Below are 72089 nucleotides of genomic sequence, written 5' to 3'. Positions count from 1 at the left end.
TTGATTAAAAAAAAAGAGAAAAAAATAGAAAAAAGCAAAGTCGAATGGCGGTCGTGACTCACTTACATTGAGAAGCGTCCCGACCTTAGACTTAGCCAGAAAAAGAAAAAATAAAATAGAAAAGATAGGAGAGGCATGGGAATTCTTTAGTGACCCTAAATTGTAGTTGGCTCTTTAGTAAAGATGTGTTTAAACCTGATTCTGATTAACGGCTCATAGGGAGGACTCTGTTGAAGTTTGATGGTCTTTATTTTGTTTCACTAGAGAGCATGCTAGCACACACGATGCACTTCACACTTGTTAGTGGAAGAGAACATGGCTAATATGTGAAAGAGATGAATGCTGAGAATGTTGCATATTCTGAGGGTTATATGTTAACGAGGATTACACTTCATGATTCGATTAGATGTAGGCAGTTAGTTGTTTCATGCATTAGTAGTGTTTGTGTGTGTGTCTATGCTTGAGGACAAGCATCGGTTTAAGTTTGGGGGTGTGATAAGTGGATATCGTATCCACTTGGAAGCCTTCGTTTTGACTTAAAACGATGGAATGGCCTCAAGCTTTTGATGTTTTTGATATTTTTTAGTATTGTGTTGTGTAGGTTTCTTGGAAGGAGGACAAAGAGGAGAATCATAGCTTTCATTGAAAGAAAATGGCGAAGCAATCGGATGCACGAGGAGAGAGTTATGGGCAAAGAAGTGTCGGGTGCGCGTTCTGCCATTGTGAGGCCCCCGCCTCACACTCTGGGCGGGATTTTTGGCCCGTTTTGACCGTTTTTGATCCGTTTGAAGGCCCGTTCGCTGGGGAAGTACAAGAAAGGCTTGGGGAACTAAAAACATAACCTAGATACTTTCTAAGGAGCACGTGACGGCTACGGAGAAGATCAAGATCGAATTTCATAGTTTTTACCTTTGTAATTCTTCGAAGTAGGCGTAACTTTGGATGCTCGTTTCGGATTTGTTTCTTAACTCCTATTCTCGTACTTTGAGTTTGTTTTTTCTATTCAGTACCATGTTTACTCTTATTCCCATGATGATGAGAAGTTCGATTATGATCTAATCATTATCGTGGGATTCTATCGGATTTATATATGGATTTCAGTAGTTGATTTGCCTTAATTATTTGTGTGATGAATGTTTGATTTCTTCGTATTGGTTGTGCTTATTCTTCTTAGATGCGTAGCTAACATCTAAGTTGTGGGTTAATCTTTATTGAAGCGACAGTGGATATATTGATTTAGAACTTGCCATACGAACATAGGATTATGTATCCGATACACATGATTAGTGGTGTGATATTAACCATCTTGCATCGCCCTATGTAATCTTGATAGATAACTTGTTCTTCAACCGTTATGTTTTCAAATTCTATAGACATATAGGGTCTAAACATAATTGGTGTCTGTTTACCTTCTATCTTAATTGTGGATGTGTAGCAGTATGGTGCACGTATAACGACAATTAGCGTGTATCAGTTTCGTGTTATCTGATTAGTTATCAATCATCACATATCGATAAGGCATAACTCTAAAGGAAGTATATAATGAAGTTAGAATCCCATGTTTTATTCTCATAAGTAATTCGATTTAATTCTCTTAGTTATAAGTCGACTTTAGTTAGTTAATTTAGATAAAAACCAACCAACTTGTTTATTGTCTGAGCATTGGATAATAATCATACATTGGTGCATAAATGCATATTTCTGAATACACCAGTCTCTGTGGGAACGAACTGAATTTGATTCTATACTACTTGTGTCCACGTACGCTTGCGTGATTTTGTGCGAAAAAGTACTGACGTGGCAGGGTGAGGTGGACCCTGGTGCTGACGTGGCAGGGGGTAGAAAGTGTAAGTTTTTGGAAGTTAATGGCAAAGTTAAAGGGGATGATATTGTTAGTTTTTAAGAGTTTGAGGGGATATTTGTTTAATTTTAAAACTAGTTTTTAGGATAAGTGTGGTTTGTATTTGAACAAAGGCCTATATATATATATATATATATATATATATATGTAGGCTCATGATCAAATAGAAACCACTCTTAAAATAAAAACTAGAAACCAATTTCCGTACCACTATTTATAACTACTGTTGTGTTTGGTTGGGGTGAATGAAAATGGAGGGAATGGAATGAGATTTGAACTATAATTTAGTTGAATATATATTAATTTCATTCTTTCCATCATTTCATTTCTATCACCTTTAACTAGAATTCAAGCCCTCCTTTTTTGAAGGAATGCTCCATTCCTTATCATACCTATTTTTTACCCAAATTTTATCATACAAAATTTGCCCTCACTCATTTTTTTCAAAGTCCTCCTTCCTGCACTCTATTATTTTCTTTTATTTATACTCATTCCATTCCATTCACCCCAACCAAACACAACATACGGGTATCACTAATTTATACTGCACTAATCACTGTTTTTATACATATGTAAACAACAATTTTTATTATCAAAATTGAGAAAATCTACTTATCTAAACTATTGATAATCGATTATAGATGATCAATTTAATCCATAGGAAGGTTCTTGGCGGTAGGAAGCCGCAAGAGAAGTTGTATGATGATGGGAAGTAGTCGTTAGTTTTGTAAGTTATGATGGAAAATGTATGTGAGTATTGGTGATGATAGACAATGGTGGCAAGTCATAAAAGTCTGGTAATGGTAGTAAGAGGTCCATTATTATGATTTGGGTGAAGATGATGGTCATATACGTTGCATATATGTATATATATATATATATATATATATATTTATATTCGCGAGATATGCTATATATAAATTAGTGATATGTTATGTACAAATTAGTGATTTCTGTAGTTAAAAATAGTGATAAAAATTGTCCAGAAACTGGTTATTAGTTTTTAGGCTAATTTGGTTTCTATTGGAGTAGGACTCTCTCTCTCTCTCTCTCTCTCTCTCTCTCTCTCTATATATATATATATATATATATATATATATATATATATATGTATATATATATATGTATATATGTGTATATATATATATATATATATATATATATATATATAAACGGTAACACTCCATAGCATACCCTCTTATATGGAGTTACGTAGCACACCATTATAAATATATACATAATATATATTCTATTATATTTTTTATGAAATATAATTGCAAATTTTGATTATTAAACCAAAAACGAAGTTATACAATTTTTTTATTCCAAAGGTCATCTAAAATTATGCAATATCTCAACATGATTCTATAACAGAATAATAATCATCCAGAATTATTCTGTTGTAGAATCAGTTTCGAAAATATACTTTTTTTAATCAAATTTTAAGTGTTAAATTACTTAAAATAGATATATTTTATAGTATTCCATATTGGAATCACATTTTATATGTATTCTATAACAGAATTTATAATAAAATTGATGATTTATAGTCGCGCACTATGTAACTCCATATAAGGAGTCCCTCTCTGGAATGTTGGCCTATATATATATATATATATATATATATATATATATATATATATATATATATATATATATATATATATAGGGCTTCTCCTTGAGGATCCAACTAAACTAGTAACCTAGTAACTATGTTAAGAGCAGTTAACCCAAACAACTGACAAGGCTACAGAATAGGAAGACATAGGAAGACACGCACATTTCTATTCCAAGTGTTACAAATTTCACTATCAAAACTCACCAAATAAATTATTTTTTTTGTATTATAACTCAGAATTAGCAAATATCAAAAATAATACCAAACAGTTATCTGATTTCTACAACAACACTTTTTTTACTAGCACTTTTCCAAACAGACCCGTAGTTTATTCACTTTATCTAATTTTATAACGTGATTTTTATATTTCAACTAAATCTGTATTTTTTATTTAGTAATTTTTTTTGATTTCTCAATTCTTTCCTACATGTTCTATTTAAAATAACATATGTACTTTTTATGTTCTGTTCTTGAAATTTTTTAATATATTTTATATATGTTCTGTATTTTGAAAACAAATTATAATCTATCGTATAATATTTTTATGTTCTGTAAATTCGAGAGAATACAAATGAATTTTAAAATTTATGTTTTAAAATATAATAAAGAATTACACAACACAAAAGTATTTTTTAATTTATCTTTACTATATATGTTATAAAATTTTGGTGTTAATACTTTTAAGGAACAAAGAACATAATAAAAAATATGAAACATAAAATATAATAAGAGAAATAAAATATAATGAAAATAGAGAATATAAAAAATTCAAACAAAAACAAAGGCATTCAAGCGTGGGCCACGTATGTTCACACACATTGACAGTTATAATAAGTTACACTGCACAGTAACTTATTCTGGATACAATCGTGCGGCTGATATGCATAGTTACCAGATTACTCAAATAGCCTGGTTCTCGTTGAACCATCCCATATATATATATATATATATATATATATATATATATATATATATATATATATATATATAGACACACACACACACACACATATGTGTGTGTATATATATATAATGCAGAATTATTAATTAATATCTAACCAAAGGAAAATCTAATTAAATAAAATTTAATAATTTTATTTAGGAATAAAATCGAGTTTAAAACCTAATTAAATATATTAAATGTAATGACCATCAAAATGGTAATACAAGCCATAAAAATGGCACTAAAAGCCATTAAAGACATAAAAAAGTAATCAATAATGACCCTCATAAATGGTACTAAATATTCATACAGAATATTTATCCAATCACAATTTAAAACGTAACAAATTAAGATTTACAATTACTACAATTAAATCAAATAATATTCAAATTTACAATTCTAAAACTAAAATCATGCCATAAAATAATTCAATCAGAAAAAACTAATATCAGAATGCATCCTAATTAAGTCACCACTATTAATTCAACATGACACCCATATGTATACTCTGTAATACAGACCAATATCAGAACAATTAACTCAATAGCGACAAAAAATCAAAAACAACTCAGACAATAATAAACAAAACAATGCAACCTTAAAAATAAGAACCTGCAACTCGGACGTTACTCGGAATTAACATGAAACAAGACTCAAAAACTAAATTCAGGAAATCCTTAAAGCTGGTGAACTCAGCAGAAGACGCACAAAACTAGCAAACTAAACGACTCAAACACGACTTCACTCAACTTGGTGCTAAACAAAATGACTCGGGACGGCGACTCAGACCAAACCACGCATTAAAACTCAAGCATTACAGGACTCCGACACAGTGCTGTAATTTAATTCATATCTTTATAAGTTAAACAACACAATCCTGACAACAAATAGGACACTGGAATTACTCATCACCTTTATATATACATACATACATACATACATAGGGTAGCACTCCATAGCATACCCTCTTATATGGAGTTACGTAGCACACCATTATAAATATATACATAATATATATTCTATTATATTTTTTATGAAAAATAATTTCAAATTTTGATTATTAAACCGAAAACGAAGTTATACAACTTTTTTTATTCCAAAGATCATCTAAAATTATGCAATATCTCAACATGATTCTATAACAAAATAATAATCATCCAGAATTATTCTGTTGTAGAATCAGTTTCGAAAATATACTTTTTTTTAATCAAATTTCAAGTGTTAAATTACTTAAAATAGATTTATTTTATAGTATTCAATATTAGAATCACGTTTTATATGTATTCTATAACAGAATTTATAATAAAATTGATGATTTATAGTGGCGCACTATGTAACTCTATATAAGGAGTCCCTCTCTGTAATGTTGGCCTACATACATACATACATACATACATATATATATATATATATATATATATATATATATACATACATACATATATATAGGGTCCTACTCCAATACAAACTACTAGAATAGAAACTAAATAGAAACCAATTTGATTTAGTAGAATGATGCGGGTTTCGGGATCGAGGATGGACCCTGAGATGGGCCTAGACTGGGTCTAAGTGGGGCCTAGTGGGGCCGAGTCGGGGCCTAATGGGACCATGGTGGGGGCAAGTTTTGGCTCTTAAGACTGTTGGGGCCTGTCCAGGGCCTGTGAGGAGCCTTGGCGAGGCCCTAGCGGGCCCGGGGTAGATTGAGTGGGGGTGAGGGTGGGCCCTAGTTAGGTGATGACATATAGGGGGTGGGTGATGTCATATAGGTGGTGGGTGAGGTCATTTAAGTATAGTTTTTCTTGGTTTCTATTTTAGTGGTTTGTATTTGAGAAATTGCCTATATATGTATATATATATAAAACAAATTTTGAAGATGAGAAAGTCCATAGGGAAGAATAATCTTCTGTATATAATTGAGCTATTCAATTACCAAAAAAATTGAACTTGAATAAACAATCTGAGAGAGAGCGTTGGGGAAAGAATTGGTGAATCTTGGAGCAGGGATGAGTCTGCAAGGCACTTCTCTTCAACGACATTGGATTCACATTCTTGAACACAACACATTGATCATCTTTTGTTTTTTTATAGATAGGTAAGCATCATTAATCTTGAACATTAGTCATGATTCAAACAATTTAGCAAGATGTGTAATCAGATGAACACAAAACGAATCTAACAAGTCAAATCGAATCAATATGATACGCTTCCAGGCAGAAAAGACCAGAAAATCACAAGTCAAGTCTCATTGATGATTGATCAACATCGTTAACCATCAATTATCGAATGGAATAGAAATATAAAGAAATTTTTAATCATGAAATTGGTGGGATATTTGAAACTTATTTGATATGTTTGTGCTACGATCATCGGTAATGATAAGACCAAACCATTAAAAGACATGAACATATAAAAACTTGCTTACACGATACAATCAGAATTTACCTCTACATCTATCTATCTATCTATATAATAGTTTCTGAACTCTAATTTGTACGGTAACATACATGCTGGGAAACCGACCCTGTGATAAGTGGTATTTATACACACTTATAGGCCTTCATTTCCACTTAAATTGGTTGGTTGTACTTAAGTGTTTAGTGTCTTTTGATGTGTTTTTAGTGTTTTTCTGTGCAGGTCACGAGTTGAGGTGATGAAGGGATTTTCTCTCATTTTAGGTTGTTTTTGGTGCATTAATTGCAAGAATAGAGAATTGTGGATTCATCACGACTTGGGATTTTGTGGGTACATCTTCTACAAACCCTCACGAGAACACACTCGTCCACTAGAGCTGTCTAGGGGTTTAAAGGGCTTGTTGCATGTGCTAAATGCAACTGTGATCACCTACGGAAGTGGTACTAGAGCGAGGAAGGGCATGCACGCGAGAACGAGCTAAAAAACGAAGAAACGGGCTGCCAGTGGCAGACAGTAGCGCGCCCGCGCTAGATCTTAGCGCGCCCGCGCTAGCTACTGTCCCACTAGCGCGCCTGCGCTAGTCTAGCGCGGCTGCGCCCAGCAGTGTTGTTCCGGGCCGATTTTTGGAGCTTTTCTGATGGATTTTAGCAGCGGTCAAGGCCCGGTTGACTTGGTCAATGTATCTAATTTCTCATGTGTAAAAACCCTAGCCTCACTTGTATCGTAGAATATCGGAATATAGTTTTATCAGTTTTTCTCTTGTAATAAAACACATTAGTGAATTGTATTGGATCGTTCTTCGCGAGGAAGTGACAGTTTCGAGCGAGATCGTGAACATCAATTCTGTAACGTTGTGTTCTTATTTATTAATTCAAGCAATTGTCTTATGTTTAATTCTCGTCTTTTATTTATCATGTTTTCATTAGAACCCATGATGTCGATTAGTTCGATTAAGAACTAACCGCCTTCATGGGATTCTAATGGACTTATCGATGTAGTCTAGTAAAGAATATTAATTGCTTGATTTTGTGACGTACGTTGATTTCTTTGCATGCGCCGTGCTTATTCTTCTTAGGAGCGTAGCTAACTTCTAAGTTGTTTGTTAATTCTTTCTGAAGCGAGAGTGGATGATTGAATTTAGAACTATGCCATGTAAACATAGGATTATGTGAATGAAGCATAATTTGTGGTAGACTTGAACTATTTTTATCACCCTGTGTAATCATGATAGATGACCTGTTATTAAACCTCTCTGCTTACACTACCGCTATAGAGATATAGGGTCTGAGCTTCGTTGGTGTCCATGAGATCTCTGTCTTAATTGTGGATTTTGATTGGTATGATATGTGTGCAACGAAAGTTGGCATGTATTACTTTCGTGTTGTCTGATTAGGATCAACAGTCGCATGTTAATCAGTAATTTCAATTCTAGATGAATTCGATAATGAAGTTAGAATCCCATGTGTTTTCCTATTCTGATTTTGATTAGTAAATTTAGTTATTAGTATAAAAGAACACATCCTTGTTAATTGTCTTAGCAGTGAAAATTACTCATACATTGTTGCATAGGTGCGTATTCTTAATTCACCAGTCTCTGTGGGAACGAACAAATATATTACTTGTGATCACGTGCGCTTGCGTGTAGATTTTTGCGAACAAGTTTTTGGCGCCGCTGCCGGGGACTCGGTGTTAATTAATTAGTTTATGTACTTGTCATTAGTGTGCATTAAAATTCACTGACTAGGATTCTATTCTCTTCTCACTTTTCTTTTCTTTTCTTTATTTCAGGTACTTGGGTCGCGTTTATGCTAACACGTTCTAAAGCTCGTAAGGAAGCAATTGATTCATCTTCTTCTTCTGATTCTGAAACAATGACAGAACCTGAAGCACAACCAGACAGTAAGGCATTGAAGGATTTCTCTATGCCAAAGATCGATGATATCCAGTCAAGCATTGTCAGGCCTGCAATCGCAGCCAATGCCTTTGAAATCAAACCAGGAACTATTCAAATGGTCCAGAACTCGGTACAGTTTGGGGGTTCTCCTACTGAAGACCCTAATATGCATATACGTAATTTTATAGAGATCTGTGACACTTTCAAATTTAATGGAGTTTCTGATGATGCTGTGAAGCTAAGGCTTTTTCCATTTTCACTGAGAGATAAGGCTAAGGGATGGTTGCATTCTTTACCATCTGGTTCTATTACTACATGGGAAGATCTAGCTCAGAAATTTCTCACTAAATTCTTCCCCATGGCAAAGACTGCTGCACTACGAAATGCTCTATCTCAATTCTCTCAACAATCAGGAGAAACATTCTGTGAAGCCTGGGAGCGATATAAGGAGATGCTAAGGAAGTGTCCCCATCATGGCATGCCAGATTGGATGCAAATAAACTGTTTCTATAATGGTCTTGGACCTCAATCCAGACCTATGCTTGATGCTGCTTCTGGAGGTGCGCTATGGGCTAAAAGTTATGAAGAAGCTTATGATCTTATTGAAATGATGGCTGCTAATGAATATCAGAACCCTACTCAAAGACTTACTCAAGGGAAGGTAGCCGGAGTTCTTGATCTTGACACGTCTACAGCTATTGCTGCTCAACTTAAGGCTCTCACGATGAAAGTCGATTCTCTGGCTAACCAAGGAATTCAACAGCCAATCTCAATTTGCGAATTATGTGCTGGTACTCACTCTACTGATCAGTGTGCCATTTCTAGTGAATCAGCACAATTTGTGAGCAACTTTCAGAGAGGTCAACAGCCTGCTCCAGCTACTTACCATCCTAACAACCGAAATCATCCGAATTTCAGCTGGAGTAATAATCAGGGTTATAATCAGCCTCAACAAGGATTTCAACAGGGACCTAAACAGTATAGTTAGGCTGGAACTTCACAACAGTATGCACCTAAACAGCCATATCACCCTCCGGGATTTCAGAATCATGGGCAATCAGCTAACGAAAGGTCTGACATGGAAGAACTAAGACTCATGTACAAGAGTCAGGCAGTAACTTTAAAAGCCTTGGAGACACAAGTCGGTCAGTTAGCTAATGCTTTATTAAGCAGACCACAGGGGAATCTCCCTAGTGATACAGAGGTACCAGGTAAGAGGGACCCTAAAGAGCAAGTCCAATCCATTACGCTGAGATCTGGAAAAACTACAACAGGGCCAACCTCAACATTAGTACAAGATCAGGATGATGAACCGCAAGAAATTCCAGCAGAACTTCCTTCGAATACAATTGGCATAAAACCTAAAGTTGAAATGGATAGGGCTATCCCTGCAGCTGCTCCGGTGTCAAAGCCATTATATCCACCACCTCCGTTTCCTAGGAGGTTAAAAAAACAGCAGCTGGATAAGCAATTTGGTAAATTCCTTGAAGTTTTCAAAAAGCTTCACATCAACATTCCGTTTGCAGAAGCACTCGAGCAAATGCCTAGCTATGCCAAGTTCATGAAGGGTATTCTTTCAAAAAAGCTAAAGCTCGAGGAGTTAGAGACAGTAGCTTTAACGGAGGAATGTAGTGCTGTGCTTCAACATAAATTACCACCTAAGCTGAAAGACCCGGGAAGCTTTACTATCCCTTGCACTATTGGGAAGTTCTCTTTTGATAAGTGTCTGTGCGACTTGGGAGCTAGCATCAATCTGATGCCTCTTCTATCTTCACACAACTTGGCCTGTCAGAGCTCAAGCCGACAAACATGTCTTTACAGCTGGCTGATCGTTCGATCACATATCCGAGGGGTATAATTGAAGATGTGCTGGTCAAGGTTGATAAATTAATATTTCCAGCCGACTTCGTGATTCTTGATTTTGAAGAAGACAAAAGAATTCCTATCATCTTGGGTAGACCCTTTTTAGCCACCGGGCAAACTTTGATCGATGTCCAAAAAGGGGAACTTACAATGAGAATACAAGATCAGACGGTCACGTTCAACGTATTCAATGCAATGAAATTACCAACTGATGAGGAATCTTGTTTCAGTATGGATGTACTTGATACTACGGCAGAAGCTAATAACCAGCGGGTTTTACAGAATGATGTATTGGATTGCATGATGAGGAATTGGACAGTGAAGAAGAATTGGAAGAACTCCATCATCTTAACTCATCACCTTGGCGAAGGAATTTTGAACCACCTGTCGAATCTCTTGGCTTGGAGGAACAAAAGGAAGATCATAAACCACTACAACCATCAGTGATCGAAGCACCTAAACTTGAACTTAAGCCGCTACCGGATCACTTGAGGTATGCTTTTCTTGGTGAAGGTTCTACTCTTCCTGTTATTATTGCAGCTAACTTGTCAGGTGAGGAAGAGGAAAAACTTTTGAGGGTGCTAAGGGAATTCAAAACAGCAATTGGTTGGACTATAGCTGATATCAAGGGAATCAGTCCATCCTTTTGTCAACACAAAATTCTCATTGAAGAAGGAAGCAAACCTTCAGTGGAACAACAGAGAAGGTTAAATCCTATCATGAAGGAGGTTGTAAAGAAAGAGATTCTTAAATGGCTCGATGCAGGTATCATATATCCAATTTCAGATAGCTCATGGGTGAGTCCAGTACAATGTGTGCCTAAGAAAGGAGGCATGACAGTAGTAGCCAACGAAAAAGGGGAACTCATCTCAACTAGAACTGTCACTGGTTGGAGGATTTGCATGGACTATAGAAAGCTGAATAAAGCTACAAGGAAGGATCACTTCCCTCTGCCTTTTATTGATCAGATGCTTGACAGGTTGGCTGGTCATGAATTCTATTGCCTGTTGGATGGGTATTCTGGCTATAATCAGATTGCTATTTCTCCGGAGGATCAAGAAAAGACAACCTTTACATGCCCTTATGGTACATTTGCATTCCGAAGAGTACCTTTTGGCTTATGCGGTGCACCAGCCACTTTTCAAAGGTGCATGATGGCAATATTCTCAGAGATGATCGGCATCAATGTGGAGGTATTCATGGACGATTTTTCTGTATTTGGAACATCTTATGACGAATGCCTCACGAATCTGAGAATGGTTCTTAAGCGCTGTGTGGAAACTAATCTGATTCTCAATTGGGAAAAATGCCATTTCATGGTGCAAGAAGGAATCATATTGGGACATAAAGTATCTGCCAAGGGACTGGAAGTTGATAAAGCGAAGGTGGAAACAATTAAAAATCTTCCTCCACCACTCTCGGTTAAGGGCATCCGAAGCTTCCTTGGTCATGCAGGTTTCTATCGGAGGTTCATCAAGGACTTCTCAAAAATTTCCAAACCTCTTTGCAATCTGTTAGAGAAAGACATTCCATTCAAATTTGATGAGGAGTGCTTGGAAGCATTTGAAATTTTGAAAAAGAAGTTGACATCAGCACCTATCATCACTGCACCTGATTGGAGTAAACCATTCGAATTGATGTGTGATGCCAGTGATTATGCTGTAGGAGCTGTACTGGGCCAGCGTACAAGTAATGTGTTTCATGTTATCTACTAGCCAGCAAAACTTTAAATGATGCACAGTTGAACTACACTACTGCAGAAAAAGAACTTCTAGCTATTGTCTTTAGCTTTGAGAAGTTCAGGTCTTATCTTCTTGGAACAAAAGTAGTGGTATACACTGATCATGCAGCCATTCGGTATCTCATTTCAAAGAAGGATTCTAAACCAAGACTAATTCGTTGGGTTCTATTACTCCAAGAATTTGATGTGGAAATTAAAGACCGGAAAGGCACGGAAAATCAGGTAGCGGATCATTTATCCCGACTAGAAGATCATAGCAAACAAACTACCGACAGTATTCTAATTAATGAATTCTTCCCAGATGAACAGTTGTTTGGGGCTGAGGCCGAAGAGCCATGGTTTGCTGACATTGTAAATTATCTGGTGAGTAAGGTCATTCCTCCAGAATTCTCTTATGCTCAACGCAAGGAATTCCTTCACGATGTGAAATGGTATATTTGGGATGAACCCTTTTTGTTTAAACAAGGAGTCGATCAAATTCTCAGACGGTGTATCCCTAATAATGAAGTTGAGGGAGTTTTGCGCGAGTGCCATTCCACTGGTTATGGAGGCCATTATAGCGGAGAGAAGACAGCAAAGAGAGTACTTCAAGCAGGTTTTTACTGGCCAACTCTGTTTAAAGATGCTCATCAGTTTGTGTTGGGTTGCGATCGATGTCAACGTACAGGTAATATTTCTTGGAGGAATGAAATGCCTCTTAAAATGCTTTTGGAAGTCGAAATATTTGATGTTTGGGTATTGACTTTATGGGACCGTTCGTTTCGTCTTGCAACAACCAGTATATTCTATTAGCAGTTGATTACGTGTCTAAATGGGTGGAGGTGAAAGCCTTACCTACAAATGATGCTAAGGTGGTCTTGCAATTTCTACAAAAACAAATCTTTACCCGTTTCGGAGTCCCTAGAGTCATTATCAGTGATGAAGGCTCTCATTTCTGCAATCGGAAATTCACAACCTTGATGACGAGGTATAATATCAATCACCGGGTTGCTACTGCTTATCATCCTCAAACGAATGGTCAAGCTGAAGTGTCTAACAGAGAGATCAAACGCATATTAGAGAAGGTGGTTAACCCTTCTAGGAAAGACTGGTCCTTGCGATTAGACGAGGCTGCTTGGGCTTATCGAACAACTTACAAAACACCATTGGGTACTTCTCCATTTCAGTTAGTGTTTGGGAAAGCTTGTCACTTACCAGTAGAATTGAAACATAAAGCTTATTGGGCACTAAAGAAGTTGAATTTCGACTTACAATTAGCTGGAGAGAAACGCATGATTCAACTCAATGAGTTGGAGGAGTTCCGCCTCCGTGCTTATGAAAATAACAAACTCTACAAAGAGAAGGTGAAAAGATTGCATGATCAGCGGTTGATACAAAAATCTTTTGTGGTAGGACAATTGGTTCTATTGTATAACTCTCGGTTAAAGCTGTTTCCAGGGAAACTCAAGTCACGCTGGTCGGGACCGTTTACAGTCAAGACGGTATTCCCCCACGGTGCGGTAGAAATCTATGCCAAATCACCGGATGAATCATTTAAGGTTAATGGTCAACGGTTGAAGCCTTACTTTGGCGGAAATGTGAATCGTGAGGTACAAACCACGATTTTTCAATCGGAATCGGATTAATTCTGGACTTCACGTCGAGCTAACGACGTTAAACAAGCGCTTCGTGGGAGGCAACCCGCGCATTGGAACCATGTTGTACCGTTGTAAACCTCAAAAACACAAAAAACGAAAAAATTTGACCCTGGGTGGCAGACACTAGCGCGCCCGCGCTAGTGTCCAGCGCGCCCGCGCTACAGTGGACAGCGCGCCCGCGCTACACTTAGCGCGGCCGCGCTACTGTCTGCCCAGGAATCGATTTTTTCACCAAAAATATTTTATTTTCCGTTTTTAAAAGCCCACAATCCTAATTTTGCATGCCTAGCCCGAAATATATCCTCCATAACCCTAACTCAACTCTCAAAATCCTATATAAACACAAAATCCATCTCCAATTCCTATTCTAATTCTATAAACCCTACTTATACATATACACCTCCATACACACAACCACCATCAAATCTCTCAAACCCACTACACACAACTCTCTTGCAACTTTCGATCTCTATCAATGGCACCCAAAAGAGCCCGAAGATCACAAGGACCAAGCACCCAAGCCCCTACATCTAGCGATTCTTCCTCGATGGGTGAGGTTGAATTCACCTCCGATGGTGCACGAACCGAGTTTCAACGGCTTATGAATAAGTCGATAGTCAAGGAGAGGGGATTCTTACCCACAGCTGAAGATGGGGATCTCTTAAGCATGATTCAAGAAAGGGGATGGGAGTCTTTTTGCGAGGCTCCGGAGGCGGTTCCCTTGGCCATTATTCGCGAGTTCTATGCTAATGCCAAGGAGAATCGCGATGGTTTCACGGTGGTGCGAGGAACCCGTGTGGAGTATAGTGCGGAGGCGATCCGTAGAGTGATTGGGGGGCGTGCCAAGCGCCGTAATGAAGAAGATTGGGTTGTAGAGAGGATTGGGCGTGCCAAACGCCGGTTTGACGAGGATCCGGTTGATCTTGAGCGGTTGGTGTATGATATGTGTGTGCCGGATACGAGTTGGAAGATGACGGCACCTCCTTTGCCGGCACATGTTTCTTTTCCGGCAGCCGCTTTGAACCGGTATGCGAAGGCGTGGAACGCCTTCATCTGTGCTAACATCATGCCATCTTCACATGGGCATGAGGTGACGGTGGATAGAGCTATTCTACTCTTTGGGATTGTCTCGGACAAGTATATTGATCTGGGACATGTGATTCATCAGGGGATTCTGAGGTTCTTACAAGGAGGAACCACTGGTGCCATTCCGTACGGCACAATTGTTACAAAGCTATGTCGAGCAAGCGGTGTTCGTTGGCCAGCCAACGAGCAATTACAGTTACCAGCATCCCCGCTTGATCATTCGGCGATCAGCCGGATGACGGAGTGGGAAGGAGGAGTTCCCCACCCTCGAGGCCTCGGTTACATATATGATGAGATGCCAGGGGGACGTCCAGGGTTCATTAGGAGGGAGCGTACTAGAGCTTCTGGAGCTGGTACTTCTCAGACGGAGAGGAGCTCCGAACCGATGGGAGATGTTCATTATCGCCGGCTAGCGAGACGGATGGACACTATGCATGACATCCACCAGAGGTTTGCATTTGACTTGACACAAGCTCTTGGTAATGCTTTCCAGGCACAGGGGGTCACAGTTCAGTGGCCAGTATTCGGAGCAGGGATGCAGTATCCTCCACCTGATTCACCTCCAGCAGAGGAGGGGGAGGACTCGGACTCCGAGTAGGTATGTGGGTGCTCTAGCCTTTTTACCGCTTTCAATGGGGACATTGAAAATTTTAAGTTTGGGGGTGGTAATCTAAGGAAAAGCATAGTATTGTAATTATGTTTATTATTGCATGTGTTAGTTAGTTCATGTAGTTCACGTTTATTTTATTTTGCTTTGATTATTTCTCACGTTTTTTTTTTATTTTTTCATGTTTAGAGCTAATTGTCGTAGTTAGTATCACGAGCAATTGCATGAATTATGAAGTATAAGCCAAGTTAATTGCCTATGATGAGTTATGTGCGTAGTTCTTGATTAGTAGTTTCAATTGCAATGCTAGGTTAGTACTTGGAAATTGCTTGTGTTGGAAATTGTAATTCACATATGTTCTTGAGATAAGATTTAGACGAAATTCCTTGAATTCTAGGATTGAATTGAGCACCCTTCAGCTTAGGTCTGTAAATCTTAAGTTTGGGGGAACTGAGGAGTAGATATACCTTTCTAGAAAAAAAAAAAAAGAGTAGTAAATAAATTCACTAAAAAAAATAAGTGGTAGAATTAACTAGGTTGAGCTCATTAGTACTCGAGTAACTAAGTCTGAGGGGACTTTGTGCCTAACAACCTAAAGCCCTTCGTGGTTTGGGATTGTTGACCCAACGCTCGCTACATGGGTACTAGTGCATAAATCTTTAGGGATCTCAACCATTGCACAGTTAAATAAACCACTAGAATAGAGTGAATAATTGGTGTGTGAAGTCTTGTGGTGTTCGTAATGCATTTACACTGCGAAGCGCTCTAACCTTAGACCGAGCAATGAATCACCAATAATAAAAAGAAAAAAAATAAAAATATAGTGAATAAAATAGAAGGGTGTGGACATTCTTTGGGACCTTGGCTTTTAGTTGGACTTGAGTGACGGGGTGTTAGTTTTAAACTTTTACGATTCTTGATTGGGATTCTGTGGGAGTAGTAGTTTTTGTCTTGTCTCAATAAAAGAGCATGCTTGCACACACTGGCACTCCACACTTGTAAATAGAAGAGTAATTGACTTAGTAGCGAGAGAAGTGAAATTCGAGAACATTAGCACAATCTGAGGTATTATAATTGGCAAGGCAATTACTTCATAGTTCACTCATTCATCACGTAGTTGCATTCATGCATTGCATTGTATTATTGTATAGTGTCGTTGACGCTTGAGGACAAGCATCAGTTTAAGTTTGGGGGTGTGATAAGTGGTATTTATACACACTTATAGGCCTTCATTTCCACTTAAATTGGTTGGTTGTACTTAAGTGTTTAGTGTCTTTTGATGTGTTTTTAGTGTTTTTCTGTGCAGGTCACGAGTTGAGGTGATGAAGGGATTTTCTCTCATTTTAGGTTGTTTTTGGTGCATTAATTGCAAGAATAGAGAATTGTGGATTCATCACGACTTGGGATTTTGTGGGTACATCTTCTACAAACCCTCACGAGAACACACTCGTCCACTAGAGCTGTCTAGGGGTTTAAAGGGCTTGTTGCATGTGCTAAATGCAACTGTGATCACCTACGGAAGTGGTACTAGAGCGAGGAAGGGCATGCACGCGAGAACGAGCTAAAAAACGAAGAAACGGGCTGCCAGTGGCAGACAGTAGCGCGCCCGCGCTAGATCTTAGCGCGCCCGCGCTAGCTACTGTCCCACTAGCGCGCCTGCGCTAGTTTAGCGCGGCTGCGCCCAGCAGAGTTGTTCCGGGCCGATTTTTGGAGCTTTTCTGATGGATTTTAGCAGCGGTCAAGGCCCGGTTGACTTGGTCAATGTATCTAATTTCTCATGTGTAAAAACCCTAGCCTCACTTGTATCGTAGAATATCGGAATATAGTTTTATCAGTTTTTCTCTTGTAATAAAACACATTAGTGAATTGTATTGGATCGTTCTTCGCGAGGAAGTGACAGTTTCGAGCGAGATCGTGAACATCAATTCTGTAACGTTGTGTTCTTATTTATTAATTCAAGCAATTGTCTTATGTTTAATTCTCGTCTTTTATTTATCATGTTTTCATTAGAACCCATGATGTCGATTAGTTCGATTAAGAACTAACCGCCTTCATGGGATTCTAATGGAATTATCGATGTAGTCTAGTAAAGAATATTAATTGCTTGATTTTGTGACGTACGTTGATTTCTTTGCATGCGCCGTGCTTATTCTTCTTAGGAGCGTAGCTAACTTCTAAGTTGTTTGTTAATTCTTTCTGAAGCGAGAGTGGATGATTGAATTTAGAACTATGCCATGTAAACATAGGATTATGTGAATGAAGCATAATTTGTGGTAGACTTGAACTATTTTTATCACCCTGTGTAATCATGATAGATGACCTGTTATTAAACCTCTCTGCTTACACTACCGCTATAGAGATATAGGGTCTGAGCTTTGTTGGCGTCCATGAGATCTCTGTCTTAATTGTGGATTTTGATTGGTATGATATGTGTGCAACGAGAGTTGGCATGTATTACTTTCGTGTTGTCTGATTAGGATCAACAGTCGCATGTTAATCAGTAATTTCAATTCTAGATGAATTCGATAATGAAGTTAGAATCCCATGTGTTTTCCTATTCTGATTTTGATTAGTAAATTTAGTTATTAGTATAAAAGAACACATCCTTGTTAATTGTCTTAGCAGTGAAAATTACTCATACATTGTTGCATAGGTGCGTATTCTTAATTCACCAGTCTCTGTGGGAACGAACAAATATATTACTTGTGATCACGTGCGCTTGCGTGTAGATTTTTGCGAACACCCTGCATTTCTGTTAAATTTCAAAAATGCCACTGCCCACGTGACTACATTTTAACTATGTGGCCGCAACAGACAACGACACATGTGCTGACCAACCCACAGGAGCTTCTTCTACAAGCTTTACTTATAAACTTAAACTTAATTGATGTATTAACGCAATGAATAGTTTCAAGCACAGAAATTGCTGCGCAAGGTTTGCCGTGTACAATCGTGAAATCGTTTTCATTTCTAGGCCGTCTGCGGTTACTTTGCTTCTCCGACGCTCATCGTTCGTAGACCTTGTCCGTACGCGTTATTCTCTTCCACTTTCTTTTCTTTACAAGGTTGATGTTCTCATGTTCCCAATCATGGTCTTGGTTCCAGGATGGTCATGAGGACCGTTTCTGGCGTTTATTCTCTTCGGAAGATATGATACATGGTATCCTCTTTTCCTACTTAACATATGTTTGATATCTTCTACTTTAATCTGCTACCTTTCTTATATTATGCCACTTTCTTTCTTATTCTCGGTTATAGGTTACAAAGCACTCAAGCGACGAAAGACTACTCGATCTGTGAGGAGAGGCCATGGTTTTAGTGATGCAGAGACATAAAATATGGTCTTCAATACTCCAGAGGCACTAACCACATCAAACATGTCTTCTCACAGTGAGTACAATTAGGCTGCTAAAGCAAAATGATTATACAACAACTTTTTTTTATTTTTATTTGTCCGTACTAATTTAAAAAAAATTGTCAGACTTTCATGTTTGAAGAAGCACAAAATTTTAAAAAAATTGAAAGGCCATATTACCAGGCTACGAGTCGATTTAAATTTTCCAAATATACAAGTTAAACTTGCTCGGAAGTTATTAGACCATTCTTTCCCGTGTTTCAAAAAAATATTTGTAATTAATTTGATTTTTATATTCTATTATATTGTTGTTGATTCATTAATAAAACTTTTTATTACATAACACTAATCAAATTAATTGTTACTGCTTATGATATAGCGAGTAAATATTTATTACCAGTGTTGGCCCGTTATGAAAAAATAAATTCACAACTTTTATATGAAGTTCAATTAAATTTTGTAGCATATATAATTGCACCTTAAACTCAAACTTTAAGGCTTGACATATTTGATTTAAATAAAATAACTACTTTTTACTTTGTAGGTAAGAAAACACATAAGAAAAAGCTAATTGTACAGTCTCTCATGTTTATTACAGCTAATCCAGGTCGTGAGAAGTGTCTGATACTCCGGGTGCACACACATCTTAAGATAGGGAAACCGTGCACTTCCTCACTTTATTACACATCTTAACATAGCTAAACTCTTTACAACCACACACAAACCTCGAATTGAAGGCGCGCCGAACCTCAACTGCTAATACTGTAAGTTCCATCTGCTATAATCCAATCTTTCATTTATTCCACTTAATCTTACTTATTCACTGCTTCTACAACCATAAATTAGATCTGAACTCTGAGTTATTTATTTCACTGGCAGCATATAATCATGGAATTGAATCCTTATAACCCTATAAGCAACTTGGACACTAGCACTTATGAATGGAAATGCTATGTAAGGGTGCACTCATTCTGGAAAGGAATGAATAGAGAGAGTCAGGAATTTTGGGGACTAAATATGATACTCATTGATGATTCGGTATGCAAGCCTAACCATGTGTTTGTTCTAAAATTTTTGTTAGACAGTACTTACGTTATTAACCATTTCTCTCAAATCAATCCCTATAAACTGAGGTCGGACATCATAAAATTTAACATAAACAATTTTTTTGTGCCTCTTTATCTTCTCTATCTGATACAATAATAAGTTACACTAAAGATGATTAGCTAATAAGAGTAAGAGTTTGTCGAATGTGGGAGTCGACAAATCCAAACACGGGAGAAGAATATAGTCTTACATGATATTGATGGATGAAAAAGTCCGTAAATTAATTGTTGGCGATATATGTTTGTTGGTTATTCTTTTATAATATTTGTTTTGTTCATCGGACATTTTTGTTGTTGCAAGCGAAGGTAGTTAAAGACTGCTATCTCATGGATTTAAGTTGATGTTTCTGCGGACAACCTATCCAAAGAAATCGGAGGAAGGGGTCATTAATATACCCCTGCATGGATTTGAGTTCATACGTCCCGACATGATTAACGTTTGTATTAATGACAATGATATTCATTAGGTACTTTTTTCCATACAAATATTAGTAATATATGTATGTATATATGTGTGTGTGTGTGTGTGTGTGTACTTATAAGATCTTAAAATTCATTTTTTTCTCTATTTATATAGATATTGCAATTGTTGGTTGCTCGGCATACGTGGGTGACATCAAAACTGTCAATGGCAGGTGGAAAAATAGAGATCTAAGAATCGTGACAAATTACTAAGTTATTGAAAACTTGCTTTAAATCGTTAATCACAATTCGAAATTTATTTTAATTTTTTCGCTCATGAATCATAGTCCAATTATGCAATTTTGTATATTAATATTGGTATTGCATCGATATATATATATATATATATATATATATATATATATATATAATTTATTTTATTCTACAAATATTAATTTTTAATCATTAATGTAATTTTTATAGGCCGGCGTAAATTAATTTTATTCTACAAATGTTAATTTTGAATCATTAATATAATTTTTATAAAACCCCGCAACGCACGGCTTCTCAACTAGTTATATAAAAGCAAGAATTAAGTATAGACTTTAATTAGTACTAGCAATATACATGTAAATATAGATGTATCAAATTTTCCTATTATGATTGAAACCCATATCTAACCCATTATGATTGGTAGAACCATTATAATGATTGGTAGAAACATTTTTAATTTAAATATTTATCTGTTTAAAATTAAATGGTTTGTAATGACAAAAATAAAATTATTTTTGGTTGGATTGGTTAGTTGGTCAACTAACCTAAACCGTTCTGTAATTATATCGATTTTGAAGATAATAAGAATAGATTAAGATACGGAGGGAAACTGAAAAAGAGTTGTGCTCCACTCATTAAAATAGAATAAAATTTGAAGCCAGTAAAATCTCGCAAATTGTGCTAAACCATGCATTCTGCACACTTTCTCTCTGGCAACTCCACAAAACTTCAAAAAAAAAATATTCCCATTTGTTATTAACTCATGCATGAACTCACACTCTGTATTCAAAATCTTCACCATTCATCAAAACCTAATTACTCAGAACTTTGCATGCAAAATCATCAAAAGACAGACACACATGCAAAAAATTGCTGTGTTTGTTCTGATCTGACCACAGCAAGCTACTGCACACATTTATTTAAATTTGAGTATGAGCTTTTTCATCATTCATTGAAAGCTTATTAATTAAAAAATAAATAAAAGATGTCTGGACCCGGGAACGGACAAGGCCACGGGCCTGGCCATGATCATCCAACAATGCCAGCGGCGGCAGCAGCAACAACAACAGCACAACCGAGCCTAATGAGACGTGCTTCGCGCAGCTCAGCCGCCACCACTTTTTCCATGGAGGTTTTCGACAATGAGGTTGTCCCTTCCTCCCTCCAGTCTATTGCTCCAATCCTGCGTGTTGCCACCGAGATCCAGCCTGAGCGTCCTCGTGTTGCATATCTCTGTATGTAAACTAATATTTTTGCAAAGCTTTTATTAACTCGTGTTCTGTTGGGCTATGATGATGTTTCATGCATATTGTCCTCTATCGTTTTAACTTGATCTCATCATCCAAATTTATAAATTGTAATAATGTCTCCAAAATATATGAATAAGACCTGGGAGGAGCATCTGAAACAGGTAGAGGCTGTGGAGATGTTTTCCGAAAGTTTATGTGATCCCCTTGAAAAAATCCTTCCCATACAAAATTGTAGTAAAATGGCGTTTGAAAACGTACATTTCATTTCAAATAACAAAATTTGAATTATCATTTCAAATTCTAAATTTTATAATAATTTTTGAATGTGCATGAAATCCAAATCGATATTCCCAAACATGTTATTTGTTCAAATTTAGAATTTCAAATGAAATTCAGGTTCCTAAACGGACCATTAATTAAACTTTATATAATGAAGGTGAATATGAATTTGGTGTCATATGTTATGAATTGTTAGGTCGATTTTATGCATTTGAGAAAGCACATAGATTAGACCCGAGTTCAAGTGGGCGTGGTGTCCGGCAATTTAAAACAGGACTTCTTCAGCGTCTGGAACGGGTAAGAAATTATAGCATGCAACAGATACACTAGTTAGTTTCTATTACACAATGGTTTCTCGTATAAATTTTTGATACTAAAGAAGCAGATGTGGATCAACAATGGTTTCTCGTATTCTGGAACTCAAACAATACTGTATTTGTTTTCCGGAAAATTATATATTCTTAGTAAGAAATTGCTTTGAAAAATGCTATGAATTTATTAAAAATAGTGATCTTTTCTTTCAATTGTTGATTTCAAATTGATAATTTCCTCACCAATGTTCATTGATTTTTTAATTGCTGCCAATTGTTTTCCTGAGAAATGATTTCGAAGATTAATGGATAGATATTTTCCAAAATCAAGTTAATTTGTTTGTGAGCCTTGGACTCCTTTTTTGTTTGCCAGAAATTAACTTGATTTTAAAAAAGTAAAAATAAATTATTGGAAAATTTATCCTATGATTTGACTATTATGAAAAAAAAATAATGACAAGTGGTGAAAATATTTACCTCCTTAGAGAAAGGGAGTCAATTTCCATAAAATCATGTCATTTTTCAAATGAATTTTCTTGAGTTTGTTTGATTTCCAAAAAACATTTTCCGGTAGATAAACAAAGGGCGGAAAAGGAGAAAAACATTTTTTGATGTCCTGATAGTGAGGACTATTAGCAGCAATTTACAACTGAGAATGGTTATTTTGAAATCAGGACAATGCCTCGAGTCTTGCTTCTAGAGTGAAGAAGACTGATGCCAGAGAAATTGAGAGTTATTATGGACAATATTATGAGAATTATGTTAGAGCACTTGACAAAGGAGAGCAAGCTGACAGGTATAAAAATATATACTTGCGTGATGCTATTGGGTTTATAGTGTTGCTTGATTGAATCCTAAATGTTAATCAAATACCAGAGCTCAACTTGGAAAAGCATATCGGACAGCTGAAGTTCTGTTCGAAGTGCTTTGTGCTGTTAACAAGACTGAAAAAGTCGAAGAAGTTGCTCCGGAGGTCAGTACTACTACTGTTCCATTCATTCATATTCATCTTGCAGCAGATTGCAATGCTACATTTGACACTAAGAACAGTTATAACATGCAATGCAGATTATGGCTGCAGCAAAAGATGTCCAGTCAAAGAAGGAAATTTATGCTCCCTTTAACATTCTACCCCTAGATTCTGCGGGGTCATCACAGGCCATCATGCAGCTTGAAGAGGTTTCCTATATATCCATTTCAGAATGCATCTACCTTGCTAATTATTATATGCTAATGCTTTTATCCCCTAACCAGGTAAAGGCGGCCGTGGGTGCACTACTGAATACTCGTGGTTTAAATTTCCCGTCTTCATTTGATAAGCAAAGTAAATCAGGGAATTTGGATGTTTTAGATTGGCTGAGGGCCATGTTCGGATTTCAGGCATGTATAATTGCTTCTTGCAATGATATATTGGTGTTTAATAACATTTGGGAAGTAATGACTTATTCCATGTTTAATTTTGTCACCTACAGAGTGACAGTGTCAGGAACCAGCGGGAACATTTAATTTTGCTGCTTGCCAACATGCACATTAGGCTGCATCCCAAGCCTGAGCCACTTAACAAGGTCTTCTTTGTTTAATTGGAATCTGTTGCTTTCTGATTATTGATTATTACAACATAGATTTTGTGATTTCATTCTTATAAAACTTTCAACATTAAGCATCGAGCATGAAGGCATCTGTTGTTTGACTGGGTTTCAATATACTGTACATATTGTTCTCGGCATGAAACTCACATCTAGGTCTCTAGTATATGCTCCTTCATTTTCTTAGACAAATGCTCTACTTTACCCTTTCAATTAAAATGTATTAAACCTTCAAACCCATGTCTTATGCAGCTGGATGATCGAGCAGTTGATGCTGTAATGACCAAACTATTTAAAAACTATAAAACATGGTGCAAGTACTTAGGGAAAAAACACAGTTTACGGTTAGTGTCTCAATCAGCTATGTCAATGGATAACTTCCGTTTGATCTCCTTATAGAGCATTTTGCTAAAAGTACGATTTTTTGGTTTTAGGCTCCCTCAAGGACAACAAGAAGTTCAACAACGAAAGATTCTTTACATGGGCCTTTATCTTCTGATTTGGGGTGAAGCAGCTAATGTGCGCTTCATGCCAGAATGCCTATGCTATATTTTCCATAATGTGAGTATTATATCTGGTGTCTAGATTTCATGTTGGGTTGGTTTTTACATGTTGAGTTCCTTCAAGAATAGATCACTAATCTATTGTGTATTTCTTACTTGACGGCAAACCCTTGATATGTTTAGATGGCTTATGAACTTCATGGTCTGTTGGCGGGAAATGTCAGCATTGTGACTGGTGAAAACATCAAGCCTTCTTATGGAGGAGATAATGAGTCTTTCTTGCGGAAGGTCATAACTCCCATTTATCGAGTAATTGACCAGGTAGATTCCAGTGAACACATGCATACACTGTTTTGAATTTATGATTGAGATTTAAAAACTATGTTGCTTCTTCTGGTACTGTAGGAGGCCAAAAAGAGCAAAAACGGAAAAGCTTCTCACACAGCTTGGTGCAATTATGATGATTTAAATGAGTATTTTTGGTAATGAATAGCAAGGAGCTATAGATTAAAATTCATACAGGGCTGCATTTCTTCATTTTCTTTGATATTTACCATTACTGTCTAATGTTATCTAGGTCATCTGATTGCTTTTCGTTGGGTTGGCCGATGCGTGATGATGGCGATTTCTTTAAATCAACACGGGACACACATGTATTTCGATCTCAGAAGATGATATAATCTGCTTCAGTTAAAATATTTTTATTCATTCCTAATTTTAATTTCCATGGCAGGGTAAACACGGTTCACAAAAAAATCCTGGAACCTTAGGAAAGTCATATTTTGCTGAGACCCGTTCATTTTGGCATAATTTTCGAAGCTTTGATCGTTTGTGGACATTTTTTATTCTGGGATTACAGGTTATTAAATTTGACAGAGTGGTCTTATTAGTCTTTATTACTGGGATCGAGTGTTCTTGTTAGTCACTCATTGGAACAAGTTTTAATTGCAGATTTTGTTTATTGTGGCATGGCCTGAAAAACCATTAAACAAAGTTTTCACCAGTAGAGTCTTATACAAAATGTCCAGCATTTTCATCACTGCAGCCTTACTTCGCTTTTTACAGAGTATGTAATTCTTGTTATAGCACCCCAATTTGATTAAAGAATAGACTAGTAGTACAAATGATAGAGTGAAAAATCCATGCCTACAACAATAGGACTTTCATATGTAGATGCATTGTAAATTCTTCTGTGGTCGGCCTTCCTAAATCTTCTGCTTATCAGGGGCTCATCAGCCTCTTACTATTTCCCTCCCTATATATATGCGTAGCAACAAAGTAGTAGGCTATGCAAAATGATTATATGATTAAGTAGCATGCCAAAGTACATAAGTTTATTTCCATAATATAATACAAAACTTTAAAGTGGCCTGAAAAAGCACTGCTTGATGCTATGTCATACAGATTTGTATGTGCGCAAAAAGGTACTACTGGACTTGAACAAATTTGATTCTGTTAGCCTTTGAAAGATACTTTAAAAAAGTTGCTAAGCTCTTGGATGAACTTTGTTTTCAACTGTAACTCTTTATAGCAGGACAACGTTTGAAACTTAACTATATGGTCCAACAATGTAATTAGGCAAAACCAGTCTACTTCGCATCAAGTTGAGTTCAGAAGTAACATATGTTAGATATATTATTTAAGTATATATTTTAGTTGAATTTTATAAAAATTGTAGTGCATATTATTTATAATAGCGGAAACTCGAATGATAAGAAATGAGAGGATATATGAATATGAAGAATAGAGCTAAATGATAAGAACAATAGTCTGATAGAATAATGTAAACACTAGAGAAAAAGTTAAATGAATTTAGTTTATGATAAACCTGAGAATGAACATATCAAGTTTTCTAAATGGGACAACCAAGGTGACTTTGAATTAACAATTATCAAGATCAACTCTAGTTAACATATGTAAATTTGAATTAAAACATATTCTAAAGCATTTGATGCTCAATGAGAGAGTTAGAATGAAGTTATAAAGTTGACTCATATGTTGTATTTAATGTTTTCTGAATCAAGGTATAATATATGATAAAAGATTTTTCTTAATTTAACTATAGGTGTGCTGGACCTAATACTGAACTTCCCTGGGTATCATAGATGGAAATTCACCGATGTCCTCAGAAACATTCTTAAGGTCATTATTAGCCTGGCATGGTCCATCGCTCTTCCCGTGTGTTATTTTCGACCAAAGAACTCAGTGAATATTGGATCATTTCAAGACTATTTGTCAAACTACGATCAGTTCAACAGCATTCCTCAATTATACATCTTAGCTGTGTGTTTGTATTTAGTTCCAAATGCTCTGGCAGCTTTGTTGTTTATATTTCCAATGTTGAGGCGATGGATTGAGAACTCAGACTGGCTCATAATTAGGTTACTTCTCTGGTGGTCACAGGTGTGTCTGGTCTACTGTTTTATAATAAAGCAAGTTTCACATTTATACTCAGTTTAATTTTTTTAGTTCAGTTTACTGTTATAAGGGCTGAATTACAGCTTGCAATCTATTTGCATTTAGCCCTGCTGGTAAACAGTGAACTCTTCTGAAATACCTGTCCAAAAACTTGAACCACCTCTCAGTCTCTAACTCTGTGCTTATTGTACTGAGGATGAGTAACTACATGTGTTTTCTTTTTGCAGCCTAGAATATATGTTGGAAGAGGAATGCATGAAAGTCAATTTACACTTTTAAAGTGAGTCTATGACTTTTAAGTTATACTCCCTCCATCCCGTTTGTTGTGTCCCCCTTGTCAAAACCAACCCTTTATTCAATTATATTAATGAGCTATATGTTTTTAAAAAATTCAGTTAGTTTTTAGAAAAATTCACAAATTTAACATGTAATTGTCATATTGATGTAATGTGGACAACCTTTTCGGGGTAAAGAAACAAAAAGATGGGGACTTGAAAACCGGGACATGAGGAGTATATTTTTTTTGATATTTTAATTTTCTTTGTAGCTTTATTTTACTTCTATTTTTCAGGTATACCTTCTTTTGGATAGCACTTTTATGTTGCAAGTTTTCATTTAGCTACTTTGTCACGGTAGATGCAACACCTCCAACTTTTATTTCTTAAATATCACACAAGTAATAGAGTTCACTTTTTGACAATATCTTCGTTTTTTGTTTTCTGCAGATTAGACCTCTTGTAAAGGCAATAAAAGATGTGATGGATATTAAAGGAGTTAAATATGCTTGGCATGAATTTTTCCCAAATGGTATTTATGATTTTGATTCTTTCTTCTTAGAATCCCTATTTAACATGTACTTTTGAACTTTATTTTTTCTTCTTAATTAGAAGGATATGTCATTTTTAATGCAGCCAACGATAACCTTGGAGCTGTTGTATCACTATGTGCACCAGTAGTCTTGGTATGTGCTGCAATGTGCTTCATTTGTTACGCATCATTGTGTATTGTGTTCATACCTTTTATTGTATATACAAATTTTACGTGATATTTTAAGTGCTTGAGTTTCTGATACTAATCACAAGTTTTATCTAGGTTTACTTTATGGACATTCAGATATGGTATGCAATATTCTCAACTTTGTGTGGTGGTGCTATAGGGGCTTTTGATCGGTTAGGAGAGGTAAAAATTCACCTTTATCTTCCATAATGGCAAAAATATACAGACAATCTGCTAACACAATAACACCATAATCAAGGAAAGATTCTATATAGCATGACATTTAAACTTGAATTTTAAGTGTTTCTACCCACTTTCAAGCACTGAGTTTTGCCAAGAGCAACTTTACTAAACCTAAAAATTTATGTATAAGAACTATAGTGCTTTATAGAGCTGTAAGCGAACCGAACTCGGACGAACTCGGACGAACTCTTATCGAACTCGAACAAAATCTTAACGAACCGAACAATGTTCGATAATTTTATCGAACAAAATTTCATGTCCGAACTCGGTTCGGTAACGAACCGAACCGAACACGAACTGTTCGCGAACATGTCGAACAAAACCGAACACAAACCGAACACGAACAGTTCACGAACAATGTATATTTTTAAATAATATTTAGGTTATTTTTTAATTATTTTAATGAAAATAATTAACCCAAATATTTTATTTATATATATACAACATATACAATATCAATTTCAAATAATTTTACAATTACAAAATAAAATTAATACCTAAATTATGGATATTATATATTATATTCACATATAATATTATAAATATTTTTATTTATTGTCGAACGAACACGAACTTCTCGAACTCGAACCGAACACGATCTTAACGAACCGAACACGAACCGAGCACCCTAAAAGTTCGGTTCGGTTCGTTAAGCTTATCGAACAGAAAATGTTGTTCGAACTTGTGTTCGGTAAGCTTACCAGACGAGCTTACCGAACTCGAACACGAACCGAACCGAGCGAACTTACCGAACAGTTCGGTTCGTTTACAGCTCTAGTGCTTTATCTATTCCTAAATTTTTATTGAAACTGTTAAACTATAGTTGATCATGTGAAAAAGAATTTTCTATGTGCTGATTATATAGCGCTCACCAAAGTTATTTTGTTTCCTTGAGAGATGTTGGGGTTATGGGTTGGTGAAAATTTCTCCCGTGTATAAGTTATTGGTGAAGGTCTTTAAACACATTTATCAACATAGCCACTGTTGTGATCTTTGTGACATAAACCAAATTTGGATGTCACACAAATCGTTTTCTGCAACATTGATAAACTACTATCAGTTCCGACCTTGGATTAAAATATACCAAGACTAGTCATATTCATATTCATATTCATTCTCTTCGTACGGATACAAGTATGTTTTTTGGGTTCATATTTATTTTGGTGTACTTGCACAGATACGTACTCTGATGATGCTAAGGTCAAGATTCCAGTCTTTGCCCGGTGCATTTAACACATATCTGGTGCCTTCTGATAATGCCAAGAGAAAGAAATTTTCTCTCTCTAAGAGTTTCTCAGAGGTTTATTTCTTTCAATTTTCTTGGTCTTAGCAGACATATTTAGGCATAATGAAAAAATTTGAATTGTTCATGCAACAAATTTTTAAATGTACAGATAACACCAGATAGGAGAAGTGAAGCTGCAAAATTTGCTCAGTTATGGAATGAATTTATATGTTCTTTCCGTGAAGAAGATCTCATAAGTGACAGGTAACAGTTTATTTCAGATAGTTCTGGTTTCACTCATTGTAATCTAATCTTTGTAGTCATGATGTTTGAACAAACGAGGTACTTGTCTATGACAGGGAGATGGATATGCTAATGGTCCCATATACTTCAGATCCCAGCCTTAAAATGTTTCAGTGGCCACCTTTTTTGCTTGCTAGCAAGGTTGATTCATATTTCCGGAGTATATGATTCTTTCTTTTGATTTCCTCTGTTGACAGTGTTTGTCTTTCAGATCCCAATTGCATTGGACATGGCAGTTCAATTTCGGTCCCGGGACTCTGATCTGTGGAAGCGTATATGTGCGGATGAATATATGAAATCTGCTGTTATAGAATGTTACGAGTCCTTTAAACTTGTCTTGAATGCTTTGGTTGTTGGAGAAACTGAGAAAAGGTCCTTTACTAATGATTAATATATTACTTTGTTGATTGTGTAATTTCGTGTAGTCTTGAATCACAAATTCACAGTTATATACCTCAACTATCGAATAGTGGGTTTTTTTGCCCTTCTATCAAAAGAAATTCTAGTTGCATGTCATCTCATTATATCATCTATTGCATGCCCCTGCAGCTTGTATCATCCTTCATAGGTCCATCTAAGATGTATAGGATATGATTGCCAAATAAATTATGTCTTCTTTCCTCATATTTACATCTCTGCATACTAATGGAATTCATGAACAGGATAATTGGGAATATCATTAAGGAGGTTGAAAGTAACATATCCAGAAACACCTTTCTTACAAACTTTAAAATGGGTCCTTTACCTACTCTTTGCCAAAAATTTGTGAAGCTTGTGGAGATTTTGGTAAGTAATTGATAAGGTACTCCCCAATGCAACTTCGTTGTAGACTTTATATCTGTCAGAACTTTACTTAGTTGTATGGTGCAGAAAGCCGCTGATTCTTCCAAGCGAGACACCGTAGTTTTGTTACTTCAAGATATGTTAGAAGTTGTAACCCGTGACATGATGGTTAATGAAAATCGGTTGGTGTATACTTAATTACTCCAGAGGAGTTGCATTGTATGATATTTACCACTTTTACTTTTATCACTCGATCTTAATTCTTTGCAATATTTATTGAGCTTTGCAGTGAAATAACAGAATATGGAAATAGTAGCAAGGATTCCGGAAGGCAACTTTTTGATAAGAGTGACTCACGTTCTGCTATTGTATTCCCCCCTCCGGTTTCAGCACAGTGGGAGGAAAAGGTGCATATGTGTTAAAAATCTTAGATATAATTGTCGTTTGTTAAATTTTAAACTCTAGAAATAATACCTTTTCTTTGGTTATAGTTGAGGCGGCTGTATCTCCTTCTAACTGTAAAAGAATCTGCTATTGACGTGCCAACAAACCTCGAAGCGCGACGAAGGATTACATTCTTCACAAATTCACTATTCATGGATATGCCACGTGCACCTCGAGTGCGCAAAATGCTCTCATTTAGGTACAATTGTTTATTTAAAAATCAATTCATTTTCTATCTTGACATGCCATATGATTAGCGAGCATACCCTTTAACTTAATATTGAAACTTATGTATTTTTTTTTTCTTTTTTCACAAACAAATGGTTGAAACTGAGGTATTAATTAGCCCTAATGGAGTTCATTAATCAATCTGTCACACAGAAATAGTGATAAGAATAAGGGATGTTCAATAGAAACATGAGTTGACACAATTAACTGTCCTAGTATTGTGAATGTACAGTAAAGAGATTATGATCTTATTTCATGATTTATTATCAGACTAGCTTAATGTTTCTTTAATTAAACTTAATTCAATCACCATTTGCAGTGTTATGACTCCTTACTACAGTGAGGAGACTGTGTATTCGAGAAATGACCTTGAGATGGAGAATGAAGATGGTGTTTCAATTATATATTACCTGCAAAAAATTTTCCCAGGTATCTATCTTCATTGATTGGTCAACATATTGATGTAATACTGTTTCTTTGCATGCTTGCTGAGTGTAAACTGTTGTGGTACTTCTGCTAGATGAATGGGATAACTTTCTGGAGCGTGTGAACTGTAGTGATGAGGAAGAGGTTTTCGAGAGTGAGGAGAATATTTTGCAGCTACGTCATTGGGTGTCCTTGAGAGGGCAAACACTCTGCAGAACAAGTATTTGTCTCACATTTGTCATTAGTCACAATCTTGTTTTCTCTTGCTAACATTTATAATTTTACAGTACGGGGAATGATGTATTACAGAAGAGCTCTAAGACTTCAGGCTTTTCTTGACATGGCTGATGAAAAAGGTAGTGGAAGTAAATTTTGTTCTGATGTTCATAACATATTTTCTATGCAAACTTCATGCAAGAATCTTCACTTATCACAGTTCGCATAGACTTGTTCTCTTTTGCACAAAGAGCATAACATATAGAAGACTGCTAGAGAAAATAATATTCAGATCAAACAAGATTTGTTATTATGCATCCAAGTGTTGTTAACGTGCAGTAATAAGTTTCAGGCAATATTACACACAACACAAAGTGTTTAGTGTTTATGTTGGCTTATATGACGTACTATACCCAGTTACCCATCTACCCACACCCACATCCATTGCAGTTAATGGTTTTAGGTACCTATAGTAAATAGTTTCAGAAGATTGATCAAGAAAGTTTCATAATGAATTGCTCAAGAAAGAGCGTAAGCTGATCAAAGAGTAATTTAACATTTATAGAAAAAGCTAAGTCCATCTTAATCTCTAATGAATGTTTCTGAGTCATTGCATGTCAACTGAGCAGAGATACTGGAGGGATACAAAGCTATCACCATTCCATCAGAGGAGGATAAAAAAAGTAAGAGATCATTGTATGCTCAATTGGAGGCTGTCGCTGACATGAAGTTCACCTACGTTGCTACATGCCAGAACTATGGAAATCAGAAGCGGCAAGGAGATCGCCGTGCTACAGATATTCTGAATTTGATGGTTAAGTATGTTTTTCATCCACTAGAATATAGATAATCTACTCAAAACTTACTTCCTCTTGCCTTACTTCAGTTTTTGCTCTCTTTTTTCTTCCTGTTCAGCAATCCATCCCTTCGTGTTGCATATATTGATGAAGTTGAAGAAAGAGAAGGTTCAAAAATACAAAAAGTCTATTATTCTGTATTGGTAAAAGCGGTTAATAATCTGGACCAGGTATTAATTTTCTAGTTCTCCACAGAATCAATCACTATTGTCATTACTGTCATATCTTGATAATTACTTCCTTGTTTGCTCATTGTAGGAAATCTACCGCATAAAGTTGCCAGGTTCAGCAAAGATCGGAGAGGGAAAGCCTGAAAATCAAAATCATGCTATAGTTTTCACTCGAGGGGAAGCTCTTCAAGCCATTGATATGAACCAGGTAAACTTTGCAGTACTGTGTTGCTATATTAGCAAGGCTATTTACTTGGCATCTGTATGCATAGTTATGATACTTTGCTGTCAGGATAATTACTTGGAAGAAGCTTTTAAAATGCGGAACCTGCTAGAGGAATTTAATGAGGATCATGGAGTGCGTCCACCTTCAATTTTGGGTGTTCGTGAACATATTTTCACTGGAAGGTTATTTCATATCATTTCACATATTCTTTTGTCTTCAAAATTAAATTGTTATTTTCAGATCTTGTTGTAATCTACAACTATTAACTTTTTTCCTGCAGTGTTTCTTCTTTGGCCTGGTTTATGTCAAATCAAGAAACAAGTTTTGTGACCATCGGTCAAAGAGTTCTTGCTAGACCACTAAAGTATGTACCATATTTCTTAAAAAGAATTCATATGTAACTTCAGTAAATACTAAAGGCATCACAAACAAATAATTTATTGGCTGGTTTTAGGGTTCGGTTCCACTATGGGCATCCTGATGTGTTCGATAGAATTTTCCATATTACCCGTGGAGGTATCAGCAAATCTTCTAGGGGCATAAATTTAAGCGAGGATATTTTTGCAGGTAATACTAATGAATTTCATCTCTCTAGATTAATATTTAGTTATACATTTCATTTTGCACCCTCTAATACATTGCACACACACATACATACACTTGTTAAATGATGTAGGTTTCAATTCAACACTGAGACGTGGTAATGTTACCCACCATGAATATATCCAAGTCGGCAAGGGAAGGGATGTAGGGCTTAACCAAATCTCACTTTTCGAAGCTAAAGTGGCATGCGGTAATGGAGAGCAGACACTTAGCCGAGATATTTACAGACTAGGCCATCGTTTTGACTTCTTCAGGATGCTGTCTTTTCATTTTACAACAACTGGATTTTACGTCAGTGCAATGGTATACATTTTTAAAGCTTCATATGACAAGTAATAAACTTTGGATGTTCTGACAGTCATTATAACATTGCAGTATTCTGTTTATGGGATGTTATCATTGTCTAAAGGGTTTAAGTTGTTAGAGACAATGCTTTCCCCATATCCCTTGAATAACTATCACGAAGTCCTTTTTAAAATATATGTTGGAAATCCATTATATTTTGCTATTCATTTTCGATCTTAACCTTGTACAAATATTCTACTCCCATCAACTGGTTTAACCCTACTCTAATTTAGACATTCCCTCAGAAAAATGTTTCAGTTTTAGTTATCTTCATGATTATGAAAAATCAAATATTAAGATATTATTTTTCAATGGTATGATTCTTATGCCCAAGTCAATAAATCTTGATTTAAAAGTTTTCTTCGATTCGAGGATCCACGACACGTAGGGAGTACTACTTCATAAGTGTTACTTTTGTGTATGTTTTGCGTAACCAGAGTTTGTTCTCATTAAAAAATTTCTCCCTTGATACCACGCAGATAGTTGTCTTCACAGTTTATGCATATTTATATGGGAGAATTTACCTAGCATTGAGCGGATTAGAGGCAGCAATAGATAAATTTGCACGGCATAAGGGGGATCAAGCTCTGAAGACGGCTATGGGTTCACAGTCTGTTGCTCAACTTGGTTTGCTGATGGCCTTGCCCATGATCATGGAGATTGGTCTTGAGAGGGGGTTCAGAAGTGCTATTGGAGACCTTATTATAATGCAGCTCCAACTGGCACCTGTCTTCTTTACTTTCTCTCTGGGGACAAAGGTTCACTATTATGGTCGCACAGTTTTACATGGTGGGGCTAAATATAGAGCTACAGGACGTGGTTTTGTAGTGAGACACGAGAAATTTGCTGAGAATTACAGAATGTACTCTAGGAGTCATTTTACAAAAGGGATGGAGATGTTGGTATTACTTATCATATATCTACTATATGGTAAAACTGCTCGGGATTCAGTAACTTACATGTTCATCACTTTCTCAATGTGGTTTATGGTAATTTCATTCCTGTTCGCTCCTTTCCTTTTCAACCCTTCGGGATTCGAGTGGCAGAAAATAGTGGAAGACTTTGATGATTGGTCAAAGTGGATTAGTAACCACGGTGGTATTGGTGTTCCAGCAGTCAAAAGTTGGGAGTCGTGGTGGGATGAGGAACAGGAACACTTGCAGTCTACCGGGTTTATTGGACGACTTATTGAAGTTGTACTAGCTATCCGCTTCTTCCTATACCAGTACGGAGTTGTTTATCATCTTGATGTTGCAAATAATAATAAAGGCATTGTGGTAAGTATCTCCTACGCCTCACTCTCTCTTACATGTCCTGATCTCTTTTTACTGCTTTGTAAAGTACTGAATAAAGGTTATGTATTCTTGATGGTCATCACATATGTTATTGCTTTAAGGTTTATGGCTTGTCTTGGCTGGTTATCCTTGCAGTGGTGGTCGTCTTAAAGGTCAGCATCATCATCAGTGTTCGAATTTACCCCCATGTTATCACGGAAATATAGAAATTCTGTATATAGGTTTTTGCTCTTATTTGCGCATCTTCATCTGCAGATTGTTTCAATGGGTCGAAAAAAGTTCAGCGCAGATTTTCAGTTGATGTTCAGACTTCTCAAACTTGTCATGTTTTTCGGGATCATAGTCGTTCTTGTTCTGCTGTTCTTATTTTTGAATCTTACTGTGGGTGACATCTTCGCCAGCTTACTAGCTTTCTTGCCAACTGGATGGGCTCTTCTACAGGTGTGCATTTTACTAATAACAATCTTATTTATCAAATACTTTTGAGCCTGCTAATAAACAAATTTTTCTCACAACTTTCCCACTAGCTATAGACAATGATGAAATGAGTAAATGTGCATCCAATATGATAATCCTTATCGTGTATATTGTCATGTAGATAGCGCAAGCTTGCAGGCCAATAGTTAAGGGGTTGGGAATGTGGGGGTCTGTGAAAGCTCTGGCAAGGGGGTATGATTACTTGATGGGGCTGCTCATATTTCTTCCAGTTGCCATCCTAGCTTGGTTCCCCTTCATGTACGATTTCCAGAGCAGGTTGCTTTTCAACCAAGCATTCAGTAGAGGACTTCAAATTCAGCGTATTCTGGCTGGTGGCAAGAAGCAGAAGTGAGTTTATATCGCCAATGGCTTAGCTCATTACTCCTCATTGGATGTAGAATATCCAGATTAAGGCTCGGGGTTTCTGGATTAATGCATACATGGATTCTAAATGAAACTAAATTGTCAAGACACTGACACCAGCACCACCTCGCCCCAGGACATCTCTCATCACAACTCTCTGTGCAGACTTCACACTGCATTATTATACATGATGATCCATCATGTGCAATTATCACACATCCCCGTATTGGTTCATAATTTTTTTACCGGGGTGTATTCAGCTCGGATTATTAAAGATTTTAATAGATTAAAAGAAATCTATGAACCTTTATGGATTGTAGTTGATTTTAATTTTACATGGGTCGTTATGGCTATAATTAATAGATAATAAAATTTTAGGCAACTTACTAAATAAATTAACTATCGACTAATAGACATATTTATTCGAAATTCGCGGTGATCATCGTAGCATTATTCAAATCACTTTTAGTATCATGTTCAAAATCCATTTCATCGACAAAACATTATCTACTATCTTTTTTGGTAATACTTGTTTAGAGAGTCTACCTAAAGTTTTTAGTATTATGTTCAAAATCTATTTGATCGACAAACATATTATCTACTATCTTTTTTGCAAATTACTTGTTTAGAGAGTCTACCTAAATCTTTCGAAGAGCTTTTTTTTCTTTTTTTCTCCTTTCTCTGCCCATGCACCTTCGCTCTTGTGTATTTTCTTATGGGAGCCATTCCTCTGTTTCATGTGATTTGTGAAAATGGAATGAGTACAATGTATTTCATACAATGTGATGCAGTGATGCTGTAAATAAGAAATCTAAAAGAAAAATTCCCTCTTTTTTTGGTTAATCCAGCCTTTAATATTGGATTAAATAAAAATATGAAAGTGGCACTGCTCTAGGTTTTTTCAATTCTCTCTTACAAGTTAGAGTATCAGACCTTCCAATTTCCGCATTCCTTTATTTTTAAGTTCTAACTTTACCCTTTTAGTACTTGTTTAATTTAATAAAATAAAAGTTATAAAATTAATTAAATGTTGAATTAGAATTTTTATTAAGTTCATATCTGAGATATTGTTATTCTATTAACACTATAATCAGATCTCAGTCTTTCCACGTTTGAGTTTGTTGTTGTTATTATTTAATGATAATATATGTGCAATCCGTTTTTTGCTCAATTTTTCAATCATTTCCACTTTGTAGTACAATCTTGGGAAGCTGTATTAATATTTAAATCATGAAGAGTAGAATCTTTCGAGGTTGGAGTGATACCATATCTTGTTATCTACTGACCTTGTTGAATGATGTAAAGTTGACACCTTTCTTGGAGCTTTATATGTTTCTCTGTAAAAACTAAATAGCATATCTTTAATTTCCAATTGGGTTATATATCAAGTAGATACTGCATCCAAAAAATTCAAGTAGACCACTCTTTATAAATTTGAATCAAATGAATCACTTATTTGAAAATTTTTATCAACAATATCACTCTATCGCTAGCCGAAATTCTTAAAATATTATATAGAAGGAGTTTCGCATATTTTTTATGAATGATATCACATCCAAATGAAAGATTCCGAGTTTTAGTATTTTAGATAATATTTTTAGATTTTTAAATATTTATCTTTTATTTATTTTTATTTAAATCAAATAAAATAATTAAAAATATATAGTTGATGAAATTTTAAAAATCTAACAATATTATCTAAAATACTAGAACTCCGAATCTTTCATTTGGCTGTAATATCATTCGTAAAAAATTTTCGAAACACAATATATAATAATTTAAGAATTTCGACTAACGATACAGTGATATTTTTGATAAAATTTTTCAAATGAGTGACTCATTTGAGTCAAATTTGCAATTAGTGGCCTACTTTGAATGTTTTGAACGCAGTTAATCACCTACTTAATATTTAACTCATTTCCAATTTGTGTAAATTGTAGCCTTGATTAATTTTGTACTTTAAAGTGGATAAAATAAAGGTAAATTTGTATTCAAATGTAAATATAAGCGGGTGTTTAGTTCTAGTTTCTCACCCACCTACTGCCCTAATCATCGTAACCATTTTGTTTAGTGTAGCCATTTGTTTATTTATGCGAATTGTTACTCACTATATTGTCCTCCGTGCCCATCCCATTTTGATAAGAAATGGGAGGGACAGAGGGAGTATCTTTTTTTTTGTCTGTGCTTTGCGCGCACTCTACATATATAATATTCTTTATGAATGTATGCATATATCACAAGAAATTAATATACGTACAGTAAACATTCTTTTTAATTTTCCCCGTAAATGTAATTCATATTAGTTTAACAACGACCATTATACAATATTTTTGAGGTTTCATGTAGGTCTTTTAGAAAAAATACTATTTAAATATAAAAAAATTTGATAATGATATAAATCGAGCCAGAATTTATGTATATTAACTAGCGTGGAAGCCCGTGCAAGGCACGGGCCTGTATATATATGGAAATAATTTTTTTATATAAACAAATATATTAGTATAATTTTATGATTGGAAATACATAAATTTATAATATTTTAAATGTATCTTATATGTTTGTAATATTTCATATCATTTTAAGGAAAATGAAATATATTTAGTTTGATTAGATATTGTAAAAATTTCATTCATTTTTAACCATATAATCACATGATTATTTTTAATTATTAAAATATTATTTTAATTCTAAATGACATGAAACATATTTTTTTCAAATTAAACAATCGTGTATGATAAAGAGTATTTATTTTAACATAATCCCAAATTCCTCTATCATTTTATTTACATTATAATGTAAAATATTTTACTTAATTTTTTTATAAATTTTAGCCCACTTTATAATTTTTTTTCCGAGTATGTCAATATATTATTACATGCAAAGTACTGATCATATAATTCTTTTATATATACAAATAAAGCACTGTTGTGAATGAATTCTTGGATCGGTCGATGTCCTTCTTAACGCAGAATGTAGGTAGGCATAAGATATATACAATCAGGACGGTATCAATGAGGGCGGGTTGGCCCTGGTTCCCCTCAGAATCTTCCGTAAGAGTTTGAATTGATTTCATTTTGAGTATAAAAATTGATTATATAATCATTTTGTGCTCTTAAAAATCTCTCAAAAAATTTGTATTTATTCAATAGAGTTTATTTCGTTCCCCACAAACTAACAAATCTTGATGGTCTATTCATTATATATATAAAAATATCATGTAAATTTGGATTTTGTACATACAAATTCATGAATTGTCAATAAAATCTAAGATTGTCCGAATGTATCGTTGGCATAAAAAAATTTCTCACTTCCAAATTTTTTTTCTGGTTCCGTCATTATGACTATACTCGAGGACAGGGACGGTCCTTAATGAAGAGCAATAGGGTCCCAATATATAAAATTCACTTTATATATATATATATATATATATATATATATATATATAATGTGTGTATGTGTGAATTTACAAATATTTTTATGTTATATATATATATATATATATAATATTCAAAAATGATTTTACACAAATTTTATTTTGGTAATGGATCTTTTTATGTAATATTTGTGAATGATGTAGAAACCGCTTCGACATTTAACTGGCAGTGGAATGGTTCAAGGTTAAGGACTTATGTTGTGTTTGGTTGGGGTGAATGATTCCGGAAGGAATGGAATGAAAAATGAACTATATTATGGACAATGGTTAAGAAATTTCATTCCTTCCTCCATTCCATTCCTTGCCTCATGTGCTAAATATCACACTTTCAATTTGAGATGAAATGCTCTATTCTCTCCTATCCTACATTTCTTCTCAAATCTCATCATAAAAATTTTGTGCTATAAATTAGTTTCAAGTATTTTTACTCATTTCATTCCATTCCCCAACCAAAAACTAACATTAAATTAAGATCAGAGATGAGGTGATATCCTTCTTAATGTATGTGCTCTTATACGTGTTCTCATGAATATGAAAGGGCTGGCCATGAAATGTAAATGACTATAATCACTAATCCGTTTAGTATGATATTTACTTCCCAATACTTTCAAATGCATGCAACAGGCCTCCTGGTTTCGAGTCTGCATAAAACCATAATATACGTGATGAAAAAAAACCCTAAATAAATTACTTAATCTCACATAATTCGATCTTTAAATGTTTTTTTATCCTTAATGAAAGTTTAAAGTCTCACTTTTATTCTTAAAATAAAATTAAGTTATCTAATTTTATTGTATATGCATCTTATCTTATGACAAGATAATTATGTAGAGGGGTAAACCGAAACGAATAGAGTATTATAATTAGAATCTAATGTAAAATAATTGTTGGATGTAGTAAATATATTCACATTAAAATTATTCTTCTAACAATAATAATTCCAAGTGACAAATTTAATTACCAAAATCAGGCCAAGTTGTCTAAAGTACTCACTAATTCCATATGTTTCAACTTTTCTCAACATGGCATGTTATTACTTATCTTTACATAAAATGAGATCCGACAATCAGTATTTATACAATCAAATCCAAATACCCAAGCTCAAGTAGATTCCATTTGGACACCATCCACACCCAAATCAAATAAAAAAGAAACATGATGATCTCTGCTTGTATTAGTAGTATTCACATTTGAGGTCTGCTCGAGGGAAAGGTCAGCATACAACTCTTGTGAGAACTAAGTTGCAAATTCAGGTCACATTTGAAGATGCCATCATATTTAACACAAAAATTTGATAGCACTCTCCTTTATTTAGCAGAATACAAAAAAACACCGATTCTATTTTGTCATGACAAGAAACAACACTGCTGCAATTCTGTAATCAACTACACTAACAGAACAGGCATTCAAACCATATGCAATAGTTTTATGGATCCAACGGAATTAGCAGCAACCAGCATCTCAGATTGCTTTTGCGAACAAACAGCTGAAACAAAACGTCCGTCATCATCATCAGCCAAGCTGAACTTGTGAGAAGTGATCGGCATTGAAAAGGATCTATGATATGCAAACACCTGTAGAAAACAAATAGGATTAAACTCGTGCTCATTTCCTGACATTCAGCTCTTACAGATAGATGCTGAAGAGTGCTGTAATCATGCAAATGTTATTATCAAAAGTATAATTCCTCACCAAATTAAGCTATTTTTGGTTGATTAGATACCAGACAGGGGCCATAATTATAAAACCAACCTATCTCAAATTTTGTCTATACATTCTCTACCATCAATGATCAATCTAACAAAAGGGACAAAACAATACAAGTTGGCTTTTCACTTACACGGCCAATCAACACATCGCAGTACAGAGATCAAAGTGATAGATATCTACATTTAAGTAATTTTCTTCTCATACACAAGCGGGAAATTACAATGGAGTTGGCAAAACTAAAGTTGTATATCAGCGAAAACTATTTGAAGATATTACACAACCTATTTTGTCTCTGAGCCACACATGATGTAAAGCTCTGATGTAGACACAATGCAAGTTAATTAAAAACAGTTGACGAAAAAAGAAGCAATATGACCCTTGCTTTTATTTAATAAGGAAGAGATTAGAAGCAGGAATCCAAACCTTTTCATTAGTATGTCCAGCAAGGGTTGAAATGCAACTTCCGCGCTTGTTGAGGTCCAAAATTTTTAGTTTACTGCCAGTAGATGCAGAATGACGCTTTATGAATCTAAATTTTTTTTTTATAGCTAACAGCACTGGCATGGCCGCCTAACATACACCATGTTTATTCAGGATTTTGAAGATGCATGCAGTATGTATTGTAGTTTGCACCACCAAAGGCAAGCAAATTCTGGATTTCGAATGGAACTGAACGCAGCAGACAGGTGCAATAATCCCGATTGTCATTACACTGCTGTTCTGAAAAAAGAAACAAACCAAATGGATTTATTACATGTTATTAATATATAAATCTCCAAGTGTTAATATTTCAAAACAAAATATTAGATGAAAAAAGACAGAGAGCATACCTGATTGGTATCCCAGAGTTTCACACAGCGATCATCACCCCTGCTAGCTAATTTCGTAGAAACTTGTGAAAATTCTACAGACCAAGCCCTGTTACCGTGCTCAGTGTATCAGCTAACTTCTTTACCAGTCTCTGCATCCCATAACTAAAATGTGTATCAAAGTTATACTTATATTACACATTGGATGATGTTACCACTTAAAAGATGTTTTGTTTCTAGTTCAAGAAATTGCAGGCAAAAAATTTGGCATCACAATTCTGATCCAGTTATGACACCAAGTATGCGAAGATCAATGCACCAGGTGAATTATACCTATAATACAGACAAAGAATTCGGGTAAAAGATCTTGAAAGGTTGTTAAGCAAAATAACAACGCAGAATAACATAGCAAAGAAAACTATTTTCAACTACCAAAACACAAAAGCATCATCAATTAGTTGCTACTCTCAAAAGATTGTAGCAAGGGATATTAATTCTCAAAAATACACACATAATTTACCATGACATTAATGAAGTAAAACTGGAGAACCCCAACTTATTTTCACAATGGTGAACCCATAATATGAATTCTAACAGATAGCTCAATTCCATAAACAAAAGTAACTATACCCTATTTAGGAAATGATAAATCTGTAACAGAAATCATTACACCAGCAAAGGTGAAGATTCAACATGTGTGGTATATAAAATCTTAGTTGTCTTATATACTTCTAATTTGAACTGCACCTTCTGTATCCGCAATAATCAAATAAGAGGGAAAAAAACATAGTATTCCAAAAACTTACTTGGTTTGTTATATCATACACTATTATAGCAGCTGCAGCTCCTCTATAGTACATTGGGGCTAAGCTATGATATCTCTCTTGACCAGCAGTGTCCCAAATTTCAAATTTTACAGTTGCGTCATTTACAGCCACTGTTTGTGAGAAGAAGGCAGCACCTATTGTGGATTCCGGGATGATCATTTAATCATCAAGATAAGAAGTAAAACAAAAAAGGGACATTTAAGACTGCATTATTTTGCTTATTATTATAAATATAACTATATAACAATCTATGCATGTAGACAAAGCTATTAGCATTCACCTAAAATTCGACAAATTGCCCTTTGACAAAAGGCAAAACCAGACTTGATTTTCCAGCACCAACATCCCCAAGAAGGACCTGAAAGATATTTCAAAAAAATTATTTCAGCTAATCATCAGAATGGGAGACCAATATGTTCTATGTAACAAAACAATGACCAGAAAACTGAAAGAGTAGAGACACATTTCCATATTCTAGACAAAAGAACTACTTTTCACTTTTCAGCACCACCAATACACATAAAAATTTGTGGCACTTGCATATTCTTGATAAAGTAGAAAGGTAACTGGCGATGTGAAGTTTAAGTAGGAGACACAATTGATGCTCTTGTTGACTATTTCCTCTACAAATCCTGTGCAAGGCACGGGCTTGTTTTTATATATATTAATATGCAATTAACATAATACATATTGGTTGGAACCGTGCAAGCTAGAGCCTGTGTGTATATACAATTAACATAATAGATTCTGGTCTGGAATCTGCTAACATACTCTTGAATGATACAAATCCTTTTATTTTCAGAGACTACAAATACATCTCAAAAGTAATATAAAGATTTTTCTCTAAATTAGTTCACATACAAACTGAGGTGAGAGTCATGCATATACACTGATATACTTGGTGCTTAATGTTGGATTAAAGGACCAAAATCGTCGTATATTCTTTGGAGATTCATATTGCATCATTAAATACATACTTGTCATGAGCAGAAGCATCAATGTAAAAGTCCTAGTAAAACATAACTTAGAGTTGTAAATTGAGCGGATATAATAAGATAAAAAAGAAGCCTCATCGGCACAATTATTATTATGTACTAACAAATTGATTATTATCAAACTTAAGTGTCTTATGTGCACAGTCAGTTTGCATTCATATTTTTGTGGTTCATCCTTAAGAAGAAAATGGTATTCATACATAGAAAGTGGGCACTAATGATATTAGCTGAATTGGTTATAATGCTAATGAATAGAACTACTGAAGCCAGAGTTCCGGAAGTTACATCTGTTGATGCTGGAAACAACAACCAGATTCCTACAATTGCGAGAAAAAATTTTGTGCCTTATGGACCCGACATTCTTGGTTGAGTGCCAACCGGGAGATTCTCAAATGGCAGGGTTCCAACTGATTTCATATCTGAAACTTTCAGTCACAGGCCAATTGTAGATTTGTAGCTTGATAAGATTGATTATTTTATCTGCAGTCCAAAAGCGAAGTAATAGGAGTATTCAGCTAATTGTAGAATCGATGCATACATCATCAGAGATATTGTAATTATAATGCTCTCTAAATTCACCGATTTCATACAGAATATTAACTTCAGTTCACAATGAATTCCAATATAAAATAACAAGACCAATTGCATGGGTGATGTTAACTTTTGTCTGACGACAATAGAACTCCCATCTAAGAATTTGATGTTGGTTCATCTCCATTAACACGGAGGTAACGAGTCAATATCTGAGAAATCATACCTGGGTCCCGACGAGCAGCATTTCTCGCTTCACCGCCCTGCGCTCCTCTGCAACCTCTTGTATCAGACACAGCTCCGGCCTGCCACGTTTTTTGGGGGAACCATCCCTTATGAAGGTGTGCCGCATAATCCCAGTTGATATACACACCAAAACTGCATCCATTTACCCTAAAACCTAAATCAGGTGGAAAAAAAAACTGAGAGAGTAGAGGCAAGCCACCACAAAACATAAATCGCAGGCGAGGCAGAATATGTGAGATAAATCAAAAAGGCAGCCGTACATTATATACAGAGATAAGAAGAAAATGAAGAGCCGAGGGAGAAACTGTCAGAGACAAAAAGAAAATAAAGGGCCGAGGGCATTGTTGAAATTGTGTGTAAAACAAAGGGTATATTTGTCATTTCACGAGTATTTTTCTTGCTCTTTTTGCCCCTAGTCCCCTTTTAATATATAGAAGTAGATATATGTGTGTGCGCGCGCATGTGTGTCTACGCGCCGTATTCAATATAATTAAATATTGACAGACTTTCTCTTGAAGAACACCACATATACCACTCATATAAAAAAGTTCTCTATCACCCAATTTGAAAAAGTATTCATGATTTTTTAGTTAATATTTGATATCTGATAAAGTTCTCATAATTAATATTTGATAAGTTCTCATACATATAGTTATATATTCAAATGAGGCACTAATTGTTAATATAAACGTAAATAGACGGTAAAACACGAAAGGAAATAGTGACCGAAATATTATAATATTAAAATTAATTGGAAAAACATAGCAAAATTGCCGAAGCTGGACCAGTTTTTGTTATCGGTAACTTTTTGTTAATAAAAAACCCCAACATGCGTTGCTTGATCATGAAACACTGCTTTGGCCGTGTACTTCGGACATGATAGATTTTGTTTGCCTGAACACGTACCCTTCTCCTGTATCTCTCTGCAACTTACCTGCACCAATGAAACACCACCACCATTTCTTATTTGCTCCACTTGTTTATACTTGATCCACCACAATATCATTTACATTTTTGTTTGATACATTCAGGGTTGGCCGTTCGTTTAGATTGATTGTTTCGGAAAGATATATTGACATGCATTAAGCTTTTGTTTCCTACAAGTCTTGGGTGTTGCATGTCATATGTTGTGCTAGACCATATAAACAGAGTTCCTCTGGGACTGCTTTGCAAAATCAGTCTTAGGGGAAGGAGTGCATTTTCTTCTTCACAATGGCGCGGAGGAAACTTATGGCTAGGCTCCGGAGGAGCAATTTGTACACATTTTCGCATATTAATCGCGCACATCATCAATCAGCTCAACAAGACATCATTGATTTTGGATATCCAAGAACGATATACTGCAACCAAATATTCCAACCATTTCAAAAGAGGAGCTTGATATATTGTGGCAATGATATATCTACCACAAAATATAGTGTTGCCACATTTTTACCAAAAGCCCTTCATGAGCAATTCAACCGGGTGGCCAATATTTATTTTCTCATTGCGGCTGTCCTATCCACCACCCCCTACGGTCCATTCTCGCCTTTTAGTGCAATTGCACCTTTAGCCTTTGTTGTAGGGTTAAGTATGGTGAAAGAATTGATGGAAGATTGGCGGAGGTTCTTGCAAGATCACAAGGTTAACATGCGCGATGCTGATGTGCATATTGGGGGTGGCTTTTTTGGGATAAAACCTTGGAAAGAAGTGATGGTTGGAGATGTTATAAAAGTTCATAAGGATCAGTTTTTTCCTGCTGATTTACTGCTACTGTCATCTGTTTATGATGATGGGATGTGTTACGTGGAGACGATGAATTTAGATGGAGAGACAAATTTGAAGGCAAAAAGGGCTCTAGAGGCTACAATGGGGTTGGTTGAGGATGGATATTTCAAAGATTTTAATGATGCTATTATTAGATGTGAAGATTCGAATTCTAGTCTTTATACTTTTGTGGGAAATATTGAATATGATCATAAAGTGTATAATCTTGATCCCAATCAAATTCTTCTACGTGATTCAAAGTTGAGGAACACAGACTATGTCTATGGAGTTGTTATATATACAGGCCATGAAACAAAAGTTATGCAAAATTCTACCAAGTCTCCTTCGAAGAGAAGCAGGATTGAGAAGCAGATGGATAAAATTATTTACATTCTTTTTACACTCCTAATTTTGGTATCAGCTGTGAGCTCCATAGAATTTGCTTATATGACAAAATCAGATATGCCTGACTGGTGGTACTTAAAAGCCCCTGATCGAAATCATTTGTATGATCCTGATCAGCCCGTTACCTCAGGCGTTTACCATCTAATCACTGCACTGATTTTGTATGGTTATCTGATTCCTATTTCTCTCTACGTTTCAATTGAGCTTGTGAAAGTTTTGCAAGCAAGTTTCATTAATAAAGATGTGAATATGTATGATTATCAGACTTTAACTCCCGCACAAGCACGGACATCAAATTTGAATGAGGAGTTAGGGCAAGTTGACACAATTCTGTCTGATAAAACAGGAACATTGACATGCAATCAGATGGAATTTCTCAAGTGTTCTATAGCTGGGATTGCATATGGAAAGCGATCTAGTGAAGTTGAGCTGGCTGCTGCTAAGAAGATGGCTAAGGATCTTGATGGAAATGACCCGGATTTCATGAGCTTTCAAGTTTCAAAATCCAATGAAGTGGAATTGGAGTGTGTGATCACATCAAATGGTAATGAGAATAGTGACGATGCAACTGCAATAAGAGGATTTAGCTTTGAGGATGATCGTCTGATGAATGGGAATTGGTATAAAGAAAAATATGCTGATTTTCATTTATTATTTTTTCGGATACTTGCAGTTTGTCACACTGCTATTCCGGAGTTAAATGATGAAACAGGCGCATTAACTTATGAAGCAGAGTCACCTGATGAAGGATCTTTTCTTGTTGCAGCCAGAGAATTCGGGTTTGAGTATTCTAGAAGAACTCATGCAAGCATCTTTGTACGTGAGATGGAGCCTTCAACTGGAGAAACTATCGAGAGGGAGTTTAAGCTTCTCAATTTGTTGGATTTTACTAGCAAAAGAAAGCGAATGTCTGTCATTGTGCGTGACGAGGAGGGGAAGATTTTCCTCTTATGCAAAGGTGCAGACACAATTATCTTTGATAGATTATCAGAAGAGGGAAGAATGTTTCAAGAATCTACAACAAAGCATCTTCATGATTATGGGGATGCAGGGTTGCGCACACTTGTGTTTGCTTATAGAAAGTTAGAAGAGGCGGATTTTAATGCCTGGAATGATGAGTTCATGAATGCTAAGAATAACATGTCTAATGATAGGGATGAAACACTTGAACGTTTATCGGATGAAATGGAGAAGAATTTGATACTTGTTGGTGCGACAGCTGTGGAGGACAAACTCCAGAAAGGAGTGCCTCAGTGTATAGACAAGCTTGCACAAGCTGGTCTCAAAATATGGGTTCTGACAGGTGATAAAATGGAAACAGCAATCAATATTGGATTTTCATGCAGTCTTCTCCGTCAAGGGATGCAACAAATTTGCATAACTACGAATGATCAAGACACAATGCAAGGTATAAAATCAGATATTATGATGCAAATCACCAGTGGCACAAAAATGATAAACGTAGAGAAAGACCCTCATGCTGCATTTGCCTTGATCATTGATGGTAAAACGTTAACTTATGCTTTAGAGGATGAAGTGAAGCATCAGTTCTTGCACCTTGCAGTCCATTGTGCATCTGTAATATGTTGTCGTGTGTCTCCTAAGCAAAAAGCATTGGTAACAAGGTTGGTAAAAGAAGGGACGGGGAAGACAACACTGGCTATTGGAGACGGAGCAAATGATGTAGGAATGATTCAAGAAGCTGATATCGGTGTAGGCATTAGTGGAGTTGAAGGAATGCAAGCTGTAATGTCAAGTGACTTTGCGATAGCACAATTCAGATTTCTTGAGAGACTTCTTGTAGTTCATGGACATTGGTGCTACAAAAGAATTGCACAAATGATATGCTATTTCTTCTACAAGAACGTGGCTTTTGGCCTTACAATCTTCTATTATGAAGCCTGCACAGGTTTCTCAGGTAGCTCCATATATGACGACTGGTACATGATTCTATACAACGTTGCTGTTACATCTTTGCCGGTGATTTCACTTGGTGTGTTTGAACAAGATGTCACGTCCGAAATCTGCTTACAGTTTCCAGCACTCTACCAACAAGGCCCTCAAAACTTGTTTTTTGGATGGTATCGAATCATCGGCTGGATCTGCAATGGAGTGTATACATCCCTAGCCATATTTTTTCTCAATATTATAGCCTTCACTTATGACCCTTTTCGCTCAGATGGTCAAACAACTGATATGAGCATTGTTGGAGCAGGAATGTTCACTACAATTGTTTGTGCGGTAAATGTTCAAATAGCTCTTGCATTGAGTCACTTCACTTGGATACAACACATTCTTATATTGGGCAGCGTTATAGTTTGGTTTGTGTTTCTTGTAATCTACGGGGGAATGCCCCCAGAATATTCACACAGTGCCTTCCATGTCTTTGTGGAGACATTAGCCCCTTCACCGATATTCTGGATAATCTCGGTTTTAGTAGTGGTGGCATGTAACTTCCCATACTTCATACATATTGCTTTCCAGAGATCGTTTCATCCGATGGATCATCACGTTATTCAGGAGATGGTGTACTACAACAAACACGTCGAAGATCATCAAATGTGGAAAAGAGAAAGAAGAAAAGGAAGAAGAAAGGCTAAATTTGGATTCACTGCAAGAGTTGATGAAAAGATTAGGCAATTAAAACATAAGCTCCATGGGAGACCCTCTACTCTCACTTTGGACAGTCCGCAGCATGTATAGTTCCATAGTGTAACCAAAATTTCACCATAGGACAATTCTTTAAGTAATTGTAATTAAGTTTATTAAGACACAGAAAGTCATTAAAACAAAATTCTTTTGGTTCTTCTGCTACCTTTGGCTTAGTAAACCTTATTATCTTTGTTTCTTAATCTTCGAAATGACCGTGTTAAGCTCAGTTTTCAGTCTACATGGCATAATTATTGTATGTAGATATTGCCTAATGTCATAACATACAAGAAATGAACGACAGAAAAAGTATGGTTCCTGCTTCAAATAAACGACACACGAAAGTGCAGAATACAGCACGATTTTCAGCTCTACTAGACCCTAAAGGTTAGGATGTCAGTATCTATATCATCTGGAACTGGACGTTGAGATGGGAATTCCTCAAGGAGACATGCTATTTGTTTGGCTGTACTCAGATAAGATGCATACACACCTGAAATCTCGACGCCTTTAGTCACTGCTGATATTTGCTCTTCTTTGGTCATATCAGGCTCACAGATTCCCTTGATTGGGAGTTGATGACTGGAAACCTCTTTCCTCAATGTCCAAGCACCAGTTTCCCAATTAAAATTGTACATTGGAAGGAATCTCTGGCCATATGTAGCTGTAAATTCAAGTGCTTCGAGAAGGAACTCAAATTCTTCATTGGACATGTAGTAGGGAAAGCTTATTCTTGTCCAACCAGGTCTAGCTCCACCTTTACCCTGTCAAATGAGCCCAAACAAAAAGAAATTATATTCATTATACATGAATAGTCACATAATACTATAGCTATGACATATGTACGTACGTTATTACTACCTTTTGGATTGCCGATCTAATGGCAGATGACGCAGGTTCATTAAGGTTTAGCAGCCTGTGACCATATGGGGCAGCACAGGCACAACCACCACGAGCTTGGACTCCAAATAAGTCATTTAAGAGCTTTGCAACAAATCGTCCGTGAAGAGGTTTGCTGCGCTTGTTATCTGTCTCATTTTGTTTACTCTTATCTGGGTTGATGAGCTCATTTGATGAGGGCCTTGTTGTTGTCTGTACTAGGAAAGATATGATGGCTTGCCTGCTTCTATTTGTATTTCCTAACACACTTATATTGGGGTTTCGAAGAAGCCTCTCGAGTGCTCTTTTAGTATAATTCTGCTCTTGGTTACTTATAGATTTGTAGCCAATGTACTCTTTGATCCAGAAAGCCGATGCAGCTCTAATTTTTTGAATGATTGGCGGAGTTCCAGCATCTTCCCTTTCTTCTATGTCTTGGATGTATAATGTATCCTGATATCATCATCATCATCATGTAATTATAATTCCAGAGTAATATTTCAGAGCAAAATGCTTCTCAAATGAAATGGATTGAGAAAATTATGTTTATATATATACTGTCTAGAAGAATAGACTCCCAGACGCTTACCGTTTCACTAAAGCAATTCACAAATTTGACAGTCCCTCCTCCACACGTCGATGGCGGAGAAGATTTAAGCCGATACAAGGCCTTGTTCAGCATCAGAATTCCGGGTGATCCTGGTCCTCCAACAAACTTGTGAGGGCTAAGGAACAGAGCATCATAGCCATCCATCTCCCCTGATCTCATCTTAATTTCAACATACGGACCACTACATCAATGACAAATGAGTATTTACCCGTCAGTGCCCGCTAAAATAATATGTCAACCGACACCTAATGTCAGGCTGAACAGTGACATTATTACAAAATAGTTTCACAGACCTTGCCGCAAAATCAAAACATGCAAATGCTCCATAGTGATGAAGAAGATAAGCTAAGGCTCTCGTATCTGTATAAGTTCCATCAACATTACTGCAAGCTGAGAAAGAACCCAGCATTGGCCTCTTAGTAGAGCTATAATGTTGGAGCTGCAGAACCAAATCATTCGTGTCAAGCAAGCCATCCTTATTCAAACCGATTTCCACTACTTGTGCAAGACTTTGCCTCCATGAAAGAATATTGGAATGGTGCTCACATGGTCCAACAAAAACTACCCATCTCTCTCTACTTTCCAACTCTGCTAAAACCCTCTCCCTCATAATTGATGGAATGCTGATCCCCATAACTTCTTGAAGCCGTTTGATTGCGGCGGTGGTTCCTGAACCACAAAATATGAGTGCATCATCCTCTCCTCCTCCTAAGCATTTCTTGATATATCTGCTTGCTTCATCCACCATCTTTGTTGTCTGCTGGCCTACGTAGCTGTCGCTTGTGTGACTATTACCTCAGCATCAAAATCAAATCAAGCAGAGTATATCATTTGTCCATTTAGACCAAATGTAACAAGTAGTCTATTTATATATTTATATACACTTTAAAACGTGAAAGAAAACAGTAAAGAAATGAGGGGTACGGAGGCATGCATACTACCAAGTCGGAAAAATTACCATAAAAGGGAAGGACATTGTGAAGGATGTAATCTTCGATGTGTCGAAGACTCCGGCCGGTGGCAGTATGATCAGCATAAGTGAGCAGGCGTTCTCCGAAAGGTGTTTCAAACGCAACGTTGGCTCCAATGACTTGAGATCTCAACCAAGATAACTTCTCCTCCGTGGAGTTGGTCTCCGGGAGACCATTTTCCAAACTACCAAACGATTTAAACTCGGTAACAAGTTTCCTGCTGCTGCTCCACAAGCTTTTTTCTTGATGGTTTGCGATGGGATGCGCAAGTGCAATGACTAAAATAATAATCAAACGGAAGAATGCCATTGAAAAGAGATTACACGTAGTATTTCAATTTTCAAGTTGACTGAAGATGAATTCAAATGCAACAATGCCTTCAGAATTCTTGTTTCTCAAGGCCTCGGTATTTATAATTTTGAAAATCTAGAAGCCAAGTCACGAGAATATTTGTAGAGATGTAAATGCGCCTAAAAACCGCAAGCTCGGCCGACTCGCTTTGTTACTGAGCTGGAGTTTTAACGTTAAATAATACTACTCCCTCTGTTTTTTACTCTCTCCGTCTCCCAAATTAGATGAGTATTATTTCACGCTATTTTTGCACACACTTTTAAGTTCTTGACTGGATAATTAAAAATTTTATTTTTTAAATTTTTTTTCTGAATAAAAATATATAATCAAGTTTTCAATATATATATATATAATTTAATTGACAAAAAAATAATCAAAAATAATATTTTATACTACAAGGTCAAAGAATTTAAAAGTATTTTGAAAAAGTAAATAATAAAAACCGGAGGGAGAATTTGTTATGGAATTGGAGTCAAGTCAGTATTAGTAGTGTTTAATAATCCGTTATATCATATATGTCTTGATCTAATTAGGACTTTAAAGAATTTTTTAATGAATTATGAATTGATCAAATGGAAATTTAAAAACTATATCGATCTTGGGTTTTAAATTATTCTTAAAAATCCGATGATATTCAATTGATATTATTTAAATTCATTAAGATCTGATAGTATTCAAATATTTATGATTTTTTTAACCCCAAAAAATAATGGATTTCGTAGAATTGTACAATATATTAAATATATTGGAAATCTCACTAAAATTCATCAAATTTTGAAGTATTATGCTTTAATCCTAAAAATTCTACATTAACTCTATAATATTATATATATATATATATAACATCAAAATTAGATAATCTATTAAATCAATATATTATATAAAATCTCTTAAAATTTTAATAAAACACACCTTCTTAAAAGTTAAAGCAATACTGCAAAACACCCGCTTGGAATATACAATGGGCTTCTGTAATAAAAAAAAATGAAAAAAAGAATATACAATGGGCAAGTGAAGAGGTTTTTTATGTTTCAAAAAGAATATACAATGGGCAAGTGAAGAGGTTTTTTAGTGAAACATATGTTCTGTTTACGCGTGAATCTGTTGACTTAATATTCATTTATTATACTGCTCGTAGTAATTTCTCCGTCTCAATTTATAGATCCATTTTGGAAATTTTTTTATCCCAAAACATTTTTTCCTCTCTTTTTTCAATACAAATTTATCTACATATGAATTGTGACTTTTTTGAAACTCAGCGTTATTTTCATTTCTCAATAAACTAAGAGGGGTGTATTGGATTGGGATTTTAAAGCATTTTTTTGCATTCATGAAATCCGAAGGTATTCGATTGGGATTGTTTGAAATCCATTAAAATCTTGAGGTATTCAATTGGGATTTTAAATTATGCTACAAAATCTGGTGGTATTCAATTGGGATTTTAAATTATGCTTTAAAATCCGATGGTATTCAATTGGGATTGTTTAAAATCCATTAAAATCTGATGGTATTCAAATGCTGATGGATTTTTTTTCATTTCATAAAATGATGGATTTTGTGGCATTCTTCAGTGTATTTTAAGTTTTTTGAAATCCCATCAAAATCAATGGGATTTTGAAGCATTGTACCTAAATCCCATCAACTCTGCGACATTTTATCAAGAATCCGCACAAAATCAAAATCCCATACAATCCGTTAAAATCCATAGACTAAAAACAATCCATTAAAATCCCAATCGAATACACCCCCGTAAATCTATATATTTATTATGATTATTTTGAAACTCAACAATATTCCCACTTATCAATTCACTGATTAATGACCTATAAATTAAGACGGAGGGAGTATATTGTTAGCAGGATAAGATTAACAACACCATGTTCATGTCGGACGTTATCAACTTATCATGCGAACAAGGTAACTTTTTAAGTGGGCGCACCTGGTATGAGCCCCGTCGTCGTGGTTTAAATCTGGGATTAAAGTTACTTTTAATTTTAGGGCTTTTTTTATTAATAATCATGTTTTCAATCTTATTTCTAAAAATACTACCTTATCCAATCTTATTTTCAAAAATACTACCTTCTCTAAAATATTTTCAAAAATACTGTGGTTGCATATGCAACCATATATATATATATATATATATGTCGATTCCAACGATGAGGTCGAAAATGACATTTGAAATCTGAAACTTGAAATCAGGATTTGTAGTTGCATATATGGTTGCATATGGGTTGTATTCAGTTGATTCTATTGTAATCTAATGGCCCCGCCAGGGGCACCCATACATCAGTTGCAACTTACAGTTTTCCGTTGCATATGAGGTTGCATATGAGGTTGCACGCAACCTCATATGCAACTAAATGCAACTGAAAACTGTAAGTTCCAACTGAAGTATGGGTGCCCCTGGCGGGGCCATTAGATTGCAATAGAATCAACTGAATGCAACCTCATATGCAACTAAATGCAACCTCATATGCAACTAAATGCAACTGAAAACTGTAAGTTCCAACTGAAGTATGGGTGCCCCTGGCGGGGCCATTAGATTGCAATAGAATCAACTGAATGCAACCTCATATGCAACTAAATGCAACCTCATATGCAACTAAATGCAACTGAAAACTGTAAGTTGCAACGGATGTATGGTGTGCCCCTGGCGGGGCCATTAGATTGCAATAGTATCAACTGAATGCAACCATATGCAACTGAATACAACCATATGCAACCATATATATATCGACTCCAAAGATGAGGTCGAAAATGACATTTGAAAACTGAAACTTGAAATCAGGAATTGTAGTTGCATATATGGTTGCATATGCAACCACCGTATTTTTGGAAAATATTTTCAAAAAGGTAGTATTTTTGAAAATATTTTAGAGATTTGAAAATAAGATTGGATAAGGTAATATTTTTGAAAATAAGATTGAAAAAACAATATACAAGATAATTCCCCTTAATTTTAAATGTATGTCTGTTTAGTAAAATAATAAGTCACAAGTCGGTCTAAAATCAAAATAAGTCATAAACTGATTTAAAATTGAAATTTAATTTTATGTAATTTTTTGAGCGAACTAATTTCTTGAACTTTTTTTTTGATAAAAATTAGTCATAATTAATACATAAATTATTTATAAATCATTTTTATTATTATATTTTTAATAATTCATAACTTACTAATAAACCAAATAAATATTTTAAACTCTCAAGTCAATATACTTATATAAAGGAGAAGCATGAGACGTGTAGGTGGCGCCTCCCACGTCGCTCTGTTCTATTTTTCTAATTTTCGGAAATTTTTGGATAAAAATCATCAATATCAATATACTTATATAAAGGAGAAGCATGGGGCGTGTAGGTGGCGCCTCCCACATCGCTCTGTTCTATTTTTCTAATTTTCGGGAATTTTTGGATAAAAATATCAAATATTAGAACCACCGTTTTTAGTTTCGGGTATATTAGAAGCAAATTTCGGAATCTGATTTTGTTTCAGATTATTTATGGAATATAGCAGCGTGAAAGTTTTAATCTGATTTTATTTCAGATTATTTAATAATAGGAAAGAGTAGCACACAAGTCTCCCTGCACCTATAAATACCCCTGTAGATTGTAGGGTTTTGGATCATCTAAACACAACTTCCTCTCTCTCGATACCATAACTCAACCTCGATAGTTCTCTTGCTTGATTTATAACTCGGTGGTGCCGTTTTTGTGCAACGATAAGTGAAGACTGTTTATATAGTATTAAAAAAATAAAGGTTGTTGCGAGCAAATGTAGTTATGAACCGCTATGTGGGAGTCGACAAATTCAAACATGGGAGTCTTGACATGATATTGATGAATGATATCAATAAATTAACTATTAGTGATGTATGTTTGTTGGTTATTCTTTTATAATATTTGTTTTGTTCATCGGACATGTTTGTTGTTGTTAATTTTTATACGATTTACTTCATATACAGGAAAATATGGTGAAGAAGCGAGGGGCATGTAGTTGGCGCCTCTCACGTCGCTCCGTTCTATTTTTCTAATTTTCAAGAATTTTTGGATACAAATATCAAAAATTAGAACTATCTTTTTTAGTTTCGGGTATATTATAAGCAAGTTTCAAAATCTGATTTTGTTTCAGATTATTTATGGAATATAGTAACTTGAAAGTTTGAATCTAATTTTGTTTCAGATTATTTAATTATTTAAAAGAGTAGCACACAAGTCTCTCTGCACCTATAAATACCCCCGTAAATTGTAAAGTTCTTCTCTCTCAATACTGCAACCTCACGGATTTAAGTTACATGTATTTGTGCACAATCAATCAAAAAAATTGGAGGAAGATGACAATGTAAGAACATGATTACTTTAAAAAAAACACAAATACAATTAAGATTCGTCGCTTTAAATTGTTAATTACGTGTATAAATTTATTTTCATTTTTTCACCATGAATTATAGTCCAATTTTGCAATTTTATATATTAGTATTGGTATTATATCAAGATTTTTATAATATAAATTTATTTTATCCTACAAATATTAAATTTGAAACATTAATATACTTTCTATAGAAAGCCACAAAATTATTTTATTCTACAAATATTAATATTAAATCATTTATATAATTTTTATAGGCCGCCGCAACGCGCGGCTTCTCAACTAGTTATTATATAAGACACATTAAGCCATAAGTCAGATTAAGTTTGAAGTCCAACGTTGCCTAAACATTATTTCTATAATACAAAAATATATCTAAACTCTAATTACGTGCTCTGAGAATTTTACATTAATGCATAATATAAATATGTTTTTATTAAAAATCATTAAAAAAATAAATCACCCAAAAGATGAATAACCTAAAAATTTCTGATCCTAACTTTATCTGTGATTTTTTTTCTAATTTTACATTTATCTTTCAGTTTAAAATAGTAAATACTCGATCTTACGTCTCTTTAAACACGCTCTAACTAATAATAAACCTGGAAAACTTTTTTCTGGTCCTCAGAACCTTTTCTAAGTATTCCCACTTGAATTATAGAAAAACGTTAATTATCAAGTTGGTCACTGAAGTGGCTTTAATGTCTCAAGTTGGTAATTTAATTGAAAACGTTATCAAGATAATCACTAAAATCTCGTAAGTATAAAATAAGTATCTTAAAATATGAGTTCAAGCACTAAAAAAATTATTTTTAGTGACCATCTTGATACTATTTTGAGCTCGGTGACCAACTTAATACATTAATCCCACCTCAGTGATCAACTAGATAATTGACCTAAAAAGAGTTATGACTTTTCGCAATTTAGTCTCTTTTGGCTTAAATCTCGTTGACCAGTATAAAAACCTTTTACTAATATTGAACTTGTTGAAAAATAAAATATGGGTATAAGTCTATATTGGTAAGTCATATTTTGAAAACTATAATTAAGAAATGTGTGAGATATGATAATATCAATATGTATATATAAAGTTAAGGGGGTGTTGGCTCTACTACAAATATTGCATTAGACACCGGTCAAACACCGATGTCTGAGTAAAAAACAGCCGATGTCTTCGTGTGCGATGTTATATGTATGGTATTTAGACATCAATCCCCGATGTAAATTGCATGATCAGATATCAGTTTTTACAAAATAATTTGATGTCTTTTGCTGAAATATTACAAATATATTGCTTGGTTTTAAAATGAATAATGCATTATTATGAGATTTGGAACCCCTTCAACACATACATCACAGGGTAATATAAACCATATGCATCGGTTTTTCCAAAAAAAAATGATGTTAAAGAGATAATTAGACATCATACAGACTAGTTGGCTGATGTGAATGTAGTTTTTAACACCGCCATTTTTGCAAGAACTGATGTAAATATGGTATTCAACATCGTCTTTTATGTAAGAACTGATGTAAAAATGGTATTCAACACCGCTTTTTGTAGGCTAACCGATGTGAAAAACGTATAAAACCTGATATAATATAGCCTCTTTAATATCATTTTAAATAGTAACCGATGTAGAAAATCATCCTTAACAAGGTTTTGAAGACAAGAATGGTTTGAAATAGTATTTTTAACACCGTTTTGTAGTAAGAGCTGATGTCAAATAGTTTTCTAACATCGGTTCATTACAACTGTTTGATATCGAATGTTTATAAGACATCGTCTTACAGATTAAAACCCATCTAAAAGAGTGTTCGGACATCGAAATTTTAATCTTGTTTGATATTAAACATTGTTTTAACATCGGTTTATAAATCACATATAATGTCTTTAGTTTTAAAAACATCAGTTTAATTTGATATTTTAATGCACTTGTTGGTTTAAACATCACATATAAGGAAAAATGTGATGTCTGTATACACATTTCACATCGGTTATATTTTTGAAACAAAAATATACCATCGAGCTTCTACACCTCTAGCTTGCCAAAACTCAAATCTAACCAAACCAATAAACCAAACAAAAATATACTTGAATCAAAACCTACAGCAAACAAAACTAACCAAACCAACAAAACTAACCAAACTAACAATAAATCCAGAATCACAAACACAAATAATATAACCAATGTACTAAATTTCAATCATTTCCGATTATATACTTAACAAGTCAAAAGTATCCGGCACGCATCCAATATATATACTACTTCCAAACATTCAAGATAATGGCCAGTGGAATTTGGGCTCTCGTAACCACTATTTAGTTCAGGAGCTTAGAAGTCTTTGTAGTAATATTTCTCAAGGCGGTTCCGATAAAATATTATGGGATGATGGGCAGCAATTGAAGGTTAACATTTCTGTGATATACTCTAGTATTGCAAACCACAGACAACCCCCTGCTTGGCTGGATTTTATTTGGCATACTTTCTCTGTTCCTAGATATGCCATTATTGCTTGGTTGGTTCTACAGGAAAGACTTCCTAAAGACCGGATGTTGCATTTCGGTATGTCCGCTAACCAAACATGTGTTCTATGTTCAAGTGCCGATGAAACTCATTCTCATATATTCTATGATTGTCCATTCTCCAGTACTGTTCTCAATGCTTGCCCGGCTGTTATAAGTTCAAGCTGGACAGATTTCTCTAATGGTAAATTTTTGGAACAAAATTATCCAGCTTTGCACAAGAATATAGCTATCCTTTATATTTCTGCTGCTTTTTATGCAATATGGAATGAGCGGAACAGCCATATATTCAAAAACACCAGCTGCAATCCTTCGAGCTTAATTGCCCAGATCAAAGCTAATGTAAGGGAGATAAGCTTTATTCTTGCCACTCTTTCCGAACCAGAATGCATGTTGACCAGAATCTAGTTCTACTACTATATTAAAGTTGTGGTGCAATCCCGTGTAATTTCTTTTAAATCTTGTTGCTGATTAGCCTTTAAAGCTTGAGTTATGCTTGTGCTCTGCTTCTTTCTTCGCGGGGAATGCCCCTAGATTTGTAATCTTAGTTTTTTCTTTATAAAAATTTAATTTAGCAAAAAAATTAAATTTCCAGAGCCTCCATATGGACCTCATCCAGCTCCTCCTCTGTGTAATAGTTTCGAGACCTGACTGCCCACTGAAAAATAAATAATATAATTTTAATTTGCCATTTGGTAATATATTTTCATTTTAAATAAATCTTACTCACTCTGCCAAATCATCTGGAAAGTAGAGTGACAGCTATCCGAGAAGGATGGAATCTCAACAATGTTTCTCTGGAAATATTATATGATGTTTTAAAGTCTTATGAATTAGAATACTTTCAAAAGAGAGCCATCCAGTCTGGATTAAAGAACAAGATGGCTAACATGTCTAATGCTGTAATCGCTCATGATCCTAGAATCATTAAGCAAGGCGAATCTAGTCACCTCTTCCAGCAGATTCAACCACCCACTCTAAAAATTGAGGAGGTGGAGTTTGAAGATGACAAGGTAGTTGTTGAACTAGAAGATGATGAGGAAGATGAGTTCTACACCCTAGAGAAAATGGAAAGTATGGACAACCCTGCCATGGTATTTATGGCAACGACGTTCAAAAACTTTAAGTTCAAGAAGAACAAACTATTTAGAACTCAGGGTCAATACTCAAGGTTCAACAAGGCTAGTTCAAGAAAGGATACTAGTGGAAATTCTGGTGGTGGATATAAATCTGGGATGGTGGATAGATTAAAGTTTAAGTGCTTCAACTGTGGAGAGCTTGGACACTTTGATGGAGAGTGCAAAAAGCCAAAGCAATTCAAACGAAGAGTCAAAGAGTCTGGAGGTCAAGGCAAGAAAGGTCAAGGTAGAGCATATGTTGTTGAAGGCACGTGCTGTGAAGAAACTGATGAAGAAGAGAGTGAGCAGATGATGAATCTTGCTCTGATGGCAAACTCAGGTGATGAGGCATCAAGCTCTTACAATGAGGTACCCTTACTTGTCTTACTTGATATGACTGTTGGTGAGTGCAATAAAACTATTGAGGATGTGAGTGCTGAAATGTTCAATCTGCACACTAGCCTTTCTGCAGCTCATGAAGAAATAGTCAGGGTGAATAGTAAGAATGAGACCTTAACTGTTGATAATGACTTGTTACTTTTGAAAACTGCTTCTTTAGATTCATTAAGATCTGATAATGATAACCTTAAGAATGACTTAGCTTGTGCTAAAAAGATTGAGGAATTTTTAGGAATAAATTAGCAGAAAATGAATTTAAGCTTAAGGCCTATAAGAACTCTTCTCAAGTTGTTCAGGACATCTTTGAGAAAAGTGCTAAAAACAATAAGTTAGGCATTGATTATGAATATGGTAGAAGATTTGGTTAAGAATCTGTGTCTAATTATGTTGACAATGATAATGCCAAACCACTGGTTCTCAGAAAGGTTGAGAAACCTGTATTCAAGTATGTTGAATCTGTGTTTGATGAGGAAGCTTTACTCATCAAGCAAGGGCTGAATTATGAGGACAGTGTAAGTAACAATGTGATAGTCAATGAGAAAAGTACTGTCAAGAGACCCATGACGGTTGACTCTATACATAATCAGACAGCACATCAAAAAATCGCTGTCAACAAAGCTGCGACAGAATCTTTTAAGGTACTGTCAAAAGGAAGCCTAAGACAGTAACTTTTTTAACTGATGTCAAGACTGTAGAAGCTGATGCTGCTGTCAAGGGTGACCTAACTGCAACTTTTGATTGCGCTGTCAACACAGATGATACCAAGTCTAGAAACAATTGAGGTAAAATTGGTGAGTATGCTAAGAAGGCACCTAGGAAGTTATGCAATAACTGTGGTTCATCTCATCACCTTAATCCTGTTTGTAAAAATGATGTTGCTACTCCTATTAATGATGTTAATGTTAATGGTAATCTACACAGAACCCCTATAATGGATAGATCTATGAATGTGTGTAGTGATATTGATTGCATGACTTGTAAGATTACTGCCATGAGTACTGTTTTCAAACTGCTTATTTTATCAACTGCTAAATGCTCTCACCTATATGATGTCGAGAATCCCGAGCCTACTAATGTTAGTTCTAAGGCTGCACCTACTAAGAAAAAGGCAGTGCCATTTTCTAAGTCATAGTGGGTGAAAAAGGATGTCAAAAATCTTGTTGTTAATAATCTTGATGTGGTTGATGAAACTGTGATATATGAAGCAAATGATGATGCTAGTTCTAGCAATGATGTAACTGCAGGACCTAACAAACATTGGGTATCAAATGCAACTTAATCTCATTTGATGTGCAAGGCAAAAAGAATAAACATGTCATGTGGATCATCGATAGTGGATGCTCCAGGCACATGACAGGTGACAAAGCCCTGCTGTCACATTTTGTGGAGAACACCGGCCCAACTATAACTTTTGGAGACAACAGCAAAGGTTACACAATGGGATATGGTCGTTTGGAAATTGGAAATGTTGTCATTGATAATATCGCTCTTGTTGATGGACTGCAGCACAATCTATTAGGCGTCGGCCAATTCAATGATAAAGGATTTCAGGTTGATTTCGATATTCTAGACTACAACATCTATCACAAGAAGGATGGAAGCCTCTCGCTATGAGGAGTGAGGAAAAAAAGCCTATTTGTTGCTGACTTGGATTCAACAAATAAGGACAAAACCTATTGCTTTTACGGCAAGGCCACTGTTGGTGATAGCATGACGTGGCAAAGAAAACTCTCTCACTTAAACTTCGAAACAATGAATTTGTTAATGAAGAAGGAGCTCGTTAAAGGACATCCTCAACAAGAATTCTATCAAGAAGGATTGTGTGAGGATTGTCAAATGGGAAAGTTGAAGAGAGCTGTTCACAAATCCAATCATGTCAACACCAACATGGAACCATTGAACCACACCTCTGCTTTCCCCTCCTTTGCGTCTACAATTGTTGAATCAAATTCATTCATCAAAGAAATTAGGTATAATTTTAACTTGTGTGTATAGATAAGTATGTGCATATTCAAGGGGTTTCAATTGTCTCATGTTACATTCGATTTGTGATTAATTATTTTGATTGGCTAATCTTCAAGTTGTTGGATTTTTAGGTTTTAAGAATTCGATTTTTGTGTTCTCCTCTATTGTTCAAATTTGTGTTTATATATACACGTTATGATTGATTTGCTGGGTTTTGAAAACTATTTAAAGCTCTAATTTGTGCTCTTATAGGTTTTGATTTACTATGAACCGAGTGCTTAACTATTCAGGTCTTATGCGGGTATTTGATATGTGGTGGTTAGTTGTTTAAGTAAGCAGCCTATGCAGGTGTGAAGTGCTGTGTAATTAGATTTAAGGATGGTATCTGTGTCGAGATAGACTTATATATCCTCATATTGTTGTGCTTGAAAACATAATTTATGGAAGGCTGTTACTTTCCTGGACAACCTAAAGGTTTCCTTCTACCGATCTTTCCATTCTGGAGACGAAATGAAAAGTGTTGCTATGTAAACATAACAAGTGTATACTAGTCATTGAGATAGTCTCAGATGGAGATTAAGATGTATGCAATTCTAACGTCCCTGGAGTGGAGACTCGAGAGGCTGTTTCCTGATGGTAATATTTTGCGATAAATAAAACTCATTGAAGTCATATACTGTTAGAAGTAATATGTTACATACTTGGGAAACAATGTAGATACTACTGAGTTGTCGTTAAATTTTGTAAAAAATCTTTGGCATATATGCCACTGTCCACAACACCATTGCAGACAATTAGTGTTTTGAGAATATTTTTTTTATGTTATTTTGGAAGTCCTCGGATGAGTACTTAATGTATCTCTCTTTGCCTCTTTTACTCTGTACACGACTACTGTATATCTCTAAAAATGTTTTACAAACTGGGAGCAGCTTATATAGTATCAACTTCTGAAGCTCATCTCGCATGTGAATGTCCAGCACAAGTCTCTGGAAGCTTTAGAGTATTAAAGTGTGATAAGCTCTGTAGACCCTTTGATAGTCTTATTGAAACATAAGATTATATTCTACTATTTCTATATATATTTACAATTTAATTCTTTGTATCTTATTATTCAAATGCAGGGACTAAGAATACAATTTTTTTTGTGATATCTAAATGATATGATTGAAACAGGGAGTTCTTACTTCTAACAAAGGGCCTTGCATATCTACACAGTCGAAAAGCGAAAGTGATTTATCGTTATTTTAAGGCATCCAAGATCTGATAGTTTCTGTATGTGAATTTTATTTATTGTTATTATCTAATATCGATCAGGAGTGTTACATTGTCTTACATACATTTTTGATACTTAGTAATAAAATTACAATGCAAGGCTATCTGATTTCGGGTTGGCAAAAGATGGACCGGAGGTGTTGGAATTCAAATCCTTTCTTTCCTTCTTGCAGAATAAAAGGTGGAAGTCACTCCAGGTGGGTGTGCTTGTTTATGAACAAGCTTGATGATGCCTACGTGTTTAGAGGATAAGATAGAACCATGTACTCTCCCCGTCTCACTCTCTCTATATACACACACATACATACATACTGAATTGAAGTGAGCTTTTAGTAGGCTGCGAGAAAATAGAGCTAGAGATAAAAAAAATAAGAGCGGAAGCTTTGTCCTGTATTGTGCCAGAAAACAAAGGCTATAACCTGCGCTTTGTATTTGTGTTATTATATATAAAAACACAGTTGTTATATATATTACGTTTCCAATAGGGGGATGGTAAGAACCACGTGTCTACTAGAGTTATAGGAACATATGGTTATGCAGCTCCGGAGAGTTATAGGAATCTATGGTTATGCGGCTCTGGAGTATATGGTGACAGGTACGTCGGCTTTATATGATTAGTTTGTTCTATTTGTGGGAGAAGATGATTTAACCAACTTGCTTCTTTTGTGATTTAGTTGATACCGACTCCTTGAAAGTAACTTGTCCTGTTTAGCAAATTTTCGTAAAAAAAGATAGGTAAGTTTATCAAGCCTAGGGTTATTTTTCAAACGGGGTGAGGATAAAGTGTGACTATATTATTGTTCTCTCTGAGCAACTTAATCGTACTTCCACTGAGTATACTCCTGAAATGTGATGGTTGTTAAATTCTTTGTATCCTTATCGACAGATAATGGGTAGGAACATATGAGCGGGGTGATGAAAATTATGTCCATTTCATGTTTTCACCTTCCTTCAACTAACCTGAGGCTATTCCAATAATTAGTAATTAAGACTCTGTTGTTATGTATTCTATGTGAATTTTTTGTTTACAATCTCATTTTCAACTCTTCCAATTTAAAGTTCAATATCTTATTATGCAGGTCATCTGATAACAAAAAGTGATATCTACAGCTTTGGAGTTGTTCTTCTGGAAATGTTGACAGGCTGAAGAGTAATTGACAAGAACCGTCTACAAGGAAACATATTGAAAAATTAGTAATTGAGAATGATGAGTTATAGACGATTTCATATTTTATGTTCAATATATATTTGTTTGAAATTATTTGGTTGTACGCAAATAATTTCATCAGTAATTAAGTAATTTATTTTTGTTGGAATAAGATCAAGTATTTTTTTTAAATAATTTGTGAATTTCCTAAAATATTGAGGATTTTTACAAAATTTTCACTACGACAGCGTTTAAATAAGAGTTAAATAAATAAGTAGGCAAGATACATTTTGTATTTCAATAGTGTTTATAGAACAACTATGCAAAAAAGATTTTGACATACACCTGCTACTTGTATAGCATTTATAGAAGTGCTATTGAAATTGTTAGGCCGAATAAACTCACTATATAAGATAATATAGTGAACACAATCAATAACAAAACACAAGTATAAGAGAATAAATCACTAAACTCTTATTCACAAATCACAGTAGCTTACAAATAATCTCTTAGTGATTTATATTTTATCACTAAGAGCTGCTAGGTTACCCGAATGATATTCAATTGATAACTCCTCTAGAGTGAACCCTATGTTGTGATTATATACACAGTTTCACGATATCTACTGATTGATTTACAATTATCTGCTTCCTAAAATAATCTAATCAGTAGCTATCCTTTTCTTGTTCTGATTTGCATATCTTCCTTAATATTCTCCTTTCTTGTTTATCCAGATCCTCTCCTAGAAATCAGCCGCCTGCAAACTCTGACCTTCATATAAACTCTGGTCCATCTGGCAGTCGTCAAACTCTGATCTCCAGATAAACCCTGATCTTTGAATCTGCACTCTAAACAAGTTAAATACCTGTGACATCATCAAATATGTAACAATCTCCCCCGACTTGTACATTAGACAGAATGAACAAGTTCTATATATTTACTGATGATGTCAAAAATAATCAAGGACAAATGCATGAAATAATTAATTCACAGAACTAATTACAACTTACAGAACCAGCAAAAGCTAACTATCCAATCAGTCTATATCCATAGCTTTCCTTGACAAACTTAGTGATCAGATCTTCTTCAATTTGTCTCAGAGTCTGTATCATCTGAGCTTTGACAGTCTTCAATTCTTCATTGTCTTCTCCTGTCTGGTATATAGCTGATCTCAAGGCCCTTGCCTTGCATCTTTTCATGGCTTCTCCCAGTTGAATAGCTCCTGGTCTGTCAGCTTCATTATTGTAACCCAAAATTCTGGTTCCAGCTATAGTTTCTATGACAGAACTATTTTTCTCCATATTAATCTCTGAACCATCTTCTTGAGTTATCTTAGGAACATACTCTGCATCAGAACTTATCCCATAAAATCTTCTTTTCTCTCGGATAGTTCTTTTCAACAGCTCAGACCATCTCTTGGTTGCTTCATTCTTTATCTCAAGCATATAGTGAATATGCTCAAGTTCCCTCAGAGATTTTACCAATAGATCAGCTTCAGAAATTCTGTAAACTCTGCCAGATTCCAAAAATATAGCAATTTTCTCTTTATCTTCTGGCCCATCATGAGTATCCATCAAAATTTGTACTGACTCTATTTTGTCAAGGTCTTTTTGTGTTACAACTTCTCCAGTCTTCTCAGTGAGAGGATATGGGTCTTTGAAGACAGTTGCTGCACTGGTCTGAATCTTCTTTTTCTTGTGACCTAGACTAGTTGTGTCCCTTGCTTCCTTTCCTCTTGTTCCTTTATCTCTGATCTGTGTGAACAAAGAGCTTTCCTTGTACTGTCCTGTACCAAGGCTTCCAAACAAGCTCTTCTTCTTTGATTCAGCTGTGTCAACTTGAGCCTTGTCAGAGGTTGTCTTTATCCAGGTGGTTTTTACTTCAGCTGGATTCAGCTGATTTTCCTTCAAGTTTTCAGCTTGAGCAGTGTCAGAGGCTAAATTTTGATCAGTAGACTCAGAAATTGTTGCAAGAGTCTGTGTTGCTTCTGACTCATCCTTCTTTTCAGATGGAACACCATCTATAACATTCTTCCCTTTTCCACTGGAATCAGAGTCAGACTTTTTCCGGTAAACTCTGGGCTTATTGATGTCAGCATAATTTACTTCACTTATCACTATTCCTTTTCTTCTTGAAAATGGTAATTTCTTTGAGGAATCAGTGATCTGTTTCTTTTCATCAGACTTTGCTTTGCTGATCTTCTTCTTTTCTGCAGCCAACCTCTCTTCTTTTCTGATATCTTCAATTGATACTCCTGGATTTTCTTTTTCAAATAAGTTCTTTGCAACTGCTTCATCAAAATCCAGTTGTGTAGGAGCTTTGTAGAATAAAGTTGTTTCCTCTCCCTGAATCTTCACAGTATGACTCAAGATTTTGGATTCAGGATTACCAAGCTCAATCAATTTCTCAGACAGAGCTTTTGTTTTACTGTCAGCTGGAATCAGAGGTTGAGACTTTGTTGTAGTCTTCCCTTCTATTTTCCTCAGCCTGAGAGTATAAAACCATTTCAGAGTTTGTTTTATCAGGCTTTGTATCAGCTCTCTTCTTTTCTTCATCCCTGTCCTCATCATCATTTGGCTTCTGTTGCTGTTGCTGGTCCATTTTACATTTGTCTTTTGATATTTTCTCCCCCTTTTTGACATCAGCAGAGGTAAGAAATTTAACCAGCTGAGCTACTGAGGAGCTCAGGTCAGCCAGAGTATGCTGCATTAAGCTCTGAGTAGCTTCAATGGATGATAATCTGTCTTCCACTGATGAAGATGGAGCTCTGTCCATTTTTCTTGAGTATGTCAGTGTACAGACTTTGTTCTGTGCAGGTATTGACTGAGGAATGGAAGAGGAAGGAGCTGGTGAGGGAATCTTGACAGGTGAAGATATTCTTACTGGAGAGACTTCTCTATCAGACGTAGTTTCTCTGAGTTGAGCAGAGATATCAGCTATCAGATAAGCTAAGTCAACATTTGGAACAGAGTTTATCTCTGCATCATCATCATCATCATCTGCTATAATGCTGACTGTGTGAGAACACAAAGGAGCTGTAGCTGCTTCAGAGGTTGTCTTGTCTGAGATCTCCTGAACAAGAGCTGCAACTGGAATCAGAGGTTCTTGATCAAACTCTGGAATTTTAGGTGCAGGTTGTTCTGGAGCTTCTTCTGATAAGGGCACAGCAGTTGTTGGTGATGTAGGAGGCAAGGTGTCCTCTGACTGAGCCAGAGTATCAGGAATGGCTTCTGACATATGAATATCAGCTTCTGGAGATGAAGTGGTCAGAGGAACTGTAGAGAGTGGTTCCACCATCACAGGATCAGAGATTGTGACCATTTCAAGAGGATTAACCGCTGACTTCAGAGGTGGATCTACAGTGAGATCAGTGATTGATGTAGGCTTAACCTTCTTCCTTGGTCTGGAGACAAGAGGTGTTGGTACAGTTTCATGATCAGAGTCAGAGTCTGAGATTTTCTGTAAGAATCTTCTCTTCCTGGGTGGAGGAGAAGATTTAGAAGGGGATTTAGAAGATCTCAACACTCTGGTTGGTGAAGATGTTACAGCTAGCCCTTTTTGGGAAGGACCAGAGGATGGATGGTGGTCAGATTTTACAACTGGCCCTTTTTGGGAAGGACCAGAGGATGGTACATCTTGTGGCTGGTGGGAAGAAGATGGTATATTCTCATCAGAGAATAAGGAACCATATCTATCTGGCATTGCCAGCTTCAGCTTGTCCTGTACAGTTACAGGAATAGCAAAAACCGGGACTTGTGGCTTCTTACTGTCCTTTTTAATCAAATCAGTGAATGCCCTCTTGGTTATTTTAAAGGGCAACTCATTTCCTTCTTCAGGAATAGGCACATTAGGAAAACAGTAAGAGAATATTAACTGACAGAATCTAGCATAGTAAACAATGTTCATATTCTCTGTTCTCCTATCCCCTATAAATCTCAGAATTGAAGAAGCAATATCGAATTTAAGATTGTGGATCAGAGAATACCCAATTTGTTGACTAAAGATGGGTATAGCATCGAAGTTGCTGCATTTGTTCCCAAAAGCTCTAGTAATGCAGTCATAGAAGAAACTCCACTCCTTGCAGAGGTGTGGACGTTTGAGCTCCCCCATTTTGTCAGTGTTCCCTGAGTACCCAAAGAATATCATCATATCTCTTAAAGTCTGAGTGGATACTGAAGAGTTGAACTTGTTGTGATTTGGAAGATGAAGAGCCTTCCTAACTGTTGCTGGGGACACAAAATATTCTTGACCTTCATATTCACAGGTCAGAGATGGTGAACCATGATCACCTCCATCATCATATCTGGCAGTCCTCCAGAAAGTGAGCACTTGAGAAGGGCTGAAAGACTCAGGCTGAGTCAGAGCATACATGAGCTCACTATGAGCGAGGAAGTCCTGAATCAAGTGAAACTCTGATGGGGCTTCAGAGTTATCAAGAATTGCTGCATAATTGTTGGTCACGAACTTGGCACCATCGAATTCAAATGCAGTGGTCGACATTTTCTGAAAAATGAGAGTGCAGGTAAGGTGTTTGACAAATTTCTGATGAGAAAATGAGATGAGAGTTTGAGAGAGAGAGAGAGTAGAAATCGTGTATAAAAAGTGAAAATAATTTTCAAGATCGATATATATGTGTGTATACACGACGTACTGACTCTCAGTGTTAGTGGGACACGTGGCAAACTCTGAACGGTAACAAAAACGGTAGTGGAGCAGTAATTATGAGCAAGCGTGTGAATCTGTACAACTGTGTAACATTTACCGAGAAGACACAATTATTCACCGTGTTTTTCTCCACTCAGGAATTCAAAAGGATTTTGTACCGTTTGACAGTAAAATCTAATATTATCTTGACCAAAATTTATTTAATTTAAACTCCGACTGTGATCAGATGTTGACCATTGACCAGAGTTTAAATAAATGACATATAATGGGACAATCCAAAGAATGATCAGAGAATTTTGTATTGATGATAGATAGATATTCAAGGTCTAAACGACAATTGCTCCTCAGAGTTTGTAAACACTTGTTTAAATTCAGTCAAAAGAATACTCGAAGTCAAAAATTTTTAATCACAGAAGTGGAGTGAAGTGTGTGTTAACATGAATATTTTATTGTCACAGAGATTGTCAAATATCTTAAATAATATTAGAAAGAGTCAGATAAACAGAAGATGTTTTAATCATCTCATAAGCTGAGTTTCTCATTATATGGATCAGAGTATACTATTTCTTCTCTCTTGAATAACATACATCTTTTGAAAGGAAACTTCTCATGGTAAGTGAGTCATAACCTTTATCAGACTTTTGTTTTCTCAGAGTATTTCTCCAGTAACCAGAGAATGTGAAAAGTCCCCAAAAAATTATTTCAATTTTTGATGCATTTGCTTAATACCAGCAGTGCACTTGGATCTTTCCTTTCACAATTTTTCTAAGATCTCAAAGGAGTACCTGAGATGATTTTGTTTTTCTTTTCTATTGGTTTTCTTGAGAAGAGACAACTTAAAGATCCATAACTGAGACTTAATTACTCTTAGCTCATAAGGGGAGTAAAGCAACTTCTTTACTGAGTACATGTCTAATATTTAAGAAATAAGACAGTTTAAGTAACAAAATTAAATCATGTGTTGTGTCTCATAGATTTCCACAGCTGTAATATCACAAAAATCAGACTTTAGAGATGTTCATGACTTAATTCAGGTATGTGCAACATATTCTTCACAGGAGTATCCTTCATCAGTGAAAATTCAAGTCATCAGAGTTTGTCGGGTCAGAGTTTAAATATCAGAGTTTGTCATATCAGTGCATAATCATCAGAATTTAGATCAGAGAATAACAGATGCAGTTGTAGATCAAGTTAACAACAATTACTAACAGATATATAATCATGCAATGTATCAGAGTTTAGAGAGGACCAGAGATCATCCCTAATTCGTTTACAAGCCTTGTAAATGTTGCTTCAGCCAGAGGTTTGGTGAAGATATCTGCCAACTACTGATCTGTTGGGACAGAGTGAAGTTCTACTGTCCCTTCCATCACATGCTCTCTGATAAAATGATATCTTATGCTGATATGCTTGGTCATGGAATGTTGTACTGGATTTCCTGTCATAGCAATAGCACTTTGGTTATCACAATAAATAGGAATTCGATTCAGAGTTAACCCATAGTCCAGTAATTGATTCTTCATCCATAAAATCTGAGCACAGCAGCTTCCTGCAGCAATATACTCTGCTTCTGCAGTGGATGTAGAAATTGATTTTTGTTTCTTACTGAACCAGGAAACCAGTCTTCCTTCAAGAAATTGACAGCTTCCACTTGTGCTTTTTCTGTCTATTTTGCACCCTGCAAAATCTGCATCAGAGTAACCAATCAGTGTAAAGTCTGATTCTCTGGGATACCAGAGTCCCATCTCAACTGTTCCTTTGATATATTTGAAAATTCTTTTGACTGCTACAAGATGTGGCTCTCTTGGATCTGCTTGAAATCTTGCACAGGGACAGGTTGCAAACATGATATCAGGTCTACTAGCAGTCAGATATAGCAGTGAGCCTATCATACCTCTGTAGTTAGTAATTTCTACTGGTGATCCAGTATCTTTATCTAACTTAGTGGCTGTTGCCATTGGAGCGGTAGCAGCTGAGCTATCCTGCATGCCAAATTTCTTTAGCAAGTTTCTGGTATATTTAGACTGATTAATGAAAATACCCTCATCAGTCTGTTTGACTTGAAGTCCCAGAAAATAGCTCATCTCTCCCATCATGCTCATCTGATATCTGGACTGCATAAGCTT

The 72089-nt window shown here is 35.5% G+C and overlaps 4 protein-coding genes and 1 non-coding gene across 8 annotated transcripts; 2 read left to right on the top strand and 3 right to left on the bottom strand.

The window, feature by feature from the left end:
- Positions 1 to 9101: 9101 nt before the first annotated feature.
- LOC135151773 (small nucleolar RNA R71) lies at positions 9102 to 9208 on the bottom strand. The gene has a single exon (XR_010290692.1). It is a non-coding gene; the product is annotated as a small nucleolar RNA R71 (small nucleolar RNA).
- A 12377-nt stretch (positions 9209 to 21585) lies between these two features.
- On the top strand, positions 21586 to 36605 carry LOC108212349 (callose synthase 5). Of its 2 annotated transcripts, none has more exons than XM_017384076.2 (42): positions 21586 to 22033; positions 22524 to 22624; positions 23313 to 23434; positions 23515 to 23611; positions 23707 to 23817; positions 23893 to 24018; positions 24111 to 24203; positions 24477 to 24568; positions 24659 to 24785; positions 24911 to 25048; positions 25133 to 25209; positions 25305 to 25380; positions 25461 to 25586; positions 25679 to 25793; positions 26793 to 27130; positions 27373 to 27425; positions 27717 to 27777; positions 27871 to 27952; positions 28057 to 28106; positions 28238 to 28324; positions 29562 to 29684; positions 29779 to 29873; positions 29969 to 30053; positions 30124 to 30284; positions 30575 to 30698; positions 30783 to 30877; positions 30985 to 31102; positions 31187 to 31338; positions 31687 to 31796; positions 31888 to 32013; positions 32081 to 32149; positions 32639 to 32828; positions 32925 to 33036; positions 33125 to 33244; positions 33329 to 33444; positions 33543 to 33626; positions 33717 to 33829; positions 33939 to 34168; positions 34690 to 35487; positions 35607 to 35657; positions 35761 to 35946; positions 36104 to 36605. In XM_017384076.2, the coding sequence occupies exons 1-42, from the start codon at positions 21784 to 21786 to the stop codon at positions 36332 to 36334; spliced, it is 5811 nt and encodes a 1936-aa protein (XP_017239565.1). In that variant the 5' UTR covers positions 21586 to 21783; the 3' UTR covers positions 36335 to 36605. The 2 variants fall into 2 exon arrangements, with proteins under 2 accessions (XP_017239565.1, XP_063944833.1); XM_064088763.1 differs by having other exon boundaries at positions 30575 to 30702; positions 30787 to 30881; positions 31016 to 31102.
- Positions 36606 to 40919: 4314 nt separating this feature from the next.
- LOC108214836 (uncharacterized) lies at positions 40920 to 45210 on the bottom strand. 2 transcript variants are annotated; one of them, XR_001805810.2, is made up of 7 exons: positions 44877 to 45206; positions 44405 to 44599; positions 43405 to 43482; positions 43104 to 43258; positions 42319 to 42630; positions 41912 to 42208; positions 40920 to 41352 (listed from the first exon to the last, which is right to left on the bottom strand). XR_001805810.2 is itself a non-coding variant. In XM_064088598.1 (6 exons), exons 1-4 carry the CDS (start codon positions 45103 to 45105, stop codon positions 42625 to 42627), a joined length of 468 nt encoding a protein of 155 aa, XP_063944668.1. In that variant the 5' UTR covers positions 45106 to 45210; the 3' UTR covers positions 40920 to 41352; positions 41912 to 42208; positions 42319 to 42624. The 2 variants fall into 2 exon arrangements, 1 of the variants encoding a protein (XP_063944668.1); XM_064088598.1 differs by lacking the exon at positions 44405 to 44599 and having other exon boundaries at positions 44877 to 45210.
- Positions 45211 to 46031: 821 nt separating this feature from the next.
- LOC108214834 (probable phospholipid-transporting ATPase 4) lies at positions 46032 to 49831 on the top strand. Its single transcript, XM_017387046.2, has one exon. The coding sequence runs from the start codon at positions 46109 to 46111 to the stop codon at positions 49748 to 49750; it is 3642 nt and encodes a 1213-aa protein (XP_017242535.1). The 5' UTR covers positions 46032 to 46108; the 3' UTR covers positions 49751 to 49831.
- A 159-nt stretch (positions 49832 to 49990) lies between these two features.
- LOC108214835 (uncharacterized) lies at positions 49991 to 52629 on the bottom strand. Of its 2 annotated transcripts, none has more exons than XM_017387048.2 (5): positions 52144 to 52629; positions 51479 to 51980; positions 51165 to 51366; positions 50558 to 51028; positions 49991 to 50460 (listed from the first exon to the last, which is right to left on the bottom strand). In XM_017387048.2, exons 1-5 carry the CDS (start codon positions 52463 to 52465, stop codon positions 50071 to 50073), a joined length of 1887 nt encoding a protein of 628 aa, XP_017242537.1. In that variant the 5' UTR covers positions 52466 to 52629; the 3' UTR covers positions 49991 to 50070. The 2 variants fall into 2 exon arrangements, with proteins under 2 accessions (XP_017242537.1, XP_017242538.1); XM_017387049.2 differs by having other exon boundaries at positions 51479 to 51973; positions 52144 to 52282.
- Positions 52630 to 72089: the final 19460 nt, after the last annotated feature.

This window comes from Daucus carota, chromosome 3 (assembly GCF_001625215.2).
Source record: "Daucus carota subsp. sativus chromosome 3, DH1 v3.0, whole genome shotgun sequence".
NCBI lineage: Eukaryota > Viridiplantae > Streptophyta > Magnoliopsida > Apiales > Apiaceae > Daucus > Daucus carota.
The sequence above is the reverse complement of the archived record's forward strand: the minus strand, read 5'-3'. Positions and strand labels throughout refer to the sequence as shown.

Coding starts and splice junctions, on each gene's coding strand:
- LOC108212349 (XM_017384076.2), top strand. CDS start 21,784: ATGTCTGGACCCGGGAACGGACAAGGCCACGGGCCTGGCCATGATCAT. Junction 23,818..23,892: donor CCATCATGCAGCTTGAAGAG/GTTTCCTATATA, acceptor TCCCCTAACCAG/GTAAAGGCGGCCGTGGGTGC. Junction 25,049..25,132: donor TTTATCGAGTAATTGACCAG/GTAGATTCCAGT, acceptor CTGGTACTGTAG/GAGGCCAAAAAGAGCAAAAA.
- LOC108214836 (XM_064088598.1), bottom strand. CDS start 45,105: ATGTTTTGTGGTGGCTTGCCTCTACTCTCTCAGTTTTTTTTTCCACCT. Junction 43,483..44,876: donor TGCTGCTCGTCGGGACCCAG/GTATGATTTCTC, acceptor AATATCTTTCAG/GTCCTTCTTGGGGATGTTGG. Junction 43,259..43,404: donor GGCAATTTGTCGAATTTTAG/GTGAATGCTAAT, acceptor AATCCACAATAG/GTGCTGCCTTCTTCTCACAA.
- LOC108214834 (XM_017387046.2), top strand. CDS start 46,109: ATGGCGCGGAGGAAACTTATGGCTAGGCTCCGGAGGAGCAATTTGTAC.
- LOC108214835 (XM_017387048.2), bottom strand. CDS start 52,465: ATGGCATTCTTCCGTTTGATTATTATTTTAGTCATTGCACTTGCGCAT. Junction 51,367..51,478: donor TGTTTTGATTTTGCGGCAAG/GTCTGTGAAACT, acceptor TCATTGATGTAG/TGGTCCGTATGTTGAAATTA. Junction 50,461..50,557: donor TTAGATCGGCAATCCAAAAG/GTAGTAATAACG, acceptor CTCATTTGACAG/GGTAAAGGTGGAGCTAGACC.